A 72089-nucleotide genomic window follows, 5' to 3' on the forward strand; every position below is an offset into this window, starting at 1 on the left:
TAGGGTCACACTAAAACATGTGGGGAAAGTACTATTCATTATTACAGTACTTTCCCCGCTTATTTTAATGTATTGTTAACTACTTTTAGTGCATGCGCTTCAACGCAGGGGCAAATTTTTTTATATAAAAATTTATGTTTAGATTTTTAAATGGGGTAAAAAAACCATAAAAAAACCAATAATAAAATACATATCACCACACTAATAAGAGTTGTTCAACCTGGAATACCTTGCCAAACTAGCGACTTAAATCATGTGATTTGAATAACCCAGTAAAAACAAAAAAAAAATTATAAAGCTCTTTTGTTTTTTGAAAAAATCATGTTAACTTTCAAACTTGTTTCTTGATTCATTAGACCCAAAACACCCAATATAGAAAAATTATGAAGTTCAATTCTGAATCAATTAAACATTGAAGGATGAAATTGAAAAAAAAATTTGATTATACAAAAAGATTTTTTAAAAATAACAATTAAAAAAATATAGATCAAAATTAAATACAAAGTAAATTTAATATTTAATTGAAAGGTGTGATTGAAAAAAAATTAGTAGAAGGACAAAAAAAATAAAAATAACAAGGATTGAAATCAATATAATAAATAAAAACAATGTTGTAATTAAATAATGAAATTAAAAAGAATAATAACTTTTACAAAATGATCAAGAAAAAAATAAAAACAAAAAACAACAAGAACTAAATTAGAAAATATAATACCATCAATTTGAATTGAATGATAAAGTTGAAAACCTTTAAAACTTTTATAAAAAGAAAAAGGAAAAAATTAAAAATCTAAAGGACAAAGACAACATTAGAGAATATAATATTTGATAAATTAGGATTAAATGATGAAACTAAAAATGAATAAAAGGTTTAAGACAAAAAAAAATATAAATCAAAAGAATAAGAATTGAAGTTGAAATACTAGTAAGAAATAAGGTCAAGTTCTAAACTATAGTAGAGGAGAGATAAAATAATAGGAAAAAAGGTCAATCGACACCAATTAGATCATCACTAGTGATACACATTGCACCAATAGGAAGAGAAAATAGTAACGCTTCTAATAACACGATGAAAATGTATTTATAGATGCCAGGAAGCGTCATACATTCCTCTGCGTGCACAACACACGTGCCCGTCTTTTTTTTTAATCCAAATACAAAATTGCTCATGAGTTGATTTTGCTATTAAAAAAAACATTGTGAAAAGTCAGAAACACCTTGGGTATTTTGTTCATTTCACTATGCATTTTAATTATTTAATTTTTTTATATCTATGCAAATACTAAATTGCCCTTCATCTTAAATTTTAATTAAAAAAAATAGTTTGAAAAACATGAAAATAGGATTAACGAGATTAAAAAATTGGATGCCAGATTAAATTAATTTGTTATAGAATAATGAGATTAAAAACAGGGACTAGATTGAAAAATACAGAAAAAATTAAATGCTTTTTTAAATTTAGGTGAAATGTTCACTGTAGACCTAAACTCTCCAAATTAATTATATATATATTAGATCCCTTCAATTTTTAAATTATAAATATTGGGATCTTGATTATAAAATCTAAAATCCATTTCTCATGGGCTTATGGTACAAAAGTTTTAAAAACTCAAAGAATCCAAACACATTGTTTTACAAATGGAGTACAACAAATTATATTAGAGCCTCGATTCAATTATTTATTCCTTAATTTCAATTTTACGTTGCCATGTAGATCATTGAAATGGATAAACTTCAGTGCCATGTAGATAAGGAAAAAAAAGTTGTAGTTCAAGGTATTGTAATCACTAACAAGACTATGTTTACAATGCAACAAGTATAGATATGTATTATTTCATAATAAATTATGTTTTTTTTTCTATAATCCCTATATATAAATTGAAAACTAATATCTAAATAACATATAGCTGTGACATCTCAATTTTAGGGCTTTATAGTTCCAAGTTTTTTAAATCATGTAACCACCTAATAACTTAAAAATGGTGTCTTTATAATTTAAATAGTATTTTTATTTTATTTTATTCTTCAAGGTAATAATAAAAATTTATTTGATTGAAGCTATCCTTAATTTTTTATACCTGTTACACTCACAAAATAATTAGCTAAATTATAAAAAAGATGATGATGTTCTAAAATAAAAAAATATATAAATGACATGTTATTTAGTGTTTTGGGTAGTAGTTAATCAACATGTTTAAGTATTTGGATTTCTTCTTTTTAATTTTAAGAATTCCATACCTATAATAAAAAAACTTGAGTACTTGTAAAGACAGTCTCAATCGAAATGATTTAAAATCCTCTATTAATAAAGTCAGTATATATGATAAATGAAATAAATGTTTTTTTAAAACATTAAATTCAAGAAACAAAAATATTTGTTTTTGAATTTTAAGTGGGTTAATGCTCTGAAATCTATAAGTATTTATCTTATGAGATAAAAGGTTATCAACCCTTACCTAGATGGTTTAAAGGGTACTTATACCCTTTGAAACTTGTCGTTTTTAATGAAGGAAATGACTGAAAAATCATTTGTTTTTGATGACATTAATGAGAGACACATATTTCTTATATATATTAATGAAACAACAAGTATGATAGGATCTTTAAGAGACATTGTATACATCTGTGAGTATAGAGAAATCATTACATCAATACAAATAATTATTTTAGATGAAGAGACATGATAGTTTATTATACCTTCAATATTTTTATTTTAGGAGATCATTTAGGATCAGACACATAGCTTTAAAACTTGGTAGTGGTCGATCCAAATGCTTTGGGTGTGATATATTTGCTAGACCCATGTTTTTTTGAGCTGAGTTGTCTGCAAAGCCCACGCTCTTTGAGCCTGACATGTTTGTTAGACTCACACTGTCTTGGACTTGATTGAATGCCAAATCCAAGCTCTTTGGATCTGATATGCTTACTAGATGCACGTTGTCTTAGGTTTGATTAACTGTTAAATCCATTTTTTTTTTATTTTACATGCTTGCTAAATTTACACTGTTTTAAATTTAGCTGGCTGTCAAACCCATGTTTTTTTTATATTTAACATGGTTAACATATTTATTTTATGTTGCTAAGATTTTTTCTATTTATAAAAATTTTAACAAAATATTTTAACTTATAAAAAAATAAGTTTTTTTTTTTAATAAATAAAGTGGATCTATATATCCGTTCACAATCATTTGTTATGAAATGAATAGTATTTATTTATTTATTTAAATAACAATGTACATGCATCTTCAGCGTACTTGTACAATAATATCAATAACTAAGTAGTTTGCAACTTGAAAACATCACAATTATAATGTCTTTAAATAACTGTAGCAATTCACATAATTAATACGAATAGATGCACTAAAAGGGAAGTCCCTTTCTAATTAAAACATCCAATCCATAAACAATTATCTCTAATATACGTGCTTTTTTTTTAATTAAAACATCCAGACACGATTTTCTTTTATATATCTGTTACTGATTTTTTCAGGAAAAAAGGTTTTGTTCTTCAAAACTAAGCACAGTGGAGAATCTTTCTTTTTCTAAGCTATCACAATTAAAAAAATAATTTTAAATTAGTATAATTTGACTGGTTATATAAATGTGCCATGGGCAGCTTTAAATGTAATTCTAAGAGGTGTAGTCATTTGATTATATCTTAGATTTATTTTTTATAAATTATCAGTTCGAGTTTCATAAATTTCAGAGCCATTAGAGATTTATATGGCTGTTAACTTCAGAGCCTGTGGGACTAATCGAGATACACACATACTGACCCGGACACCCACATTAATAAAAAAAAAAAAACTTTAGATGCGAACATACCACAGATGTTTCTCATCAATTTCTTTTTTTTTTGTACAATTTGATAATTATTTCCCTTTTTATTTTCTATTCAAAACGCATATGATCCCTCAATTTCTATTTCTAAGCTAACTTTAGTTCCATTATTAAGATCATTTTATCCATTGTTTTTTGCGTAAAAAAAACTTGTTTTTATTTAAGTCAAGCAAGAAATAACTATTTCTTATTTTTTTAGAAGATTATTCCATTATTTTTAGCAAAATCTGTTTAATTCATAATAATAAAACTAAAATTAACTAAATAAAAGAATTGAGGCGCCAAATGAAATCTGTAAAGAAGAAAGAAATGAGATGGCACAGTAATTAAATTAAAAGATAGAAAAATAGAAAAGAAATAGAAATAGAAAGAAAAAAAATAATAAGATGCTAGGGACGTAAAAAATTACAATAACAGCACTTCTAAAATCATTAAAAATATTTTGATGAGAGAAATTCATAAAAATAAAATTAATTTTAAAATTAAAGGTGAGTCAAATGTATGTTAAATATATATATATGTTAAATATTCATTTGCGCACATATAATATATGTTAAATATATATATATATATATATATATATATATATATATATATATATATATATATTTTACATATGATATCTATGTGTCTCAATTAATTAAATTGTGATAGTTTGAAAATTAATTTTTTAATTATATTAGTTGATTTTTTTTATTTATAGAGAAAAGAAAAAAGCAAGGGTAATTATCTAGTAGGTGTCCAGTAGTAAGAATTTGGGACTAAAGAGTTTATTTCTTCTATAGTCTCAGGTTCTAGTCCTATAATTGTTAATATGATGGTCATTGGAGATTTATATGGTTGTTAATTTCAAGGCCCGTGAAATTAGTCGAGATACACGTAAGCTGATCCGGAGACTTACTTTAATTAAAAAAAACCAATGGTTTAATTACACATCACCTGCCCTCTTAAAAGTTAAAAAACAATGTCTTTCGGTGGAGTCCGTCAGAGTTAAAATTAAAACATTATTTTTCTATATTAAAGCCTACGTGTTTCTTAAAAAGGAAAAGAAAGAAAGAAAGAATAAATGAAAGCCCGTGCCAACACTAACATACCTAGTTTGAATTTGAGATTGAATCTATTTTTAAAAAAAATAAAATTGATTTTTTTTATTTTAAAATATTTTTGGATTGTTTTTGATATATTAATATTAAAAATAAAATTAAAAAAATAAAAAAATATATTATAAGAAATCTGTACGCTACCAAACACGACTGTTATTTTCATGATACCCCCCTCCCATTATTTATTGCACTTCACCCTCTAAACAAACCACCCCAACAGCCCCCACGCCTCTCCATTTTCCTGCAGCCAGTACTTATACAATGACCAAACTTCGAATCTGAACCCAAACACAAAACAACCCTTCATTTTCTCCCTCTATAACCTTAACTAATCACCCTGGTCTTGTCTCAAGACCGACCAGCAAGAACCCATGGCAGCGGCACTAGAGTGCTGGTCGAGCAGAGCCAGCACAGACGAGGACATGGTAGAACAAGTCTTGATGAGAACACAAGACAGATCAGAAACCTCATCATCTTCAATCACCACAACAGCAACATCCTTACAATTATCTGATAAAATCACAAATCTTTCACAAAAAGACACTATTTCCTCGTCATCTGCAATGCAAAAAAGGCTTCAAAGATTGAGTCGAAATGTGTCTGAAGCCATTGCTTCACTTAAAAACTCATTGAATCTTGATTCACCACGTGACTCACTAGTGCAGCTAACGAGCTCCCAACAGGGTAATGCAAATGGTAATAAGAGCGAGAGATGCAGAAAGGTTGTGTGGGCGAGTGTTGTAAGGAACCTCACTCAGCTGTATCCGGGGAGCCAGTTGCCCGAGAAGCTTGTGTCCAATATCAGGAAGCACTATGATTCTTTGCCACTCAGGTTTGGTTTTTATTGGTGATCCAATCTTGCTTTACTTTATAATTTTGCACTGGGTTTTGTTTGATTGCCAGAAAATGGAGGAAAATTAGACAAAGACACTTTTTTTGAGGAGTAACACTGCCACTCTATTTTGCAAAGAAAGCGCACCATTTTTTTTTGGTGGTCTACTAATAGAAAGATAACATTAGTGCTAGAATTTGAGATTTAATCCAATATACTGAAAAAAGCTAAAAGCTTTTACAGGAATTTACCTTTTGTCTACAAAGTTTCCGGTTGTTCTTGCGTTATATGCATAATTGTTGCCCTTTCTTCTTTTTTGGTAAATTTGGGTGTTTTTGACAGTTATGCTCAGGCAGGGTTTGATATGAAAGAAGTGTTTTTGCACATTAAGTTGATAGAGCAGACATCAGTTGACGAGCAACCAGCAATAATGATACAAGAAGTGTCTGATGATGAGGTACAGGGCTGTGTATACAAACTCACATTTGCTTGCAACTCGTCCATTTCTTGGCCCGCAATGTCTGGTGCATTGGATAGCGCTTCCATTTGTTGCAAGAAGATTCAGATCTTTGAAAAGAAAGGGTTTACTCTTGGGGTTGTTCTTCTTTTAGTCCAAGCTGGACAAGAGAAATCATTTAGAGCTCGGATAGAAAGCGCTTTAAAATCTTCTGTAAAGAAGTCCAAATCCACCACTGTGAAGCTTCCCTTTGGGCTTTGTGGGTGTCAAGAAGAGAATGCTAAAGGAAACTTTGGTGAAATTGAAGAGGATTCTTGTGAACAGAATTGTAGGAATGCCATTGAGAATTCAAATGTGAATATTCAGCTTGAGATGCCCTTACCCACCTCGTCGATTGTTGTATCCGTCGATGAGTGGCAAACAGTTAATTCTGGCAGGGATGAGATAGGAAAATGGCTTTTGAACTCTGATAATCTTGAGTTCATTGATCAGATTGGACCAAATTCCTTTAAGGGAGTTCACAAGGGCAAAAGGGTGGGAATTGAGAAGCTTAAAGGGTGTGATAAAGGGAATTCTTATGAGTTCGAGCTCCGTAAAGATCTTTTGGAACTGATGACTTGCGGGCATAAGAACATTCTTCAATTTTATGGAATTTGTGTTGATGAAAATCATGGATTGTGTGTGGTGACCAAATTGATGGAAGGTGGACCTGTTAATGAGCTAATGCTAAAGAATAAAAAGCTTCAAACTAAGGAAATAGTAAGAATTGCTACAGATGTAGCAGAAGGGATAAAGTTTATGAATGATCATGGTGTTGCATATAGAGACCTTAACACGCAACGGATTATGTTGGACCGGCATGGGAATGCTTGCTTAGGGGACATGGGCATAGTTACTGCTTGCAAGAGCATGGGTGAGGCGATGGAGTATGAAACAGATGGTTATCGTTGGCTAGCTCCTGAGGTTTGTTCCCTATCTTTCTTCACAAGTTTCAAAATTCATGTCTTTGAAAGAAGTCAATTCTGATCACAACTATCCATTGGATAAGCACTTGTCACGGCCATGAACCTAGCAATGATCAAAGCGTGTTTTGCATAGATGGACAATGAAACCAGTCGATTAGCATGCATTTGAAATTTTGTTTTGATTATCATAATTTTTGGTACGTTCCATGCCATGCATCAATGCCCTGTAGGATATCGACATATTGTGTTGTTTTGATGTTGGGATAGTTTAGTTCTTAAGGGACCGTTGGTGTATTTTGAGCTAGTTTGCATATAGGTGCTGCACCTTTTGCTGTGTAGCTGGGTTCAAAGTTAATTATTTGGCTACGAATACATTTAAGCACCTTTAACTGTCACCGTGAAATAATTATGCCATTTTTATCTTTAATTGCCTACCTGTTACTGTAAATTTAACCAGGAGAATACTGTAAATATAATTGCCTATCTTTAGTAGGAGTATCTTTTTGTGATAAACGATGTTACCCCTGTGTTCAAGGACATTGCTTAGAATCAATGTATGAAGGCACTATCTGGTTCGCTCAAATATGCTGAAAGAGACTTTATACCACTCATCCCAACATAATTGCTTGAGCATGCGCAACATGTCTTCATAATTGTTCTTGCTTTACATCTCAACATAACATCTTTGCATAAACACCCTTATATTCTCCATTAGACAAATCATCCCAGCCACTACAATATTGTTTTGGTGCCACTTTTAGCAAAATGGTTTAGTTAGTGGAGCCCGCTGATTTGATCTCTTGAACTTTAAGCATGATTAGCGGTCCTTTTCAATACCTAATTTGTAAGCCAATACGTGGGCACAAACTTTTTTCAATTCCATTTGCCTATAGGAGCAATATACATATGATGATAATATTCAACTCGATGTAACTCCTGAAAGGAGATTCAACTAGGTAAGTTGCAGTTATCCAATCCAAGTGCTGTGGCCATAATGATACATAAATTTCCCTCCCTAAACAGGAACACAGATGAATTGATGATCCACCATTTCTGGTTGAAAACAGATTATTGCAGGTGATCCAGAGAATATAACCGAGACATGGATGAGTAATGCATATAGTTTCGGGATGGTGGTTTGGGAGATGGTGACTGGCGAGGCTGCTTATGCTGCATATTCACCTGTGCAGGCAGCAGTTGGTATAGCTGCTTGTGGCCTAAGACCTGAGATCCCTAAGGACTGCCCGCAACTCCTGAAATCTCTGATGACCAAGTGCTGGAACAATTCCCCATCAAAGCGGCCTAAGTTCTCTGAAATTCTATCAATTTTGTTGCGGCCTAGCAACAATATCAATAGGTAAAAGTTCTTCAAGCCCGTGGTATGCAGTCGGATTATTGCTGAATTTTGTGCTAAAAAAAGTCCCATATCAAGTTAGTAGGAACAGGGTCCTATCATGCATAGTTGAAGATTGTGGAAGTTGATATAGCAGAAACGAAGGTATATTTCTTCTTGTACCTTGTGGAATCAATCTCGCAAATCAGAGAAAAGAAGATGAAAAACGTGCCTTGATTGACCGATTGCATTTTTTAGATTGTCTGCCATGGTATATATTTATTCCATATCTCATCATGTTTGCAGCGTGAGTGAGGGAAATATCAAGTAACTTTCTCTATGTGCGCGTCATGAATAACTATGCATCGGCCATTGATTGCGAAATGCTAGGGTTATTAGATCAGAGAAAAGATGGAAGAAAACAAAAGGAAACCAAGATCATATGTGGTCCTTTGGGCGTACAAATTTTGAGTGATACTAGGAAATTTTGAGTGTCCCATGTTCTCTTTTCGTGTATGTGGTGGCCATCGGAGGGACCTAAAAGAGGCCTCTCATGCTTTTATGTCTCCTGGGAAATTAGAGTTGTAAAACACCCTTCTTTTTAGGGTCTAATAGCATAGTTTAACTTTTGAACTTATAACCAGTCCCAAGGGGCCACGTATTGGAAAATGGATTTGGCTGTAGAAATTTCTGCATCTATTGCTAAAATGCTCCCATGTTGTCGTTTTGTCTGTCTAATCCATTGACCAGTGATATAAAGAATCCCTAGAGACTTATGAAACTAGAAAAAAGGCAGCTTCAGGCATTACTCCTGATCTAGACCTGCCCTGCTCAAGATTAAGAGAGATCGTTCTCTACTCTCCAGCTCTCTAGCATGCTGGAGGAAACGTGGCTATGGACAAAATCTAAGAATGTACTAACGTGTAGACGTTGAAGGACAATCGAATCCCATCGCTAGGAACTAATCATGTCATCTGAAAAGAGCACATGCATAGCATGTGCACCTGTTATTCAAAAACTCCAAAGGACACGTTCTGTAGAGTTTCAAGATCTCACTTCCAACAACTCTAGCTACATTAATTAATCGAATCCTTAACTGGTTACACTGCTCTCGGTTCTTACATGATCAGTCAAGGACTTCGATATAATATACTACTTCACATGTAAAGCCTGCAGCACTGTAACCATACACAGCAGCATTGAGTTTTTCTCAGGAGAGGGATTAGCCATTCGTTAACGGGGTGCTAGCTGTCTTAATCTAAAGAACAACATGGCATAGCATCTAGGATCAAACTTTAGGTGTCGCTGTTATAGGATGAATCTCAATGAACCAGAAGAGCTACATAAGTTGTCTGGCAGAAACAAAGAGGTTGTGTCTGGGGACCAAAATCAAGGCACCCACTTGTTTGTGCCTCCGGGAAGCAGAGAAGCAGACTGTTCAATGCCACCATAATAATCTTCGTAATGAAGCGTGAAAGCATGATGTCTCGCAGGTGCAATAATGACACATCAACTTTGTTCCTTCTACCTGCTAATTCCGATCAATGTTTGCATTTAAGCCCGTCACTAGTCACTGCTAGCCCGTGACGAGCATGAATGCACTAGAGGCTGGTTCTTGTTCATATATAAGCGGGGAAGTACGCCTATAAGTTGCTCAACGGCTGTTCTGGGCTTTGTTTGTTTTCTTGTTAAAAATATTTTTGAAAAATTTTAATTTTTTTTATTTTAATATGTTTATGTAAACAATAAATTTTTAAGATAAAAAAATATTATTTTAATATATTTTCAAGCAAAAAATATTTTAAAAAACAATCATTCCACCTTCTCAAATCTGTTTATAACTTAATGTTTTTTTTTGTCAATTATATATTGTTCTCTAATTTATTTTGTATTTTTCTTTTTTGAAAAATAAAAAAAATGAAAGAGAAGCAAATAAGGTGGGAAAATTTGATGACCAGATGAGATATTTTTTTTAACACATTTATTAAATGAGTATGGTTAATGCAAGTTTTTCTATGGCATTTAGGGAGTAATTAATAATATTTTATTAGTTTTTTCCTAGGACAATTTTAAAGAAAGGATAGAAAAAATAGATATAAATAAGATAAATAATTCCTAAATAGAAATATTCTTATACTTTTTTGTGGGTCATAAATTATTTTTTTATATATATCCATATTTGTTTTCAAGATGAATACATGGAATAATTAATATAATGATACGAGTCACTCCTAATCACCATAAAAAAATCTTTTATGAAGAATTTTAATTCATAACAGATAAGCAAAAATAGAGTTTGAACTTCGGCAGCTGAAGCCCATCAGGACCCAATTAACAAGGCTGGGCCGAAAGCCGTCTCATTTCTTCTTTAGTTCTTACTTTTAATACGAGCTTCAGCAAGGCTTTCAACATTTTCAACCCAGTTTATGTATCTGATCGCATATTGTTTAGCACCAGAGAAAACCCACAAGGATGGATCCACGCAGAAGCAGGATCAAATGTTTTCCCCTTCTTTCTGAACTAATAATGCATAACAGCAGTTGTTTAAAGCGCTGATCTCAAGTCTGGCACGCCATTTTCAATACTCACCATGGATAGATACGTACCTTGAAGGCATATCGTAGATTACATGAATTAAAAATGTAAAAGGGACGTTGGAGAATCTTCTGGGGTAGCCAGATAATGAGCAATGACGAAGGAGCAATGGATGTTTATTACGTTGGAAGCTTCCCAGACTTTGAAAATGCTTTGGAATTGAATCTGATTTTAAAACAGAATCCAGATGTGAAAAAGGTGCGGTTCCCACATATATGTGGATGAATGCATGGATCCACAGTCGCTTGTAACATAAAATGTCCGAGCATGATCGCCATCTAGGAATTGCCATAAAAATGGAATTGCCTGGTGATCTTTTCCAACCTTCAAGGCAGGCAGGTGTGCTCTACCAGATGGATGATGCGTTGTGATAGAATGTCAGTCAGTCTCCAATGCAATGCTCTTGAATCAACACCAAAGGCAACGCAGCAGTGTGGTAAATATCCTACTTGCTAGAACAAGAGAAATAAAAACAAAAAAGGGCAGACGGGAAAAGGAGAGTAGAAAAAAGAAAGAGGGAATGGGAATAGATATGAGCTCCAAGAAAAGAATGGTTCCATTTGCATGGAAGAAGCAACCCTCTGTCATTTGTTGGCCCCTTAGGATGACTCTATCTGGTCCCAGTGGCCAATAGGGCATCGTCCGCAAAGTGAAAAAAAGATGGAAAGAGAGAGAACATATTCGGTAGGAAACGGAAGTGAAGATAAAATTCAATCAGGAACTTCTTTCCAGTTCCAAACAAGAAGTAAAAACAATCAACAGTTGCCAGCCCGTGGCTTGCGCGGAAAGTCCAATAAAATATCTTACGTATGTATGTGTCATTTTTAATTGTATTTATCGGCATCCATTGTTCCTTGTCGTTCTTCCTTCTTCCTTCTACCTTCGAGTTTGAAACAAATTCACGGACCTGGATCATTCTAGTAGTCACCGAGGTAGTTGAATTATTGCATTTATCATAATTTCTCGGTATGGAAAGTCCTCTCTCGGAGCAAGTTTTCTGGAACCAGAATTCACCGTGGTTCTAACTTCTTATATATATATATATATATATATATATATATATATATATATATATATAGTTTGAATGTTAGAAAATATAGTGTAGACATCTAGTTCTACAAATAAAAAATAATAAAGCCTTGAAAATAAATAATTTATCATTAATTAAAAACAATAAAGTTGCATTTCTTTAAAGTATTTTAACAAGTAAATATTTTTCTTTAATTTAATTTAAGTATTTTTGTTTTTATTATTAGTATACATGCTAGAACTTTGATCTTATATGTATTATAAATTTAAATATATACTTTGTATGCATGCTAGTATTATTTTTATTATATTTATGTTAAAAAAAAATGTTTATATTGAATTTTATTTTCCATGTTCATAAATTTAAAATCACATACAATCTAATATTATTTTGAATAATTTTTTATATTTTATATGCTTGTATTATGATAAACTAAATATCCATACTCACTAATATAGTATAAGATAACTTATTATGATAACACTTTTTTATAGTATAAGAAAAAATTAATTTACCATAAATCTATGTCAAACAACTGTGATACAAAGTAATTATTTTTGAAGGCTTTTACCATGCCTCCTCTTTTTTTTAATTATAGTATATCAATGTTCTGATTTTTGTTATCAACATGGGTGACAAGATAGACTGAGCGTGTATATTTAAGCTTTTAGTAGATATCAAAACTTTACTGGTTAAAACATAAATATATTGACACATAAGCAATCTACATATAATAACTATAAATATTATTCTTTTAGAAATAGCATCTATTTTAAGAATTTTATATAAGGTAAAGAAAAAATATGTGAAATTATACACTTGACATATAAATAGATGAGATGTACACTTTTATATGCTACCCTGTATAAAATATCATAGCTATTTGGCCTGTACTCTACCGCAAGTCATAATTGTTTTTAAAAATATTAGATATACATGTTATTTTTATATGTTTTTTAATATAAACAATTTAAAATATAAATAGAAAAGCTTATGAAAATATCTAGTAAAATAAAATCAATAATTATTTATGTAAATAAATAAAAAATAATAATTAACGGTAACTGAAAGAGAATCTGAAAAATTAAAAGTAGGATGTAGATTAAAATATTTGATCCCATAAAATGAGACATTTACTCGTTTGTGTCTACTAAATTTGTTTATTGAAACCAATAAAAAATAATAGAAATAGAAAAACATATGAAACTAATTGAATAAAATAAAAAAATATTATGTAAGGCCGAACATATTAAAAATATTATTTCAAAATAAATATTATTTTTATAAAATAGATTTCATTTGTATAAAAACAATTCTTTAAAAATTAAATACAAAAAAATATTTTAAAAAAATCCTTTATTAAATTTTTTTTGCAAAACTCATGGTCTGGATTATGAGACTAAGATAAACTGATAGAAAATAAATTGAAGATAACCACAAAACCAATCTTTTTTTTTTAATATTAATAATGTAGAATGATAAAATTATGAAAGAGAAAAAGAATGTCAAACTGCATTAACTTTTCAAACTCGTGATCTATGTCATTATATTACAAGGTCCACAAATAAAAAAAAACATGAAGCCCAATCCCCAAAAAGTAAAACATTGAATGATCAAATCGAGAGAAAAAACAATCACGTAAAAAATTATGATTAAAATAATAAGGGTGAAAATAAAAATAAATAAATTAGAGGACATAAAAAAATTATACTGAAGGGTGAAATGAAAAATGAAAAAACTTTAACAAAAAGAAAAGGAAATCAAAAGAATGAGGACTAAATTGTAAAAAACAAAACAACATAAACTTTTATTGAATGATAAAATTTAAAATCAATAAAACTTTAACAAAAGAGTTAAGGAAAAAATTAGAAATAAAAAGAATAAGAACCGAATTGGAACAAATAATATATGATAAATTATAATTTAAGGATGAAATTGAAAATAATTTTTTTTTATAAATGACCCAATCATGAAAATAAACAATAAAAAACATAAGAACTAAAATTGACAAACCAAAATAAAAGAGAACAAATGTGTACTTTCTTTGGAAAAGAGAGAAGAGAAGGAAGGAAAAAAAAAGAAATGACCATCATAGACAAACCACTCATCACCCGTCGCCATGCGCCACCTCAACAGGAGGAGAACATGATAACACTTTCAAAAACATGATAGAATGACAGGTTTGGCCATCGTATGACATCATATGCGCAGTCCAAAAAGCACGGACGACGCTTACGCATTGGCGTGCAAAGAGCTTGTGCCAACAACTTTTTTAAATAAAAAAATATTTTTTCAACTTAAAAATACTAGAATGCCTTTCATGAGCCCGAAAATTTTAAAAATGTGTGAAAGGATAAAAATGCCCCTGAATGTATGCCTTGTTCCTTTGTATTTTCTAAATGTAAAAATGTATTTTTACATTATTTTAAGAAGTGAAAAGCCAAAAAAGCCTTTTGTCAGCATCTCTAATTTGTTTGACCCCACGGGTAAATGAGTAATTTTACTATTTTTAAGTTTTTAAAAGATGAAATAATTCTTGGTCAACAATTCTAAATTTTATGACCCAGGGGATAAATATGACATTTTACTGTGCAATTTTTTTAGAAAAGACTAACATGCCCTTAAAAAATCTTTCAATGACCACAAAGTCATTGAAAAAGACCAAATTACCCCCATCACTAAGTCTCTCATTTTCCACCCAATGGTAAAATAATAATTTTACTATAGTAATTCACAATAAATTATCTAATGCTACAATGAAAAAATCACGCCCTATATATTTTATGTTAATTCATTTTCTATTATTCTTATTATCAAACACAAGCAAGTAAATTAAATATAATGAAATGAATTCCAAGCAAAACCAAAGAAAAATGATATGATAATAATTCGAGGACAAAATTCAAATTGTTAGAAATATGTAATTATATATATTGAATACCCATTAAAATCTCTTAAACTTCCAAGACTTTTGGGTTTAGTCTCTTGGATTTCTATGACATTTGAGTTTTCTAATGTTCTTTAATGGTCTCATTTTCTTTTCTTATAAATAGACTATTTGTCTTGTATTCTAATGAATTTAAAACAATTTCTATAAGAAAATGTATAAAATTCTATTTTGGGACTTATTCTGAATATCCATGTTCTTATTTGTTCTTTATTTTTAAGATATTATCAGCATGATCACTCTAGTTTATAGTGAAATCTTGACATGCATGAACTCCTATGTTATGTGGCTTTTATCAATTTTAATTTTTTTCTTTTCATTATTGTTCATACTTTATGAAATATATTTGGTTCAATAACTTATTTTGGCAATTTGTTCATACTTTTTATGAATCAAGATTTAAAGTTCTTGAAGAACTAGTATTGTAAGTTCCTGAAAAATTGAATAAATTAAATATAGTTCTTGAAGAACTAGTATTTTTAAGGAACTAAATAAATAACGGTCTTAAAAGACTGATTTTTTTTCCTTTTATATTCATAATTTTATTTAATAAGTTATTTTCTTTTTTATATATAAATAATGATGAATATGACGAAACTCGAATTTACCGCTTTTGATATATCTGAGAATAATTATTTGTCATGGCCTCTAAACGCTAAGATTCATCTGAAAGCTATGAATCTTGGAGAGACTATCAAAGAAAAAAATAGTGCATCCTTTTAGGATTGCGTAAAAACAATGATTTTCATTCACCACCATCTCCATAAAGGATTGAAAGTTGAATATTTCGTAATAAAATATCCTTTTGTTAAGTGGAAAAATCTAAAAGAAAGATATAACCACCAAAAGTTTACCATAATTTCTCAAGCTTGTTATGATTGATTGCACCCGAGGTTCCAAGATTTTAAATCGGTCAATAAATATAATTCTACTCGTTTTAAAATTACCTCAGCTGAAATTATGTGGTAAAAATATCATAGAAGATCAAATGTTAGATAAAACATCATATACTTTTTATGCCTCAAATATTGTCTTATAACAACAATATAGATAACATAATTTAAAGAGGTGCTTAGAACTAATCATGTCTTATTGTGGTTGAACAAAATAATGAGTTTTTAATGAAAAATCATCAATCCCATCTCACATGTTCTAAACCATTTCCTGAAGTGAATGAAACCCTTGTCCAAAAGATAAAAAAGAATAAGGGTATAGATATGAAAATAATAAATGGAAAAGGAGAAGAGATAACTTTCAAAAAACAACTCATCATATCACTAGAATATGGAGACACAATGAGCCCAAACAAGAAAAGGGAGGGATTTGTATAAACATGAAGATAAATGTCATATGTGTGGCATGCATGGTTATTGGTCATGTACTTGTCGCACGCCAAAACATCTTATAGATTTATATCAAGCCTCTCTAAAACAAAATGCAGTTGAGACTAATTTTATTTATAAAGATCACAATGGTTATCTTGATATTTTTTATTTCTTAAAAACCCATATAAGACAAAAAAACATGCTTAGTGGTGGGATCCTTGGAGATGATTAATCTTTTTTTTATATATTTGTATTAGGATATTTATTTTATTTTATTTTCAATAAACAATGTCAATTTTATCTTGATATTTTTTATTTCTTGAAAATCCATAAAAGACAAAAAGCATGCTTAATGGTGGGATCCTTGGGGATGATTAATATTTTTTTATATTTTTATTAGGATATTTATTTTATTGTATTTTCAATAAATAATGTCAATTTTATCTCCATTAAATAATAAATTTTAATTATATTCTGAATAAAGACATGACTTTTCATGATGAAGATTTATGTCTAGCAAACAATGCAATAATACACATAATTCTTAAGGAAAATAAATTCTTTGAATATTTGACATTAATTAATGCTAATGTTATTAGAATATGAGGTCCAGTAGACATGATTAAAAACTTCAAAAGAGCTAATATTTTGTTACCAAATAACACAAAACTAGGCATCAAATATGCATTATATTCACTTGAGTCCAGAAAAAATTTACCCAATTTTAAATATATACATGCTAATGGTTATTATATTGAAATAATAGATGAAAAAAAAAGGAATACCTTTATATATTTCATGTATTTTAGGCCATAAGCTTGTACTTGAAAAATTACATGCTTTCTCTTTTGGAATTTATAATTATACGATCATGAAATCTATTAAAACAAATGTTGTGATACATTAGATGTGTTCCGACCTAAAAATATTTATGTTTTGGCATTATCGACTTAGATATCTGGATTAATAATGATGTGATAAATTATTGAAAATTTACGTGGGCATCCTTTAAAGAACCTAGCGATTCTTTTACCAAGTGAAAATCCATGCGCTCCATGTTCTTAAAGTAAATTAATGACCAAACCATCTCCATCAAAGGTTTTTATAGAATCACCATCTTTTCCCGGGAGAATTCAATGAGATATATTAAGGACCTATTCATCCACCATGCAAACCTTTTATATATTTTATGGCATTGATTGATGCATCAAGTAAATGGTCATATAATTGTTTACTTTTAATTGAAATGTTGCATGTGCTAGATTAATATCACATATTATTAGACTACATACGTAATTTCCTGATTATCCAATTAAGATAATTTGACTGGACAATGGTTGTGAGTTTACTTCTCAAGAATTTAATAATTTTTGCATTTCTATTGGAATTGATGTTGAACATTCAGTTGCTCATATATATATACTCAAAATGGTCTAGCTGAATCATTTATAAAGCGACTTCAATTAATTGCTAGACCATTACTTATGAAACCAGAATTACCTACATCTATTTGTGGACATGTTATATTACATGTTGCATCATTGGTTAGAATTAGACCAACTGCATACCATAAATATTCTCTTTTGCAACTTGATTTTGGTATGCCATTAAATATATTTCATCTATGAACTTTTAGTTGTGTAGTATATGTGCCTGTAACACCCTTATAAATAACTAAAATGAGTCCACAATGTAGAATGAGAATTTATGTTGGTTTTGATTCTCCATCTATTATTAGATTCCTTAAATATTTTAATTGATGATGTTTTTAAAGCATGTTTTGAAGACTACCTTATTGATGAGAACATTTTCCCATCATTAGGGGAAGAAAAATTAATTCCTGAAACATGATAAGAAATTACTTGGAATAACCCGAAGTTATCTCATTTTGATTCAAGAATAAATCAATGTGAACTTAAAGTTTAAAAGATAATTCATTTATAAAATATTACAAATCAATTGTCACATGTTTTCACCAATAGTGAAAAGGTGGTTAAATCCCACATTCTAGTTACAAATGCTCCATTTAGAATTGCAATCCCTGAAGGATAAAAAGACAACATAGTAGTAAATGAATCCATACCATGCCTGAAGCGCGAAAGACCTGTTGGTGCCAAGGACAAAAATCATAGAAAACAAAAATTACAACAAATAAATGATGGTACTCTTTAAAAGTCTTTATCCATAAAACCAGCAACAAATATTGTGTCCAAATCATCTTTTAATATTGATCCTCTTGAAGAGAAACCTCTTGAAAAGATCCAGGTACCTGAAAATAATGAGATCTTCTTAAACTATGTTCATACAATAGAGATTTTAGATCAAAATAAAATTGTCATAAATAATGTATTTATATTTAAGGTTGCTTTTGGCATCACTAAAAGTGATGATGAAATTGAGCCATAAACTATAAAAAAATATTAATATATAAATGATTGACCAATGTGGAAAGAAGTAATCCAAATGGAGCTAAACTCATTTATATAACGTGAAGTATTTGGACATATAGTTCATACACCTAAAGGTGTTATGCCTATTAGATATAAGTGGATTTTTATTAGAAAACAAAATGAGACCAATAAAATTGTACGATACAAGGAATGACTTGTTGCATAAGATTTTTCACAAAGACCTGACATTGATTATGAAAAAACTTATTCTCTAGTTATGGATGCAATCACTTTTAGATTTTTGATTGATTTAGTAGTCTCAGAACTCTAGATATGTGTTTAATGAATGTAGTTACAACACGTCTATATGAATCATTAGATAAAGATATCCATATGAAAATCCTTGAAGGATTTAAAATGCCCGAAGCCTTTTATTATAAACCTATAAGTGTTTATTCCATTAAATTACAAAAAATATGGGTTGAAGCAATTTGGTCGGATGTGGTATAATCATTTTAAATAATATTTCCTAGAAAAGAGGTTTGAGAATAATGATATTTTCCCATCCATTTTTATTAAGAAAACCACGTCCAAATTTGTTATTGTTGCAGTATATGTCAATGATTTAAATCTTGTCGGTACTCTTCAAGAGCTCACAAAAACTGCAACCTATTTGACATGAGAGATCTCGAAAAGACAAAAAAAAAAATCTTGGTTTACAGATTGAACATTTCTCAAATGGAATATTTATCCATTAATCGACGTATACAGAAAAGGCCTTTAAGCACTTTCACATGGACAATGATCATCCTTTAAGTACACCTATTGTTGTTTAATCCCCTGATACGAAGAAAGATCTTTTCGACTGTTAGAAAAGGATGGAGGAATTCTTGGTCCAGAAGTACCATATCTTAGTGCTATTGGTGCATTTATGTATCTTGCAAATTATACAAGACCAAATGTAGCCTTTGTAATTAATTTATTGACAATATACAGTTCCAATCCCATTAAAAGACACTGTAATATGGTCAAATATATACTTAATTATCTCTACGAAACAATGAAAATGAGGTTATTTTATAGTGAATTAAATTCATAATTGATTGGATATGCAGATGCGTGTTATCTCTTTGAACCCTATAAAAAAGATATCACAAACAAGTTATCTGTTTACCTATGAAGGTACTATAATTTCTTGGAGATATGTCAAACAAATATTAATGGCTTCTTCATCAAATCAGTTATAAATTATTACAATCCACAAAGCAAGTCGAGAATGTATATGGTTAAAGTCAATTATCCAGCACATAAAAACAAAATATGGATTGTCAACCATTGATGATAGTCCCATAATATTATTTGAATATAATGTTGTTTACATCACTCAGCTTAGAGAAGGCTACATTAAAGGAGACAAAATAAAGCATATCTCACCAAAGTTCTTTTATACTTACAAGCTTCAATAAAAAAAAAAATTTGATATCAAGCAAATAAGGTTAAATGATAATTTTGCAGATTTACCAACCTCAATGTTTAAGAAACTTGTCCAAAATATTAGAATGCGTCGTTTTAAAGATTTATCATAAGACATGTACTTTTGAGGTGAAGTCAATGCAAATTGTACTCCTTTTCCTTTGCTTAAGTTTTTTCCCATTAAGTTTTACTTTGCAAGGCTTTAATGAGGCAATTTGGTATTTTTTTTTTAATCTTAGAGTATTCAAATATAGATCTTGAAGTATCTATATAAAACCCTCTAATGAGTTCTAAAGTATTCAAAAATCACACAAGAATGTTGTTCTATTTTTCCTTCACTTATGTTTTCTCTCTTTAGGTTTTTCTTTGCAAGGTTTTAATGAGACACATTTTTAGTACATGGTTATTTAAGGGGACGTGTTATAAAATTTGTAATTATATATATTGAATACCCATTAGAGTTAATTGGACTTCCATGACTCTTGAGTTTAGTCTCTTGGATTTTCATGGTATTTGAGTTTCCTAATGTCTTTTAATATTCTAATTTTCTTCTTTTATAAATAGACTACTCGTCTTGTATTCTAATAATTTTGAAAGAATTTATGTAAGAAAAGGTATGAAATTCTCTTTTAAGATTTACTAGACCTATGACCTATGCTACGGTGCGAGCCTATCATTTTCTTTTTAATGCACAACATGAATGTTTAGGCAATGGTAATATTTGTAAAGAAATAAGAAAAATCCGATGGATCCAATAAAATTAAGTAATGTAATAAGTCTGATTTAAACCATAGGAACGATAATAGATGAACCATACAAAATTTTTTTGGTGAAAATTAACTAAAACAAATAAACCGCCAATATCATACATGAAATAAAAAATCGATGGAGACTCACCGTCATTCCACTGTGGACAATGTTCACTACCAGAAAACCTTATCGAGACGTTCCAAACCCCATTGTAAAGGAGTGCACGTCGACATTAAAAGAAGTCACATGGGTTGCTAAAGTAATACTGCAGAAAAGAAAACAAAAAAAAAAGGAGTGATAATTCACCTATATTCAACCAATCAATTCTATTTAACTCAAGAATAAAACTTATATATAAAATAAACTTAATAAAAACCAATAATTAAAAAGACTAAGAGAACCCAATCAAATTAAAAAACAAAGGACCCAAAAAGTTGGAAAAAATAGAGCCTAATTTCCAATTAAATAAATACTAAAGGATAAAACAAAAAAAAAATAGCTTAAAAAAATATCAAACAAAACAAATAAATCTCGAGTGAAACCCCCTAAAGTTGAGTTAATTTTCAAAATTTGCAACTCATAAAATCCTAAACATGGACTTAACCAAAAAGCTAAAATCCAAACAAATTAAAAGTTGAAGGATGAAATCGAGTAAAAAAACAATTTAAAAAATTTTGCAAATAAAAAAAAACAACAATAAAAATAATAAGGATGAAATCTAATTGGGAAAAAAATAATAGAGGGTGAAATCAGGAAAAAAATTCAAATAAAAAAATTATCTCTGATTTTATAAATAACAATTAAAAAATAGAGACCAAATATGATAAAGCAAGAACTTGAATAAGGATGAAATTGAATAAAATTTTAATTTCATAAATTATTTAAAATAAAGCAAATAATAACAAAATAACATGGATTAAATAAAAAAGAAGGAGATGTTTAGCCCTTGTTTGGAACGTTTGGTATTACGTTCCAAACGGAGGTTGGATAAAATTTGATTTTTTTAAATTATATTTTTTTATATTTTTGGATCATTTTGATTTGCTGATATAAAAAATGATTTTTTAAAAATAAAAAAAATATTATTTTGATGCATTTTCAATTTGAAAAAACTTTGAAAAATAACAGTTATCACACTTCCAAACACTCCCTTAATAGTTTATATGAAAAATTGCAGGGCCAACACAAAGACCAAGAAAAAAAAAGAAAGAAAGGAGAAGAAAAGAGAAATGGTAGTCGATGACAAACCAACAAACTTATCTATGCAAATATTGTTTTTTTTAATGGAAAATATGCTGAGATGCATTTTGGCCCCTCGAATTAGTCTCATGCACCGTCCTAAGATGACAGAGCGACTAACGGCCCCATATTATGCACTAGCGTATTTTTTTATTTATTAAAATACTTAAATGACTCCACTTCAACTCATTAATTAAAAAAATAGTAATAAAATGACAAAAATACTATGTAATCCAGGGGTTATATTATTTGACATTAAAGACGTCAAGGTCTTTTACTGTGCAACAAAATTTAAAATTATGAAAAGCCCCATTCATTAGTTTTTTTTTTTTCAACTCCAAGGGTAAATAAGTTATTTCACTATGCATTTTTCTATGAAAATACAAAAGTAACCCTTAGTAGAAGCTAAAAATTTATTTCTTTTAAGGGCAATGATGTAAACTTATTGTATAATTTAAACACAAAATACCCATCTTGCCCCTAATTAATTTTAGAACACCAAAATTATCTCAATACAGGTTTTTTTAAGACCAAGAAAAAGAAAATTCTATTACTGTTTACAGTTGTGTCTAAGTGAATTATGTTTAGATAAACAATGTTTTATCTTTCTCTCTCTCTCTCTGTTTTTTTTTAATTCTAATATCTATGTTTCTATTTATTTATTTATTTTACATAAATAATTCTTAACAATCTAGATGGTCCCTTAAAAATTTTCCATCCCATCCCAGTCGAGAACCCTAAGCCCCAAGGCCACAGACCGAATGCAAAACCATAAAATACTCCCGTCTCTACCCCATCTAAACTTCAGTTTCTCAAACCCAAAATAAAAAAAATCTCTCCTTCACAGTCACTCCACAAGCTACCAAAACAAACCCCCCCCCTAGATTCCATCCTTCCTCACTGGGCTAATCGGTACGTTTATCACTTCCTCTAAACAATCTCTTGCATAACATCTTCACATTCGAATCTTATTAGGCCTCAGGGTTTATGGTTTTATTAGCAGCACCGTTTTTTTTATTTCATTTTAACAATTTTGATTGGTGTTCGTCGTTTGTTTGGCAGTTTACTATACTTTATGCTTCCTATAAAGCGACCTGTTGAAGCAGTGCTGGTTGAAGGAGAAGACGCACCAGATAACAGCATATCAGATTCATTTTCTTTCAAAAAGAACCGGATCGATTGCTCCTTGGAATCGAACGTGTCTAGTAACAAAAACAGTTGCGTTATTGGTAATTGCAGTGACACAGACAGAGACAGTAACAACCGCTGTAAAGAGGAGTTGATTATGTCACCTGGTGATTCGAAACCGATGGAGATTGATGAGGATCTTCACAGTCGCCAGCTTGCTGTTTATGGAAGAGAGACGATGCGAAGGCTTTTTGGTTCCAACGTTCTTGTTTCCGGGATGCATGGTCTTGGTGTTGAGATTGGTATGAATTATGAGACTTTTTTTTCTAGTTGATGCTACCGGGTGGTTTTCCCTTTGTGATTTGTTGGATTTGTTTGTGAATAGATTGCTTTATTGATATAAGATTTGGTTTCTGTGGTTTTGAAGTTTGGTTCATTTATTATGTTTTAAGGTTAGGATAGGCAAAATTGGATCTGCGCAATCCAACTACAGACCAAAAATATAGCAAAGCATGGTGCAGCACATGAAATAGAGATGGTTAATGGAGATTTGTGTGGTGACTATAGATATGATTGGATGTGCCCCTAAAATATAGATGGAGGCCTTGGCACTCTAAACTAAATACGGGTGGCTTTAAATCATCCGAGACTGCTAGGATCAACAAGATAACCCTGCTTATTTTACAAAATAGATCCTGATTTCTGAGCAAGAAATTTCAAATCTGTTTTTCTCATTCCCTGGCTTCAAATTACCGAATCATTTCTGTGAGGGAGACACAGGGAAGGGAGGGGGGAGGGAGCGCATCATACATGGATGATTGAGAACTTAAAAACTCGTTTTATTTTGCAGAAAATGCTTAAAGAAAAAACCTTAAAACTAATTTACTTTGATAATAGTTGCTGGCTTCTCTCCTGGCAAGTGAACTTGATCTTAGATCTTTCAATTTGACCTCTCAAGCTCTTTTTATTCTGCCTGGAACTTCTCATTTTCCATTTTGGTACTGCATTGTTCAAGATTTGGGTTCAGCTTTATGCTTGTGCAATATATTAAAAAGTGACAATCCTTACGCACTCATGACCAGTAGTATCAAATGTCTTTATCATTAGCTTCTCAACCACTTTGGTGATTAGTCTTGGAGCTAACACTGGAGAAGGACTCTGGATTTATTGATATTTGTGTTTTTTGGTTTGATTTGTATATATCATGGGTTCGAGTAACAAATAAAACAGAAATTTAAAATTGTGATTACGAAAGGGAGCTTCTGCTAGCTATTTCTCTTCACATCTTTTCCATTTTAGTCCTGTTTGTCTTTTTATCTCAAATTTTGATAGAATCAATTGGAGTCATATCAGTTGGATTGTTATTTTTATTAACCTGGCACCGGATAGTCTGTAATATATATTATTTTTCCTTTGGGTATGGGGTGATTATCTAAAACTGTAGAAGCCATTGCTTGAGTTGAGATAGCATTATTTAAGGAATGCTAATGTCTTTAATTTGGATTGATTCTTGTTCCTATTGGTGTTAAATTTATTGACTCTTTCTGTCTCTCTAATGTGTATCTATTTGCTGTAATTCTCTTACTACAGCAAAAAACCTCATTCTTGCTGGTGTCAAGTCTGTGACATTGCATGATGAAGGACTATTAGAGCTGTGGGATTTATCCAGCAACTTTGTTTTTTCCGAGAATGATGTTGGTAAGAACAGGGCCCTAGCATCTGTTCAGAAGTTGCAGGATCTCAACAATGCAGTCACCATCTCTACCTTAATTACAGAATTGACAACAGAACAACTTGATAAGTTCCAGGTACTTCCTTGTTTCTCCACTTCGATATTATCAGAAGAAATCTTGTCCAAATATATGCATTGTGCCATCTTGTCCACCTTTTTATAATCTTGATTAAAACCTGCAATTTGCTGAGCAGGTACTTTATAAAGGTTACCAGTAAATCTTTCTTTCACAGGAAAAAATGTTATTACAAATGCATGTCAGAATATGCTACTGAATTTGGATTTTTGTTGTTATATTATATGCATTTAGCTAAATCATTTGTATTGTCAATGACTAATTTTCTCTTGCAACAAATTAGGTGGTCAATGCCAGTTAAGGTTCGCAGCTTAATTATGCTATGCTAGACAGGGCCTATTGTTATTTTGTGCTACATGCATAACCCTACAAAAGTGAAAACATAAAACTGGCCCTTTTCTTTCTGTGTTGCATCATGTTGTTGTGTGACCTTACACTGCAAGACATGCCAATTCTTAAGAATACAATTGCTTGGTTCAATGAACTTCCAATGTCTTCTGTCCACAAAAGCTTGCAAGCATAATATTCACTTAACAAAAAATAAAATTTATAACCTGCTATATAAAATGGTCTCAACTATCAAAAGCATTAAATGTTCTAAGAAATTATAATGGAAGGCATGAACAAGAGGACAGGAGTGAAGATTAGTGTCCCGGTGTACTCATCTTGGTACAAAGGATCGCATTGCACCACCTTTTCGGTGTGTTAATAAAATTCTAAGATAATCTAAATGCTAAAGTGAAGGATATATATGTTCATGCAAATATGGGGAAAAAAACCATCCAATGACGTTATGTTTTCAGTGGATTATCACTGTGTCCAGGGTGGCCTGTAAGCCAACAGTCCCCCAAAATCTTCAAAATTCACTATAGTCCCTATGATTTGGTATATGCTTCATATTGGTCCCCATAACAAGTTGTTATTTTTTTTATTTGAAGTCATGTTGTGTCTAAGTTGCCCCCCTAACAATTCTATTCATCTTCTGCTATTGATTTTGTCTGCTATTTCTTCATCTGGTCTGCTCGAATACATTGCCTATCTTATTTTACAGAAATCATATGTATTTGCTTATACTGCTTTATGCCAGATGCTTGTTTTCTGGTGGTGCAGGCTGTCGTATTTACAGATCTCAATCTTGACAAAGCCATTGAGTTTAACGACTACTGCCATAATCATAAGCCCCCCATCTCTTTTATCAAGGCTGAAGTTAGAGGTCTCTTTGGCTCTGTGTTTTGTGACTTTGGACCTGAATTCACAGTGTTTGATGTTGATGGAGAGGAACCACACACTGGTATAATTGCATCTATCAGCAATGATAACCCTGCACTGGTGTCATGCGTTGATGATGAAAGGCTTGAGTTTCAAGATGGGGATCTTGTTGTTTTCTCTGAAGTGAAGGGAATGACAGAAATGAATGATGGAAAACCAAGAAAGATTAAAAATTCCAGACCATATTCATTTAATCTCGAGGAGGACACCGCAAACTTTGCTACCTATGAGAAAGGTGGGATTGTTACACAGGTGAAACAACCCAAGGTGTTGAATTTTAAGCCATTGAGAGAAGCAATTAAAGATCCCGGTGAATTTCTATTGAGTGATTTCTCCAAGTTTGACCGTCCACCTCTCTTGCACTTGGCATTTCAAGCACTGGACAAGTTCGTGTCTGAGATGGGTCGTTTCCCTGCTGCTGGTTCAGAAGAAGATGCTCAGAAGCTTATATCTCTGGCAAGTCACATCAATGAAAACTTAGGAGATGCGAGAGTAGAGGACATTAACCCAAAACTGTTGCGGCACTTTGCCTTTGGTGCCAGGGCTGTACTGAATCCTATGGCAGCTATGTTTGGTGGTCTAGTGGGACAAGAGGTTGTCAAAGCATGTTCTGGAAAGTTTCATCCTCTCTTTCAGGTTGGTATCAATTTTTTATTTTGTTGAAACTTCTTAAGTCTTTTTCTCTCTCTAGCCAACTTAGGCATGTGGTAAACTTCAGTTTTTGTTCTTGAGCTTTTCAACACTGTTGAAGAATTCATCTATTTAATTGTAGTCTTTGTACATAAACAAATGGAGGGTTCTTTTGTATGCACACTGTTAAAGAATTTTATCTACATACTTGCGCACTCTGTTTGGACCATCAAATTTAGTTTGATCAGAAGAAGTTTTAAATAATGTTTTGTGCTTTGTTTGGGCTTTCCTTTAATTCAGTTTGATCAGAAGGACTTTTAAATACTGTTGAGGGTTTCATCTATTAACCTATAGTGAGTTTTTATCATAACATCTTGGCTTGATAAACTAGCCATGTTTAATTTACCTAATTTTACTTGCCTTGGATGTGGCTGTTTCCAAAGTTAAACATCTACCTAATGATTCAACTTTACTGCTTGTTGTGGTAAGCTAACTTTGCCTTTTCTGCTGTAACAGTTCTTCTATTTTGATTCCATGGAATCACTTCCAACAGCAAATTTGGATCCCAGTGACTTCAAGCCACGAAATAGCCGTTATGATGCCCAAATCTCAGTTTTTGGGTCCAAGCTTCAGAAGAAGCTGGAGGATGCTAATTTATTTGTAGTGGGATCTGGTGCGCTTGGCTGTGAATTCTTGAAAAATTTAGCACTGATGGGTGTTTCATGTGGTGAACAGGGAAAGCTGACATTAACTGATGATGATGTGATTGAGAAGAGTAACTTGAGCAGGCAGTTTCTCTTCCGTGATTGGAACATTGGACAGGCCAAATCCACTGTTGCTGCTTCTGCTGCTGCATTAATAAATCCTCATCTCAAGATTGAAGCACTGCAAAATCGTGTGTCCCCTGAAAGTGAGAATGTATTTGATGATACTTTCTGGGAGAACTTAACTGCTGTTGTCAATGCTTTAGACAATGTCAATGCAAGACTTTATGTTGATCAGAGGTGCTTGTACTTCCAAAAGCCTCTTCTCGAGTCAGGAACCTTGGGTGCCAAATGCAACACTCAGATGATCATTCCTCACCTGACCGAAAATTATGGTGCTTCAAGGGACCCACCAGAGAAACAAGCACCTATGTGCACTGTGCATTCGTTCCCACATAACATTGATCATTGCTTGACATGGGCTCGATCTGAGTTTGAGGGTTTGGTTGAGAAAACACCGACAGAAGTTAATGCCTATCTATCAAATCCAGTTGATTATACTAATGCTATGACCAAAGCTGGTGATGCTCAGTCAAGGGACACCTTGGAACGTGTTCTTGAGTGCCTTGAGAAGGAAAAATGTGAGACATTCCAGGATTGCATCACATGGGCGCGTTTAAGGTACCCTCTTGTATTGGGTCTCCTATTCTTTCTTTATGGTAGGGCATACCTCATTCTGTTTTCTGACGTTATGCTTACATTGACTTAAGGTTTGAAGATTATTTTGCTGATCGGGTGAAGCAGCTGATCTTCACTTTCCCTGAAGATGCATCTACTAGTACTGGTGCTCCGTTCTGGTCAGCACCAAAGCGATTCCCTCATCCACTTCAGTTCTCAACTGCAGATCCAAGTCACCTCCATTTTGTCATGGCAGCATCAATATTGCGAGCGGAGACTTTTGGGATCTCTGTTCCTGAGTGGGTGAAACATCCTAAGACATTGGCCGAGGCTGTAGAGAAGGTGATTGTGCCAGAATTTCAGCCAAGAGAAGATGTGAAAATTGAGACAGATGAAAAGGCTACCACTATATCTACTGTATCTGTAGATGATGCAGCGGTGATCAATGAACTTATCAGGAAACTAGAGCAGTGCAGGCTTATGTTGCCACCTGCATACAGGATGACCCCAATTCAGTTTGAGAAGGTGGTCCCTCTTGTTCAATTTATTTAGCATGCATTTATTTGGATCATCCTGCTGTTGAACATAGCAGGATGTTATCCAACTTTTTTTTCATTTATTATAGCAGCTGATAATTTTGAAATATTTGCATGAATTGATGTTTGCTTCTTGTTGTGGACTTGAAGAATTTTTAATATGTGGCCAAAATATAATGAGAGGTGCTTTATCGGCCATTTGATGTTCTTGTGCCAACCCAAATTTAAGTGAATTTCCTTGACTGTGCAGGATGACGATACAAACTACCACATGGATCTGATAGCTGGTCTTGCCAACATGAGAGCAAGAAACTACAGCATTCCTGAGGTTGACAAACTGAAAGCCAAGTTTATTGCTGGAAGGATCATCCCTGCTATAGCAACCTCCACAGCTATGGCCACTGGTCTTGTGTGCTTGGAGCTGTATAAGGTTCTGGATGGTGGACACAAGGTGGAGGACTACCGCAATACATTTGCCAACCTTGCACTCCCTCTATTCTCCATGGCTGAGCCTGTCCCACCCAAGGTTATCAAGCATCAGGATATGAGCTGGACAGTTTGGGACAGGTGGATTCTAAAAGACAATCCTACCTTGAGGGAACTTCTGCAATGGCTCAAGGATAAGGGGCTCGATGCCTATAGCATTTCACATGGTAGTTGCCTGCTTTACAATAGCATGTTCCCTCGGCACAGAGACAGGATGGACAGGAAGATGGTTGATCTGGTGAGGGAAGTGGCCAAAGCGGAGTTGCCTGCATGTCGTCACCACTTTGATGTTGTTGTCGCATGTGAGGATGATGAAGGCAATGATGTTGACATTCCCCCAGTATCCGTTTACTTCTCCTAGGTTGTCTTGTCCATTTCCCCAGCCAGCTCGTCAGTCTTGATTTTAGGATGAGGGTTTGGAGTCCTTTCAACAGTTAGATTTTATTTCAATGCTGCATCTGAGAGTACACAAGATTTGATATTTTTCACACAACCATGTGACATAAACTAAAAAGTAACTTGTATTCCCCTGCGATGCTTTTTTATCGCTAGATATGAATAGGAAGTAATGTGACACCTGAGTTTTTGCCATGGCATTTGTCATGAGAAGAATTTCTGCTGTTGATGTCAGGTTATCTGCTGCTGTTCTCGACCCTGCAAGTGTTTTTCTTTGATAAAGGAGGTTGACTTTGGCATTTACATGGTGGATACAACCGGATCCTGCGAGGTGATGATATCTTTCAATAGATTTTTGAAAGAAAATTTAGTGAGAGAGACTGAGTTGCTCTATACGACGGACTTGATGTAATTTTCGTTGTTTGTCGCCGTGACTCACTCCTTGTATGAAAATAGGGAGAAAGTTGTCAGTTTCATTGATAATTTTACCCCTCGGATGAATATGGAACTCTGACAATTGTTCACGAATCACGAGTCCAACCTGTACTCGCTTTCATATTTACAAATTCGAAAACCATTCATGCGAATCACGGTGAAATATCTTGGTGAAATCATATAAAAGTGTTTTGTTAGTAAAATAATATAATTCATATTAGAAAACACGATATTGCTATTCAGAATAGTAATATTTAATAAAAATTATTAATTCGATAGAAGAATTGAGAGGAGAGAAATTAAAAAATAAATCTTGAAAACACATCAAAGCTTTGATTATGAAACCATTAATATTATTAGAAAAATCTTGACAAAACAAATCTAATACAACTAAAAAAGATAATCAATGATGACCTGAGTGGGTCACATTTCTATTAAAAAAATAAACCATCAATCATTTTTGGACGTCAAGTCATCGTCGTAACCTTTCTAGATATCGTTGAAATCGTCTTGTCGAGATTTTTTTTATAGTACTAATAATGTTATAATTAGAGTTTCAATACATCTCTAAAATCTTATTTTCTTTTCTTTTTATTCTTTTGCTCATTTAATATGTTTTATTGGATATCGCTACTTTGAATACCAACAAATTATAAATATCACGTTTTCTAATTATACATATGTTATATTATTTCATTGATTTTTTTGATTGATAAATATTTTTAATTTACTGTGATAATTATTTTTTAAAAAATCATGCCCGCCTTTGAGTTTAAAGTTTAAACACAATAGAGGAACCTTTCAAGTCAAAACAAAAATAAATAAAAAACATGCCGAGCTGTGATAATTGTTTTTTTTTTAATCATGCCTGCCTTTGAGTTTAAACACAGTAGAGAACCTTTCGAGTCAAAACAAAAATAAATAAAAAAAATGCCGAGTAAATTATAATTTAATACCTACATTTTTTTTTGTTTTGTTAGCCTTATTTTTGAAAAAAATATATAAATCAGTCCTTTAATTAAAGCTGACTGTTAATTCTTCTAGAAATTTTTAAATCACCTTTTTAGAATGCATTTTAAATTTTGTCTATCACATGTAAAAATAGAGAACTTGATTTCAAATGAAGGATATTTAGGCAATTTTATTTTTTAATTGTGATGAGAAACCAACACAAGGACTAACTATGAAACCAGCTGTTAAAACAGAAGGACACGATATTAGGTTTTTAAAACAAATGGATTGATTGATTATTTCACTAAAAACACGGAGCAAAAGATTACACATAAAGTTAAATTATGTGGGAAAAATATTCTACATCAAAATTCATTTTACTATGAATTGAAACAATACTAAAAAGAGACAATATTCAACAAGACTCCTTGCATCGTGAATTACATAATTTATGGGGGCATGGTGTGCTGCAACCCCAAGGACATACATATGGTGCAATGACAGTCATACCCACCACAAAGAGTTTCAAGGCTGCAGGGAAGAGGGGTTACGTCCCAGGCTACGGACACCGGACACTTGAATTGTCATGCCCTGATGTTAGAGCCAGACACGCGAGCCTAGCTGCCAACCCAGGCCAATAGGTTTGCTAACCTACGCCTTGGGTCCGGACATGAGCCCCCTTATATTGGGTCAGGCGATCAGACCCAACTGTCTTGGGTTCAGACCAAGACCCAACTTCTAATAGGTCAGGTGTCCTGACCCAAATCTCTTAGGTCCGGCCACGAATCCACCCCCAATCCGCTTAGGTCCCGCCAAGGACCCCACCCCCCCGAGTTCGAACACGACCCAGTCCCCAACTCCATTAGGTTTGAACACGGACCCAACCCCCTTTAGTCTGAATTCGATTCTGTTGGATCAAACGTCCAGATCCACAATAATGAATCCTAATAAAGGACTCATGAGCATTAAGTCTAGAGGCAGAACTCAATGTTCTTAGGTCTTGAGTTTCTAAATATTATCATTTGTCTTATAAATATTATCATTTTTATTATAATTAATAATATTATAATTAAAAAATATTATTATTTGTATTATACATGTTATTATTATTATTATTATTAAATTAAAAAAATACCATTATTACTATTGAAAAAAAACTACTATTTTTTAAAAGATTAAAAAATATAATTCAAAGTATTCATATAAAAATATAATCATTTGTGTTATAAATATAATTATTTTTTTTATAATTCAAAATATTTATATAAAAAATATAATTATTCATGTTATAATTTTAAATATTAATATAAAAAAATATTATAATTTATGTTATAAATATTCTCCAATCATGCAAGTCTTTACTTTTTCAATCTCTACAATATTGATATTTTTAACACATCTCATTTTATTCTTTTTAAGTTTTTTATTACCAACATCTTCGCTTTCTATTATTTATCTATACTGATTTATAATTATAACACTATTAAATATAATTTTTTATAAACCCATAACAATTCGCGTCATGCCATCTAGTAATATACTTAAAAAGAATAGACCGTCTCAGATATAAGGAGCAAAACTTGGAACCCTAATATTTATTTTAACCTTCATCTGAAAGGCTGGAATCATTAACATCACCCGCTCAAGATTATGTGACAAACTGAGATTGCTGCTAATCAATTAAAATAAAAAATATTCGCCCTTTTTTTTTTTTGAGTGATGCAATCATGCAAACAATTCAGAGAAACTAGCCATTCAACACATGGTAGTCCTACGTTGCTTTTGAGGAATATAATCACCAACCTCCTTTGCCTATATATTTTCTTGATTCTATAAACAGGACCTTCTTACTCCAGAAATTTGCCACCACTTCAAAATGTAATCCTGTAACATCAAAGTTTATCGGCACCCTCATCAAACTCAGCAGAGCCCACAACTCGAAAATCCAGTTGCTTCTGATGTTTTGAACGACGGCGGTCATCAAAATCTTGCCATCCTTCAAGCTGTCAATAAGTTCTTTTATTATGTCATCAAACAACAATGGCTGGGATAGGAAAGGACACATGAAGTAGGTGAGCAAACCTGACGAAGAACGTCCATTGTGATTTCTGTGTTGTGGAGATCTAGAGTTGAGAGTTGCAGGCACATTTTGAATATTGTAGAAGGGAGGGATTTTAGCCCGTTGTTGCCTAGATGCAAAGCCTTCACAAACAATGGAGAAACCAATAAATACAGGATCTCGTGGTAAGGTTGCTTGCCTGCTTCTTGAAGTGGAAGCAAATATACATGGGCAAAATACTCAGGAAGTTACTGTTAACCTCAAGCATGCTGGTATCACAAAATTGAGAAAACAGGGAATAGCATAATGAAAACATGAATAAACTAGGGACCTTCAAATTAAGCAAATCCCCAAATGTAACAGGCAAATCTGTCAGAAGATTTGATGAAAGATCAACCTGCACCACATAGAAACTTGGTCAAGCACATATGAAAACAGCACTGAATAAATGAGAAATTATCCATCCAGATTCAGTTTGTCAAGCAACAGCTGAATCATGTACTCCCCCCACCACAGAGAATCAGAGATTAGGAGGAAACACCAAAAATATTACCTCGGCAAGAGAACTACAGTCCCCTATACACATAGGAACGTTGCTTATTCTGTGACAGAGAAACATTAAAATCAGGATCTGTCAAATAATTCATACCAGAGAGAAAAGAATACCCAACAAAGGCAACAGACCTTTCACTTTTTAATTCTGAACTTAATGTTCCAAAATCACCAAAGAAAGAAAGAGAGATGAAAGGGAGAATAAAAGAGGGGGACATGTGCGGAGGGGTCGCGGGCCTGCAGGGGGGGGGGTATCCTCCAAATGTCAAATGTCTAATATAAACAGTACCTGTTATTGTTGACTTTCAAAACCTCAAGCTGGGTGAGAAGTCCAATTTCCATCGGGAGGCTACTCAACTTATTGTTTGAAACATGCAGTTGTCTCAGAGAGCACAGAGAGCACCCAATTCAGAAGGCAAGGTGGATAAACTGCATCAGATTACATGTTTGATGCCACATTATATAATCCCAAGTGTTTAAAACTAAACTAGTTAATGAGATAAGACTAACTTTTCTAACTATATCAAAAAACTGAAATTAATATATGAGAAATTCCTAAAGTCTCAGCATGCAATAGCTTACACATAAGAAAATACACGAGGCAAGATGCTTAACCTTGCCCCAAATCACATGTAGCAGAGACTATGCCTTCAACAAACCAAGATAAACAGAACTCTATAAGAAATGCACAATTTTGCGGAGAATTAAGCAAGAAATCAACAGATAATGATTGTCTTCAATGATAAATTATTTAAGGTTGATTACCTAGTACACCTCAGTTAGCATGAGCTTGGAATTCCTATAACAGATTCAAGAAATGTGGATCGATTTGTCTCTTCTCAATGAGGCTTCTCTATGATTATAGCTTTCCTCGTATTATAATACTACTTCTATCCAGAATGCTAGGGAATGAGACACTTATATTACATATTAGGTGCTACCGACTTCCTCTTTATAACAATTACCAGAGACAACTAGCTAATTCACAGAACAATCTCAACAAACTTTGAGCAGGATAGCAACATAGGTACATTCATTAATTATTTTAAGCCACAAAAGCACATTTAGTCACAAGCTTTTCAAGTTTTGCTGCAAATCAAATGATAACCAAAATCATCACAATTGATGTAATACTCACTTGTTATGGCTGACAGACAGAACTGTTAAATGCTTCAAAGGTGTTAGTCCTTTCCATTTAATGCATTCATCCAACATACCATTTCCATTGAGCAAAAATTTCTGAGAAAAATTAAAATTAAACAATGAGATCCATGAAAATTTTAACAGAAGAGTCCACTCAATTAATCCAAACAAATAAATAAAAGGAAAATATATTGTTCACCTGCATGGAACTTAAACTGCCAATTTGGGCTGGTACATCTAGAATAAAATTGTTGCTGATATCAAGGACTCTTGTAGAAGGTCCACATGTCCACACTTCCTCAGGTATTGCCTTTTGAATTCCAATAAACAAGAACAAATGTAAGAGACTGAATACTGAAAACATAACATTAATGGCCTTGATTCAGGAAAAATAAAAGGTTGGCTTTCCCTCATCATTATGGTCAAATCTTGGATCAACATCATAGCAAGGTTAGTCCTGAGAAAAACATAAGAGATTTCCACAGCCTAAATGGATTTTTTGTTCCTAAATGGACATGGTGTATAGCACATCTAGAGTCTGATGAAGAAAATCTGAAATATTATTTCTTCCTTTTCTCTTCTAGTGTTTCATTTGATAAAAAAGTTAAAAACGAAAATTTAATTGATAGATAACAAGGAAAGATTCACAATTTATACCTTTAAGTTGCATTCAGCCAGTCCAATAACTCCAGTAACCTTCCATCGTTCAACCCGGTTCTTATCAAACAAAACTCCAATCTTTTCATTCACCATTTTATTACTACTAGTATTAGCCCTTGAAATCGGTCGAGTCTTAGCATCTTTTAGTATTGGACCATCCTGTTCAAACAAACCCAAAAATTAAAATCAACTTAACATAATCGAATAACAGTGTCAAAGTCTACCTCAAACAAAAACACACATTTTCCAGTAACTTCAGCCATTATCAAAACTAAAAACCTTAAAACTTTAAGCTATCATCTATAAAAAATTTCATTGAAAATTTGAAACTAAAAATGGGAATTTTTAATTCTCTTCATCACAAGCTTATGATAATTAAAGAGTAATTTTTTAATCAAGACTCCATAACCAGATGCTATTAGGGCTTGAAAGAGAAATTAAAAAAAAGAAAGAAATAATAAAGATACCCCTTGGTGCAAGCCCTGAGAGGCCATAAGCATGACCTTGGCCCCATTTGTGACCTCTGATTCCCTCAAAGTCATACCATCCACCAACAACTTCCCTGCAAAAGGGAACCACCAAGAAACGACACGCCGTTTTCAGGGCTCTTCACATTCCATCTCAATTTCAAAGAAAAGAAAGGATATAAGCAAAAAAGAGAGAGAGAGAGATTATGGGTACCTTTAAAGATGAGTTTTTGTCCACGGGGAAGAACGTTGGTGAGAGGTTGCAGAAGGGATTTGACGTCTTTGATTTTGGAGTCGAGAGAGACAGAGATTGGAATGGATCTTCCACTGAACTTCACTGTTATGTTTATCGCTGTATCTTGACCTTCCACTTCCATTTTCTTCTGTTTCCTTTCAGTTCTTGATGATGATCTTTGTGATTCTTTTTCTTCGTTTTGGAGAATTTGGGAGGGGAGAAAGAGAAACAGATTGCAGAGAAGGTCTCCTTGCCTTCTTGTATTTTAATGCAAAAATTATGATATGACGCATTTATTTGTGAAAACAATTCACGCCCATATGACTAATATACAAATATGTCTGTTTAGGCCCTTTAGGGTATCCGAATTCCGAACTAATATACAAATACATTCGTCATTCACTCTCTTTTTAATCGAAGGCTAAGCGACCAATTCAGTTTTTTTTTCCCGGTCTAATTATGTTTTTTTAAATTAATTTTGATATATTAATGTTAAAAATAAAAAATTATTATTTTAATATATTTTTTAAAAAATAGTACTTTAAAAAACTACCACTGTTATAATAATAAATAGCCATTACAAAAACAAATTAGATTTATCAATCCTGAACTAAATAGACTTATAATTGTTATCTCTATTCTATCTATTATGCTATGCTGTGCTATAAGATTTAATATATTAAACTATGTGGTAATGAATTGGTGGGGACTCTGGAGGGCTATAAGTTAAATTACTAAATTGTCTAGTAATCTAATGTTATGATATTTGAATTAAAATTATCATTGTAGAGCTTAAATTAAAACATTTTAAGAAAAATCAAATTATTTACTTCAAAAATAATTTCTTCATTTGAGTTGAAATTATCATTGCATAATTTAAATTATTTGATAATGAATTATTGTGAAGGGTTATGAGTAAAATTATTAAATTATTTTATAATTTAATATTGTAAAACTTGAATTAAAATTATTATTAAATATTTTTAGAAAAATACTTTTAACAGCATATAAATATCAACAAAACATAATAAAAAACAAATCAAAATATTACATAACAATTGTTTAAGTAAATAAAAATGTTAAATAATTTAAAAATAGTTTATATGCATACATTAAGATAAAATGCATTATAAGTATTTTTTTATAATTTAAGAATATTTAAAATTCTCTTTATATTTTGTAATAAATAAACAGATATTCATATAAAAATACCACTTTCTAATTATTTTAGTTTTGAAATAGGAGGGTAATATTAAAGGGTGTTTGTTTTTTAATTTTTTTATTTAAAAATATATTAAAATGATTTTTTTTATTTTTAAAAAATTATAATAACAATACTTTAAAATAATCTAAAAATATATAAAAAATAAAATAAAAATTCAAATTTTTTAAAACATCTTGGAATGTAATTCAAAACGACCTCTCCCTCGGGATACGCTTGTTCACACGGTGGTGTTCTTGTTTTTAATGTTTTATGAATTGAAATTACTTAAATAACCCTGCTTTCATGGTTTGGTGTAACGGGGGAGTAGATGAGCGTCTGGATATCGTATCCTTTCTGCAGGGAATTCTGCTTTTAAGGATTGTCGTTTTATTCATACCAAGACAGCATTTTCGCCAAATGCTCGTGCACGGCACTTCGCTTCTTCGTTGGTTTCTTGAGAGGGCAAAGAGTTATGCTCAGCAGACGGGGTCTTGATATTTTCAGGATCTTGAAGGGATTAAGAAAGAAAAAAAAACAACAACGGAGCACGCATGACTTCCTCAACTTCGGACAACCCGCAAGAAAATGAGAAAAAAAATCACCAGCTCTGTAAAAATTGAACCAAGGAGCAGCCCACTAGACGCAAACTGGTTAGATTCGAAAACCGAGTGCTTTAGATGAATGATATAAAGAGAGATGTAAGGTCTTCAATGGACACCCAAGAAGTCCCTATACAAGCAATCGTGTTTGAAAACTTTAGCAAAGCCTGGCAATTGCAAAGTAATTTCGTCTTTATCTAAGACTCTGAATTTCTTGGAATGAAATCAGGTAGTTATGTGAAAGATTTTGCGTCGAGATTAGTCCAAGGGTTTTTCCATTGCTCGGAGAGCAGAGGTTCGGGCAGCGTGTCCGGTCTTGAGAAAGGACCGAATGTGAGTGAATAATGTTGCTGGTAAACCGCTCAGTGCCTTAAATTCTGGGAGCGAAATTCGAAAAAATAGCAGGGGAATATTTGCTTATTTGAGAGGTATCTGGATCCTGGACCTATTTTTATAACAATAATGAAAAATCACATTTATGAAAGAAGGTGCCTATGAGAAATCTTGATAGCTACGAACTTCACTTGTTGAGAAACTTAGGAAAGCAAGACCACCTTGAAAGTACGTCAGTAAATTAGACGGAATAAAAGAGTGGATTGCATTTTTATTTTTTTCTTGAGGGCAGATTTTTAAGTTTACAAGGTGCAACTACATGAACATACACAACTGTTCGCTTGAGATTGATGGCTGGAGAGATGAATATGAAGGCTTTGGTGAATGACAAAAAACTGTCGTAAACTCTAAAAGCTGGGAAGACAGGTCTCCCTCCCATGTGCATTAGGAAAGCTGTAGAAGAAGAAGAAATCTTAATTTCTTGTACCATTGCCAGTTATAGAAGGGGAATTACATCAAATGGGTATGAAATCGGTTGGTGGAAGGGAAAATGTCTGTTGCCCGCCTAGTTGGCTGGTTATAATCAACGGACTGTCATTTCCTTTTCACTTCTTAGAGAAACAAGAAACTGCCCAGGAAATATTCCTGTTTTTGAAAGCCTATATTGCTTCTGTCCCAGGCCATTCCAATTCGAGTTAATTTCAAGTTATGATATAAAATGCAGCATGTGTCTTCAAATCTGAAGCTATGAGAGAGTTTCGTCTTCATGTTGCTCTGCTTAAAACCTGCCAGAGAGGTCTTTAATCTTGGTGTACAAAAGTTTTTCTCATCCTAAAAAAGGATGCGACTGGTCTACCTAAAAACCAGAAACAAAATGAGGCTTGATTGCTGCAACCTGCGAACACACAGAGTTATACTATCTAACAAGAAAGCCACCAAATAATCCCACACTGTAATAGTATAAATCTTGTTAGAGATGTATATAAATACAGGCACTTGTCAACATGATTCTATACATCTCTAACAACCATAGCTAACTTGTCTCCATAGCTAAAACAAAGCATGTCAAAACTCGATTTCCATTTCTTCAGGGTATAGGCTGCACAAAGAAAGCTAAAAACTCAGTTCTTGCCAGCAAAGATCAGTTAGCAGGCGGCAGCTATGGTTACCAAGTCCCTAAACAGTAGCAGTTTCGTTGATTCAACAAATATTCGAGCTCAAATGCCAGTTATACTACCCTGTAATGTAGCAGATAGGGCAGAGTCTCTCTTTGTTTTTCTAAGTCAGTCAATGTGTAATCTGCAATATCCACCACAGTCAATGAAAAGATGAACTTTGTTCCTCCAACCATCCTTCTCTAGATTGAATAATTCTCAAAAAGCACAGAACCCAAAAGTGGAATGAACCAAAATGAGGACAAAATATACGAGACAAGTGAACAATTTCCAAAAGAAAGTAAACCTGCTAAACTCCAAACAAACGAAAAAATAAAATAAAATGGAGTCAACATCAAACTTCGCTCAAAACAAAAGAACATAGACAAGAGATAACCACCCCCATCAGTCATCCCACCCTTTTGCCTAGAATCTTTATTTCATGTTTTAAACGTATTTAAAAAACATTAACTTTTTAATTTTTTTTAATTTTAAATTAATTTTTTATATTTTCAAATCATAAAAAGTAAATTTTAAAAAATAAAAAAAAATATTATCCCCAAAGCTAATTGAAATCACTACACTACACTACACCAACAATTGTAAGAGTATAATTCCCAAAATCCACAAAAAAAAAATAAAAATTAATTGATCAAATTCATATGCTTCATAAAAAAGAAGTAATGTTAACATAACCTTAGTTTCCTAAATTTGTAACGTGTCACCTACTTTAAGATTATTACATAACAAAAAGAAATAACAACAAACCTTCTAATTTTCCTCAGAAAAGTTAATAAAAAATAAAAATAAAAATCAGACAGCACAAGAAGGGCACCTGATCAAACCATTCTCATTACAAGCCGTACAAGATTTGAACCCAGCTTTCTCTATATACAACTTATGACTCCCATTACATTGACCACATAGAATAAACCTGTATCCACAACACACCTCACAAACACCAGAATCCGCTACAGGCAACCCTTCTATGATTTTCTTGAGCTCACCTGATTCATTCAACTGTCTGGTTTCCTCGGCTCCACCCATGTATCTCCCTCCGATAAAGACACGTGGCAATGTCAGCTTCAGACCGCAACCACCACCGTTCGAGAAGATCTGATTTAACTCGTTTAAAAAACTTGAATCCATTGAGAGATCTCGTTCGTCAATCAAAACGCGGAACCCACGAAGGATAGAAAGGACGATCCTGCAGTCCTCGAATGTTGACCGAACCACGCGTAGGCTTGTGTAGTAGACGACAATTCGCTTGTCGGTACCCGGGATTGTAATAGAAGGTTGTTGTTGAAGCGGTGGTGTTGTCGTTTTGTTAGGGGTTGGAGAGGCATTGTTTTCTGGTTCGGGTCCGGGTTTTAGTTCGGGTAAGGATAACGCGAGGGAGCGAAGGAAGGTGTTGGCGACCCGGACCCGGTGGAAAATGGAGGAGGATTTTTTTATGTGACTGGAGGGGTGGTCCTCTGTGCAGAGGTTTTGGATATCTTTGAAAGTGGGGAAAGAGAAAGGAGAAGACGAGGTATCGTGAATCTTAACTGTTGATTTAGCCCACGGCCGCCACATTGAGCGGTGGAGATCCAAATTGAATTCTTCTCTTTCTGGGTCTGATAGATTTGAGAAAAACAGAAACAATTAGGAGTATAAAATGGGTTTTGGCTGCTTTCGTTTCTCGGGTTTTGCTTAAGGGCAAGGGATTTTTAGGGGATTGAATGAAGAGCTGCAAAAGCGGGTGATGAAGGTTTAAGAGGACGAGGGGCAAGAAAAGGATAGGTCGATGGAGAGAGAGACGGAGAGAATATGCTAGGCGGTTTGTTAAGGTGGTTGAGGAGGGTAAATAGAAACTCTTGGTGCTGTAGCTTGGCTTGGCTTTTTGAATGGAGGGTTTACTAGGAGGGGTAGGTTAGGAGATGGAATGATTTAGCCTAATTATGGATGAAAGGTCCTCGTCTGTAGACATAGATGGCATACTTTTTTCTTTTTATTATTATTTTAGGTAAAAACCGTAATAATCGGAGATTGAGAGAAAGGTTTTCTTTTAGCTTCCTGTTTTCATCTGGGCCTTGTGTCAAGTGGCCTCTCTCTCTCTCTCTCTCATGGTATTTGTGGGACATTTTACTGCTTGCCTTTTGTCGCAACATTATTGTAACTTGCAAGAGATGTCTGTCCTCTGCACCGATAATATGTTTTTTCTGTCTAAATTGTAATGAAGTGGTGACAGTAAATCCCAATGCCAATAACTGTGTGGTTCGGTGGCAAGATCGTCTATTAAAAGTGAGAGCATGAGTTACATTTTGTGTGTACGCACGGTGAGCTTGATCAGAATTAGACTGCACAATCACCTAATTAAAAGTGATAGAGCTAGTTTTTATCAGTTCAACAGCTCCCATGAATTATCTTAACTTCGTTTTAAATGGCATGGGATCAGTGACCAACTAACACTTTGAAGATGTTGGTCGGGTCCCAGTAGTACGTAGCATCCATGATCTATGTTATGTTAGCGCCATCTTTCACCTGCAATGCAAACGCTTGTGCCTGCTAGGACCACCACCTCCTTGGTGATAAGTTTTAGGAAAGGAGGAGGGACCTTAAGATCCAACGTGAGTGAAATGGGGGACCATAAAAAAAATCACTGTTGTGTAGACAAGGCGTGTTTGGAAATGCTGAGTAGTCTGGTTACCAAATACCAAAAGCTAAAGGTTAACGATAAAAGCCTAGCAAGTGGGTGTGGGTGGGTTCTGAAAAGTTTCACATGGCAGCAGAGAAGAAAGTGAGGTGAGAGGGGTTGTGACTAAGAGAAGACTATACCCACATGCCGTGATTGGCATGACATGGAAAAACCTTGAGTAGGGTGGATGCTTCTTGTTGGTCTATATATCGTATATGATTTGTGTTTGCTTGCGGAGAAGAACTGCTAGGTTGCCCCATTATGGCATATAGCAGAGATAATATTACTCCTAAGCTGGCAAATGGGCTGGCTCAGGATCCTAGATCTTGTTGACTTCCCTCATGCACCGCAAGTACAGTGATGTATTTATAATTTTTCAAGCCTTCAATCATTCAATATGCTCATAAGTGAATTCAATATGGTAGTTGTATAGGTGGAGGAGAGATTGATTAAACGAGGAAGTGTGAATGTCCATGGATTAGATTTGAGCTCGATTTTTGACGAAAACTCATGGAGTGAAAACCAGCTCATTGTCATATGTTCAGCACAAGGCCATGTTTATTTGACTATGTGCATGCTTGATCTCATGCTGGAAAATGGACCCTGTCGCGTAATTGGTATTGGCAAGAACAGGACTGGTGTCTTGCACTGTCAAAAAGGACCGTATTAGCCGCGTTCCCAAATAATTTGAAAATTTTTTGTTTTTTTTTTTTGCTAAAATTTAATATGGTTTGTACGTTTTGGATCGTTTTGATGTGCTGATGTCAAAAATAATTTTTAAAAAATAAAAAAACATCGTTGGCATGCATTTTGGCACGAAAAGTTATTTGAAAAGCACCCGCAACCACACTGCCAAACACGCTCATAGAACCCATTATTTAGGTCATAAGCACCACTTTAAGAGGGTGTTTAGTGTTGCAGTAACTGTTGTGGTTGTGGTTAAAAAAAAGTTGTTTTATAAAAAGTACTTTTAGTTGTGGTTAATTTGAAAAAATAGGTGTTTGGTTAAAACTGTGGTTGAAATTGAGGTTGAAGAAAAAGTAGTTTAATGTGTTTGGTTAAGAATGTTTTTGAAATTAAGGTTATAACATAATTTAAAAAATATAAATTAATATTAACGGTTTTTAATTTAAATATTGTGAATTTAACTATTGCGGTAACATCATGAAATAAATCATACTTTATATAAAAAAAAATTTATTGTTCTATTAAACTATCTACAATTCCATTACGTACAAAATTTATCTGACAAGAACTACAGTTTCCATAATTTTTTAGCGTGTAATAAAATTAGATAAAATATTATCATGTATAAAATTCACTCTAAACTAGTTTTTTTTTTAAAAAATTAACAAAAAAAAATTAACACACTAAAAAAAAAAAATCCACGCAATGCAAGAGAATTGCACTGTTCACTATTTTTAAACATGAACAGTGCAATTTTCTTGCACTGTTCATGAATAGTGCATCACTTTGCACTGTTAATGTTAATTGTATTGTTCATTAAACAGTGCAATTAACGTGAACAATGCAAAAAAAGCAAGGAATTCTTGCTTTGCAAATACTGCGTTTCCAACTCAGAAAAAAGGTGGGACCCAGTGAACAGTATGCCACATTTTTATTTAATCAAACAGCTGCAACTGCGTTTTAAATAAAACGCAGCCGCAGCCGTAGAGCCAAACAGGCTCTAAGAACCCGTTTGGCTACGTGGTGGCGTCCATGTTTCCTGCGGCTAAATTGTGCAAGCTGTTTGTTAAGTAACAACTGCTTATTACTGTACATGGGGCCCATGCAATACTGCGTTTGAAACACATGAATAAAAGAAGCAGCTAGGAGCTGCTTCCTGCACGTTGCAAGAAAAGAACCATGCTTCACTGTTCAGTGAACAGTGGATGCATGGCTCCACTGTTCACTGAACAGTTTTTTTTTGTTTTTTTATTTTAATAATCAGTGCAGTTAATTAATTTCACTCGCACTGAACGTGAACAAGAATTTTTTTTTTGTTTTTTTAAAAAATTAGTTTAAGGTGCATTACATTTACTTGTACTATAATCTCAATTTTATTTCTAATAATATTTTACTTAATTTTGTAGTTTTTGTCGGATGAATTTTGTACGTAATAGAATTGTAGATAGTTAATGAAACAATAATTTTTTTATATACATAAAGTATGATTTATTTCACGATGTAATAACAATAGTTAACTCTATAATATTTAAATTAAAAACCATCAATATTAATATATATTTTGTAAAATTATTTTATAACCTCAATTTCAAAAGCACTTTTAACCAAACACATTAAACTACTTTTTCTTCAACATTTTCAAACCAACCTCAATTAAAAGTACTTTTTATAAAACAACTTTTTTCAAACCACAACCACAACAGCTATCACAATACAAAACACACTCTAAGTTATCTTGGACATGATGTGTGCCCACAAGCTCTGTAGAGATGGATGTGCATGACATATAACTAATCCATTGATTAATTGTGGTATTATTTTTGTTTTTATAAATATATTTAATTATTAATAAAAATTTATTTATTTATTTTTAATATTAATTAAATGTTTGATTAATAAATTTAATATTTTATTAATAAATCTAGAATAAAAATAAAGTTATATGGACAAAAATATTTTACAAAGTAAATTATAAAATTGTTGTAATTATGAGATTTTCATTGCATCAAAACATTATTTCTAAATGTTCATAATAAATTTCTATTAAGACTGGATATTAACTAGAGTCGTTGAGACTGATACATGTTATGTTTTTTTCATTATGAAAAAAAGCAATTGTTCTTATAAGTTGAGGTATAAGGAATACATAGAATTAATATATAGGTGTTTGTCAGATGACATGTACTGAACTGACCCACATGAAAATCTCATTTGGAAAGATCATATGTGTATATGAAAAAGCTTACGTGATGGTTGTGTAAGTGATTCTTAGACTTGAGATCACTAAATTATGTTATATAGAGAATGTTATGTTTTGATCCTAGTACATGTTATCATAATCAAGGGTAACAAATGGACAGATATTAAGTATAATATAAACTATATAAACACATTTGAGTAATCAAGAGATAATTAATTATTTTAAGTGAATTATATAAAAAAAAATTAAACATGTTTTCAAATAGGATTGATTGTAAATCCTTATGTAAAGTGAAATGAGATTTGAAAAAAATTTCAAATTTTATTCAAATAATCAATGACTATGATGTTAAAAACAAATATGATTTGAAAAAGCATACACACTTTATGCTATAATATCTAAATCAAAATATTATTTATAAAGGGATAATAATTACATTGAGAAACTAATTACTATAAGGTTAAATCAAATCACTTATGACTTTTCTAATATTTGAGGGATCCTAACAAGTTGCTAGACATTGTAATTGATCTTTTAATATAAATCAATCAATTGTGAAATTAATAACAAATAAATAAATTTAACTTATTTAATCCTATTTTATTTAGGATTATGATTTATATTTGGGCTAACTTATATGGGAATATAATGGGTCACACGTATAAAAATCATTAGTTAGAAATTAAAATGGAATGATTAATCAAGTGTGACTTGATTGTAAATAAGTTTTAGTAATTAAGGAGTAGAATGTTATTTATACAGGAAATTACAATTTTAAACCTAATGGTGAATTTCCTTTCTTTCATTTTCAATTCATCATCTCAATCATTTATTTCATTTACAAACTTATTATTATTTTACGGTAACATTATCGATTTTAATCGGTGCTTGTGCATCACTCTTGAATTTTCTTTGTACGATCATTTCTTATTATTTATTATTTATTACTATATTAATTTCCTGTGATAATTTTTCTCATTCTTTTATTTATTAAAACCCATTATCAATTTCATTAACATTATGAATTTTAAACCCAAAATTCATTGCTTTCTTTTCAACTTCATTAATATTTCTAAATTTATCTATGAAGATCATCCTCTCCTTTGCACGTCTTATATATTATTATTTTTATTATTTATTTATTTTTTTTAATCTCAAGTTTTCATTATACGTCGACGTCTTATTATCTTTGATCTTGTAATTGAGAGGGGGTGGGGGGACATCTTAAGGTGTGTCTTTGCTTGATAATTGGGAAGTCATATCCTTTTCTAGTCTTAAGTGCCCATATTTATAATTATAAATTTCCGCGGATGCTAATTAGTTGACAAAACCACTTGGCATTGTTTCATATCAAAATTCGTACCTTTTTTCAGATTTTTAACCCAGACACCACCAACTTTGTCTACGCTTTTCAAACAAGAAACACCCAATGTATATATATTAACATAGGCTCGGGGTACAAATCTGAACGATGTAACTTATTAGATTAATTAATTTGAGTGTTATAAATTTAAAAATTATTAAAAATTCATCTGGTTATTAATTTTAAATTTTAAAAATCAATTAAAATACATGTAAACTAACATAAACATCCATAATTATCAAAACAAAAAATAAACAAAACAAAAAAGAGATAGCCACATTACCTGATGTGTCTTGAGTAAGATTGTACAACTGCTCCTATACCCGTTCTTTAAATTCTTTAAATTCCATAATTCGGCAGCTCATCTAGGTGTCCACAGACTTGAGATACGTATGTCCATGTAAGCAGGGCGGAATTTTATCCAAGTGAGCTAGAATATGGAAACGATTATCTTTTCAATGATTGTCAGCTCTCATCCTAATTATCTGCTCTTAATTTTTGTAACAAGAATGTCCTGTATTGAAATGGATGTGGATGGAAACGATATGACCATTTTGACAGTTATTTCTAGCATTTTATACATAGAAATATTCTCGTGTGATTAGACCTCTAATTTGAATGATTGTAAGAAGCTGGAGTTCTCTTCAACAAAAGCCTTTGGATTCTTATTGTAACCAATACTATAAACTTAACTATTATTTCTAGATTGATAGACATTGATGATGCTGAATATAAGCCAAACTAATTGCAGATACAAAGACATATAAGAGAACAAAAATCTGTTGTTAACAGAGGTAAGAGGGATAAAAAGGAAAGGAATTTTAGAACTCAAGTACTTGAAATTGATGTAGAAATCGATCTGCAAAATAAATTATTCAACAGTTTATCTCAATGGTGTTTCCTTATAAAAATCTTTAGGTAGACCTGATCCATAACAGGTTGCAAATTATCACCAGCAGACATGAAGAGTCTGGTAAAATATTTGGAGCAGTGTTTTGAGACGCAAGTCAGAACGAATCTATTGCTGATATTTTAGCAATCTCTTTTGTTATAACCCTCTCTAGTACTTCAGGTCTGTTGACAAAGAACCATGTCCTTCATGCTATAGTATTTGGGAAGGGATCTTAATGCAAAGGCTGAAATTGTTATAATATAAATCTCTCTAATGTCTAAAATGGAATGTTTTGAAGTTGGATGTTCTTTTAGGAGAATATTTTTTTTTACTCTGATTTGAATGGTTATCATCAATCGGTAATCAGACAACAGTGGTTTATAAACAGCCTGCTAATTTGCCCAAGGAGAAGTTGATTGAAATGGAAACTATTACAAGTTAGAAGTGTGGAGAAAGAGGCTACGAGTGACAATGATGCCCGCAGTCTCAATGTTTTTTAATGTCGCTTTTTTGCTCCTCTCATTACGTGCTACCTCTATATTTTCCAGGTGCATTATCAAGGCTATAAATGCATTTTCCACGACGAGCTTGACTGAACTCCATGGAAAAAAATTGCCTGTTGATCTTCCTTGTTATCCATGGCAGAGTACTTACAGTCCTATAGAAGAAGCAGGGGATTTTTTCGAAACATAGATGGCCAATTAAGCAGCCATCCTGATCACTCTTTTTCATGTATCTCTATTGAAGATTTCTCTGATGTTTCCTCTTCTATCCCATTTTCCCCAGTTATACATGTTGATGAGCCTCCAAGTTTCCCTATTCTTGTTGACGATTCGCCTGTCACTATGTTCCGGCCAGTGGAGCAGAAATGTTCCCTAATTTCGGAGTCTAATACTACTTTAGATGACCCAGTATTGACGGTGAATGAAATTGAGGATATCAGCGACTGGTTGGCAAGTGAGAGCAGTCCTCCTGCTCTACATAACTTTCCAGGAGATGATGCAGGGAGCCTCTTGAGGGAGGTATCTATAGACACGCTGATGAATCAAACATCCTCGATTCTGCCTGGTATTGGCATGGAATTTGATAACCAATTGAGCACACTCCATCTGCTTAAGGCTTATGGAGAGGCTGAGGAGAAGGAGACGAAAGAGTTGGCTGAAAAAATTATGAGTCGGTTAAAAGAGAAGGCTTGTCCTTTCGGTTCATCTGTCGAGCGACTTGCTTATTATATGATTCAAGCACTGGAAGGGGAAGTGGACTTTCTATGGAAAGAAGCGAGCAAGAATTATGAGGCTGCATTTAAAACATCCTATCAGATATTTCCTTATGGAAGGTTTGCTCACTTTACAGCCAATGTAATCCTAGAAGCCCTCCCTGAAGATGCTGACATAGTGCACACAGTTGATTTTGACGGTGGTCAAGGTGTGCAATGGCCTCCAATGATTGAGGATCTTGCCAGGCGAAGAAAAAGAATGGTGAGATTGATTGGAATAAAATGGCAGGAGGAAGAGGATCGTAGCGGTGTTACTTCCACGAGGAGGTCTGAGGAGATGAAAACTCGCCTATGAACATGCAAAAACATTTGGTTTGAGATTGAAAATGAAGGAGATGGATAAGGAGGCCTTAGTTACTGAGATGAAGAAGACAAAGAAAAGAGGGATAAGAAGTGAATGGTTAGCCTTCAATTGCGCGGTGGGTCTCCCTCAGATGGGGAAAGGGAAGAGTGCTAGGAGTCTTGTGGAGTTTCTAAGGTTAGCTAAGGATTCAATCCGCCTCGATGGTGAAGGTGTTAGTGGTACCAGGGGAATTATAACTATTGCCAGAGAAAGCAAGGCACTCTCAGAGGTAGGCTTGCAGGCTTGGAGAATGAGGGAAGATAGTCTTATGGAGGCCAAATAATTGATCAGAGAAACAGAAAGCTTCTACTGTGCGGCCATTGAAGGAGTGAAGGAGAGCCAACTGGTTCTGAGCTATATGGGAATTCCACTGGTAAAGGTTTCAAGTTGGACATAAATGGAGGAGTACTTACTCAGAGGACACAAGCAAAGTATGTTTGTTTTTTAAAAAGTAATTTTTTTAAAATTATTTTTTAGAATTATTTGTATTTATTTATTATTAGAAAAGTTAGACAACGAAAAACACTTTTCAGTTAAAGAAAAATTTAATTTAGTTTTTAGAAAAGTATTTTCTTTTTATTTTAGACAGAAAACACTTTCTGGAAATTGTGAAAAAATTAGAAATATTATATTATTTGGTGATTATATTAAATTTGATCCTCAAACTTTTGATTACTATATATATTTTGTTTTGAATATTTGTTTTTCAATTTCATCCCTTAAAATTTAATTTTATATTAATTTTGGTCTTTATTTTTATAATTGTTATTTGCTTTTCCCTTATCATTTTTTAATTGAAATTTTTTATCTATCAAATTTGGTCCTCATTATTTTAATTGTTACTTATTTTATTTGAAATAATTTATGAAATGTTAATTATTATTATTTTAATTTTTTTATCATTTAATTTTTTTTATTTTTTAAATTTTATTTCTATTATTTTGATTCTTATTTATTTTATTTGAGATAATTTATGAAATTATATTTTTTTTTTCAATTTCATTCTCATTCAACTTTTTAATTTGTAAGATTTGTTCCTCATTATTTTAATAAACTTGAAAAAAATAAAATATTAATAAGTTATTTTTCAGCTCATTTTCCATAACATAACCAAACACTGGAAAATGTTTTCCAACTTATTTTTCATTACACTACCAAATATCAGAAAATAATTCACTTTTCTAGAATTTATTTTGAAAAAAAAAACTTTCCAATAAATAATAAACAAACGGGTCTTAATTATTTGCTCACCCAATTTTATAATTCTATCAATTCTCTATAATTACAGAATTTTATAATTCTATCGGACGTGAGGTTTTTTCAGGACAATCAATGGCGAATTTTCTCGGTGCAAATAATCGGTTGCAGCAGCAGCATTGCAATGTTCATCAAACATAAGCTATCGCACATAACTTTTTGTTGGCCAATTTGCGCAGACATATCCTGGACGATTTAAAGATCCAATCATCCTACGGGTACCTGGACAAATGTGGCATCAAAAGTAATTTGAAGAGTAAATTATAAATTAGTCCTTGTAGTTTTGTAAAATAATTAAATAGTCCCTCTAACTTTAAAAATATTTAATTAATCCATATATCTTTAAATCTATTTCGAACTTGGTCTATTTCACCCATTTCATGTTTTTATGATTAGTTTTGTTGTTTAAGAAAAACATATAATATGGAAAGATTGATAAAAAAAAGAAGAAAAACAAGATGTGTTTTAAAACAAAGATATCTTAAATTATGCATGATAAATCTTAAATAAGAGATTAATTAATTATTTCTTAAACTAAAAAAAATTTAATTCATTCTGAAAAATTAGAAAGACTAATTTATAATTTACTTTGTTTAATATACCTTATAGTCAATTGATTGATTACACGTTGTATTATTATATTCATGTAGATATATATTTATTATTAATAAAGATTTAATTTATCTTTAATATTCATATAATATTATAATAATGAATTTAGAGTAAAGATAAAGTTTATGGGATAAAAAATATTTTATAAAAAAAATTATAAAGTTATAATTATGAGATTTTTATTGCATTAAAATATTATTTCTAAAATATTCTTAATCGATACTATTTTAAATATTGGATATTTATTAAAACTATAAATACCAATATATATTATGTTTTTTATATATATAAAAAAATTGAAGTATAAAATATATCTAAAATTAAAGATATGTACGACTGAACTGAATTTAAAAATTCAATACAAAAAGATTACCTATAACCTATTGCGAGCCACGGTTGCATGCGGCAGGAATAACGCAGTCACAGCATCAACCAAAGTCCCAAAACCTAGGGCAAGGGATTTATTCGGGCCTCAAAATATGGAGAGAACCTAGAATTCCAAAGTGGGTTCATCTAGAGCTCACAAGTTCTTGGGCTAGAGTGATTTTTGGTCCATTAGTTTTAGCGAAAGATGGCCAGTATTTTATGGTCCCTTTTTCTGTTCCGTTGCTTTAAAACTCGGTCAAGATTAGGCCTCATTTTGTCAAGAAATAAGAACCCCGAAGCCATCCCATTTAATTCTCCTTCCTCAGTGTCAAATGTCAATATACATGTTTTCAATTTATTAACTAGGCCTCGACTAACTTCTCTATCCGTGAACTTTAGCCAGCGAGAATCGCTTGTGGTAGTAAAATCTGTGCAATCATCCATGATCCAGCACACCTTCCCTCCCTTTGACCTTTCTGTGTTATGTGCCATAGCTTCATCTCAAGACGGGATGGACTGGGTAGGGCAAGCATTGCCAGATGTGGTGGCTCTCTGTTACGTGACTCGTTTTAACTTTTTAACCTGGTCAATGTTTGGACGTGGAATTCAGTGTAATTCCCCCATCTATTGGAAAGCTTGATTCCAAACCAGTAGAAAGACCGGTTCCTCCGCAGAACCTTGCTTAAGACTAAAAAAGTTGCGTCTCTTTATGAAAAACAGAGATACGAAAAAGAAAAAGAAAGAAAAGATACAGTGTCACTGCTTGAAGAGGTCGCATGGCATTTTCTTATTGCTCCAAGAGGTTACTATGTCATTTTAGACGAGGAAACCAAATGCGCTCCAATCCACGTCAGGAGCCTGACTCTACCCGTAAACAACACCCATAAAGATTCAGGAGCAAGTAATCGTGGCCCAGCCCTGACCAGCCTCTGTGCCCTTGTTCGTAGCTGTGGTCCGATCATGGGTCCAGCTCCAGTCTCTAAGCTCCCATGGGGTGGTGGTAGCTTGCTAGTTAGAATACAAGATGACATGATGAAGAACGGTTTTATTGATTGCCGCCGGTCATCATAATCCAAGCAAATGTAGATAAACAAATTTAAGTAGTTGGACTGTCAATTCTCGTCACATCTATTGCTACGTAGTGCACCCTTTTACACTGTTAATAATTCACCAAATGGCTAGGAAATTGCTAGTTTCACACACCCAGTTTACACTTTGCTGCTCTCAGCAGAGAGAATGCTTTAAAATAATAATAAAAAAAAAACTCATAATCAAGAAACATTATTAGTGCTTTTCTCTCTCGCATACAATAATAGAAAGATCCCAATTCCTAATCCTTTCTCATTCTCCCAACCACCCTCCACACAGATTAATACCTTGAGAATTAATTACAGGCTAGTTGCAAACTTTGGTTAATTAGTGCTTCTTATAGTGTGTTTCACAACAACTTGGCTGGCAGCGTGTTCGATAAAAAAATTATTTATTTTTATATTTTAGATCATTTTGATATATTAATATTATAAATTAATTTAAAAAATAAAAATAATATTATTTTTATATATTTTTAAATAAAAATCATTTTAAAAAATAACCATATTTATACCATTTTGAAGCGATATAGGAACCAGAAAATTAAGGTTTTTTTTTTTTCCGCAATGCATTAGTTTAACAATGCTTTAGATAGCTCCTCTCATAAGAACAGAGATCAACAGGGTCACTGTTGCGTGCAAAAACTGCTGGTCACGATTAGTTTCCTACTATTAAGCAAATACAATATATTGAAACATAATTCTGTCAGGCCTCAATAATTTTACAGAAACTGGAAAAAGAAAAAGAATCTCCACTACAATGGCTCTGCACCTCAAAATAGATCATACTCCATGAAGATTATTAATCGTTTTCAACCAATTCGAAGAATTATATATAATACCCCTCCCCAACTCCCATGCTTATCTTCGAAGCCATGATTCCCCCTGCCATGCTATCCTTCGATATGTAGTCTCATCATTCAGAACATGCTATATGCTATATATGTATAATATAGGTTGAATGTATGTATCTTATAGCCCACTCTCTCTTTCAACTCTTCTTTTCTTTATATTTGGATTCCTTGGTTGTTATGTTGCTACTAACACAAGCAATCAAGCTGAAGTTGGTCCCCTCGGCAAACATGTAAAAATACCATGTAACAATCGTTTGTCATCACGTAACTATCATCATCTCTACTCAACAAATATGGCTTAATGATTTTCGTATGTGAAACTGCGCGCATATATATATATATATATATAAAGTAGCCTTTCGTGCTCCCTTTTCATCTTATTCCCAGCTCGAGTAGAATTTCATAATGAGAATTATAGGTGATTTTATAATTGATATCAAGCAGCATGGAACCTTCAACCCGTAGCTCTGGCTTCAAGATTCAGATTAAATTAACGAAATGTGAATTATGCAGTAATGTGCTATCTAACTAATTTGCTGTCCGAATCTGGCTGGAACTCCTATTGCTTTTAATAATATAATCTGTATTATTCAAGGTATGCATGCATACTGCACTGCTGCTTCCGCCTTTATTGACTCTTCATTGAATGGCGCTATTTCTGAAGCTTGTGGATGGCATTTTCAATTTTATCTGCAGTGTAAATTGAACTGGTCCTCTTAAACAATGAACTGGTTCAATCCTGGCCTGCACAAGGCAGCTCTTCGAAAAATAAAATAAAACAATTACCGCATAATTATCTCACCTGCCCCACAATATTTATGTGTAAAGAGAGTAGTGCAGATATAGGTTAAGGGCATATCTGATAGAATATATTTTGTTATTTAATTATACCCACATAACTTAGAAATACACACGCCAAACCTATATTATAACAGTCAAAGCTTAAGATACATACGTAAATAATGTTGTTCAGACATGAATATGTCATAAACCAGACAGTGCCCTACCATTGACATATTCACATGATAAACATATTAATTCAGAACCAGGAATTAATTAACATATAAACACAGGCAAGATCAGGAAGGTGTCTTGCAACGTCCATGGAACATGCAACTGCAACATTTGGAATCAATCTGTTGAGTTAATCAAACGGGGATGCTCAGACCGGTTTCTTCGTTTGAAGGAATCCCGCATAATTGTTGATCTGTCACAGATTCGAATTTTTCTTCGATTTACTACGTGGATAATATTCAATATAAAAAACAAAAAAAATTACACAGGTAGAAAAGGAATCACAACTACACGTCACGTGACAAGCAAGTGGTTGTGGAGGGAAGCTCAGAGGACGGCGCTATATATAAATTTGTTTGTAGAGAAGACAGAGTCCAATCCATCAGCAACCAGACAAACAAAACCCAACGTTATTGAACCGCCGCACACAATTTTTTAGTCTCTTAGCCCGATATTTCGGGTAATTTGTAATGTTTCGGCCTTCGTCGTCGTCTTTGATTAAAAAAAACGTTTTAAATCGCCCCATACGCACGCGCTTTCTTCTCTTCTCTTCTCTTCTAAATTAGCTAGCTCCACTTGCCAAGCCAAGACTCCGTCAAGCTCCCTCCCCTTTCTCTCTCTCTTTTTTTTGTTTTCTTTATTTCTCTAGTGTGTTTTTGATACATATTTCTACCCCAAGAATTACTTTCACAAGTTGTTGACTGTCTTTTTAATGATGGACGGGTGGTGGAGATTGAACGGTGTGAAGCTTCGCATGAAGATTTTGATGCTGGTTCTGTTGTTACTGCCGCAAAGCTTGAGCTTTTGTTGGTCTCTAAACACGGAAGGTGACGAGTTATGCTACGTTTTATGTCCATATAGCTACGAGCTTTTGTTTGGCAATTCCTTACAGCTTTGTTAAAGTTGGTGTTCTTTTATATAGAAATGTGATCGTGTTTGAAAATGGTGCAGGTTTGGCTTTGTTGAGGTTTAGAGAGATGGTGGAGAGAGATCCACACGGAGCTTTATCGAATTGGATTGAGAAAGATGGAGATATTGATCCTTGTTCTTGGTTTGGTGTCGAATGCTCTGGTGGCCAAGTTGTGATCTTGTAAGTAAGAAAGTGTCAAATAATAAGTAATCAAGCATTCTGATCCTACAGTAGTATATCTTTATCCTTTTTGCTTGCAAGTTAATTAAATTTGTGATTTTGGATGGTCCATTTAGTTGAATCAAAGATCCAATGTGTTTAGAGATGGTAAATTCCACTTGTATATTACTGGAAATGTGAAATGCTCGTGAATAACGTTTACTTTATCCAAGCAGATTCTAAAGTCAGAAATGTTGGATCAAAATCCAGACTTGAGTTGTCATATTGAGTTTAATTGTTGGATGAACTTGAAGTGAAGGAATACATAGAGTCTGTATTGTTGTCAGTCATTTTACTTGTTGGTGCAGAATCGATCATGGTATAAAGCTTTCCCTAGAAGTGATCAGATGACAAACTATTTAATGCAGTGTGTGATGTCTCCATGGACAGTTCATAATAATGCGGGCCTCCATGGAGCAATTCTAGCTTTTCTTTTTCTTCCTTTTGTCATTTTATCATGTCATCTATACTCTTCTTTTTCACCTTTTCGTACGCTACTCTTACCCCATTTATGCAGTAATTATCTGGTGTAATTATGAAGTTTATTATCATTTAGCATGTATCAAACATCCAGTCATTTCTCCTCTTAGTAGCAAAGTTTTTTTTTTTTTTTTTCTATTTCCTTAAAGTCAGAAATGTTCAACTTGCAGGCATTTGACAGATCTCTGTCTTGGAGGGACACTGGCACCTGAACTTGGGAGACTAGCTTACTTAAAATCATTGTAAGTTTAAACCTCAGCCTGGATTTGATCTTTGGAAACCATTTTATGGGTTTTTATCTAATTCACATTTTCCATTCAGAAATTTACGCAACAATTCTTTCTACGGAAACATTCCTAGAGAGATTGGAGAACTGGAGGAGCTGGAGGTGTTGGACTTGGGATATAATAACTTTAGTGGACCATTTCCTTCTAACTTTTTTGCAAATAATCTATCACTGACTACCCTGTAAGTTAATTCATCCTGGCCGATTATATATATTACTTAGTTTTTTCCTTTTTAAGCTTGAATGGTTTGACTAAATCATCTCTGATCCTTATTGCAGCTTGCTTGACAATAACAAGTTTCTAGATGGCATATCTCCTGAAGTAAATGACCTCAAGGTGCTTTCTGAAGTTCAGACAGATGAAAATCAGTTAAGAGCTTCCTGTTGCTGCAGAGACATTACCTGGTAAGCAAGTGCTATTACTGTTACTCCTACAAGCTGATACTTGATGCAGCCGCTATAGAGATGTCAAGGCAGAAAAAGTAGGAGAGGAAGTGGTGGCTTATGAGAGGGGAGGTGGTTATGATATTAGAATAATAACTAAAAGGAAAAGACGAAAAAGCTAAAGCAACTTATAGGAGAATGCAATGGCCATAAAATCAATTCCAAAGAAACTGACTTCCTAGTTTATCACAATGTACAATCCAGCTTTTGATTTATTCTGCCATCTCCCAAATTTGCTAATGCAAACAGAGGACCTCCGCCGGTGTATGCAAGGCGAAACATGAAGCGACTTTTGTGTGCCTCAGTTTTTCCCTGATTTCAACTACTTTTTTCGTGGAATCTACTACTTGTGCTTTCAGTTTAGTTTACACTAACAAGTGCTTTCAGTTCTCAACTTAAATTAACTTCCCACCAGCTTCCTGACAACACTTATTTTATTTGTCAGGAACAATGTTCAATCTAGAAATATAGCTCACCGGATGCTGCTGCAGGTGGCAGATCCTCCGAATCCACCCATAGACAACAATCGTCGTAAAGCAAATCAAAGTGGTTCTGAAGCATCGCCTTCTCCATCTTTATTGTCACCATCCGGATCTCAACTATCACCATCAATGGCACCCTCAGACTCGCCGTCTTTATCACCGTCTCCATCATTCTTCCCATCACCATCCCCTTCGGAGTCTCCATCATTTTCTCCAGCAGAATCCCCCTCCAGTCTTCCATTGCCTCCTTCACCCTCACCCATGATTGCACCAACTCCAGCTTCACCTGCACCAGAAAATCGACCAAATGTCTTTATTGTACAACCACAATATGATGGGGTGTCAAAGGTCCCTGCTCCAAGTCCAAGTCATTTGGAGCATTCAAAGTCAAAAAATCACACTGTTCTCATTGCTGGTGTTATTGCTGGCTCGATGTTTGCTTTGATTTCAGCCGTTGGCTTTTTTCTCTTGAGAAGAAGCAAGGTAGTCACTGTCAAACCTTGGGCCACAGGTTTAAGTGGGCAGCTACAAAAGGCATTTGTAACGGGTAAATCTTCTTTTTCGTATGGATCACATGCACTTGTGCGCACACACAAAAACCCTGAAATTGCCAAGCACGGAGGCATAAAATTTGTGGATTAACATAGCTCCTTCACCACAGCTTTTGCATCTGCTGCTTCCACAAATGACATGTATAGATTTTGATTCAATCTTGTCTTTTCTGATTTTTGGTAATGTGTCTTTTCAGGTGTACCAAAACTCAAGAGACCAGAACTTGAGGTCGCTTGTGAAGATTTCAGTAACATTATTGGCCCCTTTTCAGATGGCACAGTGTACAAGGGGACACTATCGAGTGGGGTTGAAATAGCTGTGACATCTACTGCAGTAAAATCGCGTGAAGACTGGTCGAAAAACTTGGAAGCCCAATTCAGAAATAAGGTTCTTGAAATTGAAATTTGCTAGCTTCATCCATTTAATATTGGCGCCCCCCTTGATGCTAATTTTGCTAACCTTTCAGATTGACACATTATCGAAAATGAACCACAAGAATTTTGTCAACCTTATTGGATTTTGTGAAGAAGATGAGCCTTTCACAAGAATAATGGTTTTTGAATATGCTCCAAATGGAACTCTGTTTGAACATCTGCACGGTAAGTACCTTGAATTTTTATGCCTCTTCTGAATTCGTCAAGTGATCGTATCTAAGATATAGTTACATTCTGCTGGATCATTAAATTAATATGGCATTTATAGGACGTGTGCTCATAGAAAATATCAGTGCCGGCTTTTGTTCAATATGTGAACTAGCACTGAATTTTTATTTGCATAGAACTGAATATGCATCTCAAAAGATGATAAAAGGAAAGAAAGAAGAAAGAAGAATTGGATTTTTCCTATTCATTTAGTACTCTCTCAGAACTGCAAATCAAATTCATATCCTTGTATTTTGCAACAATCTACAAAGGAAGCCGTTCTACTTCTCAGTTAGACTGCATACTTGATGGCTGCAGTGCATTTGCATCATAGCATTTATAGGTCATTGAAGTTTCAGTAACTGACCTATAGTACTGTTTTATGGTATGGATGACAGTTGAATTCTTGATTTCTTGTAGTAAAAGAAGCCGAACACTTGGACTGGGGAATGAGACTACGAATAGCAATGGGCGTGGCATATTGCCTCGAATACATGCATCAACTAACTCCACCTGTAGCCCATAAAAACCTGCAATCATCGTCAATATATCTAACTGAAGACTATGCAGCTAAAATATCAGATTTCAGTTTCTGGAATAATGCAACAGCAGCAAAGACTGGATCACCATCCATGGAGCTTCTAGAATCACAATCATCAGATCCAGAGAGCAATATTTACAGTTTTGGGGTAATTTTGTTTGAAATGATAACCGGTAGGATCCCATATGCAGTGGACAATCTTGCTGACTGGGCATCAGATTACCTGAGAGGAGAGCAACCATTAAAAGAAAAGGTGGATCCAACTCTAAAATCTTTCCAAGAGGACGAGCTTGAGAAATTGTCTGAAGTAATAAGAAATTGCATTCATCCTGATCCAAAGCACAGACCAACGATGAAAGAGATTGCAGCCAAGTTAAAAGAGATCACATCAGTGGGACCTGATGGAGCAACACCAAAATTATCACCCCTTTGGTGGGCAGAACTTGAAATTATGTCTACAGAAGGAAGTTGCGAGGTTAACTCAGTCTGAAATTCGGATTCAAGTGTTCTTTTCATGTCCTGTTTTCCCTGATTCTCTTGCTGGTTTCTCAGAAGCAGTGCTTTATAGGGTAGATAATACTTGTATCTAATTAATGTTTGTATATAACTGAGGAAGGGAGACCTCTTGTCTGTCCATTGCTTTGTTCTTTCTCCAATGCCAAAGTCGTCTGTATAAAATTCAAGTATCTGTAAGTATACTTGCAAAATAAAAAAAGGTCAGTTTTTGAATATTACCAGTTGCAAATACTCTCAGGATGAAAAATTTGAGTCAAAGTCTACCACTGCTGTAACCTTCAAACACCTATCACCCTTGTTTATGACTTTGTATGCATTTATTGTTAGGGGGTGGTCCGGAGCATATAGAGAAATCTCAGCCCCCGGATTTGTCACAGTAAAAAATCAACCCAATTCCTTGTAGTTACTGCATATGAGCTCACTCAGCCAAAATGCAAGTTAGGCATGGAAATATAGAAGAGAAGAGAATGAGCTGAAAACAAAAGAAGTAGAAACCAGAAAGTGGTCAGATGGAGAAATGCAGAACTACAACAGTAGTTAACTCGAGAACATCACTTCTGCTATCTTTAGTTTAAAGAAAAGCATGATACAACATAAGTGATTTAAATCCCTTCCCTAGCTTTTGTTCATGTACACGAATGAACTCAAGGAGGAAGAAGGAAAATAATTCCTGTTTCTAATGAGAGACAAATTGTGAAACCTATAACATTCTAGAGTATCAATAGCATGAAGTTGCTGTACATGAACCCTTCCAGCATCAATCCCATACCACTAATTGATCATGTGGTCATGCCTGTACATAACTATCTGCGAGGGGCATTGTCTAAATGCAGTTTGCAACACTCTTTTCTAACTCTAACATCAATACCATTAAGATGTATATACTAATGAGTTCATTACAGCTTCTTGATGCAGTCCTTCCTTCTCATAGCTGGTGGGATGGTTTTGTCGCTGGATGCCTGATAACCATGATTTCAAAAAAATGAAAAAGAAAAGCTCAAATGCTTCGTGTAGCTTGGTCTTGTGTTCTATTATACAGATCAAGTGTGTCTGAGTGGTTTGGGTCCAGGCAGAGAGCTGCCTCACAATCTTGAAGAGCAGAGGTTTTGTCTCCCATTGATTCATAAAATGCTGCTCGAAGATGGAGCATTTGCAACTCAGGCTTGAAAGCAATGGCCTTAGTAAGCTCTTCTAGAGCTTCAGCTTCCTTTTGGTCATCCATTAGCACTGAGAATAAGAGTAAGTTTTGATTTCGCAGTCAATAATAGTGTTCAAGCAAAGAGAAGAAAAATGAAGTCAATAGAATGGAATTGAAATAAGTGTGAAATTATGAGGAGTTGCATCGAAAGGGGGCAGAATTTCCAAAAAGGAGTGGTGCTGATTACCAGCTGCTCTGTATCTGTATGGGTATGTTCTTTGAGGATCCAGAAGTGTTGCCATATTAAGGTCATCTTTTGCCTTCTCGCGGTCACAGTATTCTGATCGTTTCTCAAATGCTGATGCACTGTAATGTGCCTTCTCTATTAGCTTGGTCATCTCATCAAATGCAGCTTTTCGTTGATTTTTTATATGATAGACACGCGCCAGACCTTGATGAGCTCTTGTATGCTTGATGTTAAGGGCATTCTTGTAGCAGTCTGCAGCCTGATCCAGCTTACCACAATCCACATAAATACTTCCTAAATTATTCAATGCCTGCACATTATCAACACTCATATCAAACAAGTACATCGAGCACAGATGGGCATATGAGAAACATACTAGTATAGCCATTACTCACTTGTCCTTTCCTAAGACCATCTGAAGGGCATCTAAGAGCTTCCTCCAGAAGTTGGATGACAGTAGATGAAGATTCAGGATCCAGATTTGTATCAGCTAATGTATATGCCTTAAGGAAGAAAGCTTCAAATGACCTCTGGATCGAAATGGATTTCTCAGCCCTAGAGAGAGCTTCTTCACGATGACCAGTGTCATATAAAAGCCATCCTTCATATATCAGTCGTTCATGCACAGAACTGGAATGATTTCTAGCCAACCGCAAACAGCGGATTGCGGCCTTCTGACAATTTAACCTAGTGCATTAAGTTATCCAGTAGTATATTTCATGTTAATGAATATAACAAGGTCAAACATCTACAAGACAAGTCCAAATTCATTATACTGCACGTACAGGAAAGATTCCTTGTTGTTCCAGAAGTGCATAAAAGGAAAGATGTGTAGACAATGAAACAAAAGAAACAAAAATGAACATGAGATTTAGAATCACTATATCAGATCAAGAAAAAATAGGATCGCTTCATTATTAACACATTATTCATGCAATGAATTGTATGAGTTTATTTGATAAAATGTACAGAAACATAATGTTTTCAAGCTGGATATGGGTTTATTATCTGATGGAAAGAAAAATGAGATTGCTACACAGAAACATGCAAGGGATGCAGGTTTCCAAAGATTGCAGAGAAGAATTTTAAACAAATAAAGTAATGCAAAATGGTATAAGCTTATTAGAAGTCAAACTTGATGATGATTAAACTGCATAATAGTGCAGCTGCTTGAGCTAAATAAAAAGTTGTTCCATCACAAAACTTACCGCAAAAGAAGCAAAGATTGTCGAAACCATAGTAGGCTCTTTGTGGGATCATTTACCAGCATCTGATGTATGACAGCCAGAGAGCCAATGTCATCAACAGAAGACCATCTTTCGTAAAGCTGCATCCAGCAGTCAGCCATACTCCATTGCTGAACACGATGGCTGAGAAGCTCAACCAAGTGCTCTCCACTCACCTTCCCATGGAACATCATGTAATTAGGCTTCAAGGTTAATAATGCTCGAATATCCCTCAAAGCACTTTCATAATCTTCAAGAGCAATGACAAACCATGCCCGCAACTCAAGACAATCAGGTGAGAGCTTGAACCCGATAATTTTATCAATCTCTTGAATAGCTGCCCTAATCTGTTTCTCTTCCACCTTCATAACAGCTCTGAATTTGTATGGAAATGAAAGGGTTGGATCCAGTTCAGTTGCAGTATTCAAATCTATTATTTTCTCCCGTCCAACACCATACAGAGATCGCTCTTGGTACATCCACCCTACAGGTTTATATTCAAAAATAAGAGAGTTCATCAACCTAAATGCTGAATACTGTTGCCCTTGTTTGTACTTGGTCCTAGCAACACCTGCTAATGAATAAACATGACCTGCATCAACAGCTGCCTCAAAATAAAATTGGGCACCCTTGTATTCTTTTCTCTCAAGCATTACACAGCCTAGTTGATGCAAAGCAAGTGCTTTCTGCCACTTTTCTGTAGCAAACTCTTCCAACCCCTCTAATAACATCACTGTTGTGCTCAGTGCCATATTCTCCTCCATAGCAACCTGGCTCAGGAAATAATAGAGGAAGAATGAAGCGTGCCCCAGCATGGCCAATCTCTCCCTCGCCTCTGGGATACAAAAAACACCCCTCACTTTGTGGTTATACAGAGAGTTTGGGAGCTCTCTTAGAAACACCTGTAAGCAAGAGGCTACGAGAAGATTTGCCCTTTCTTCCAAGGCATGATTAATAAGAATCAATGCATCCTCAATCCCACAGACCAACGAAGCCAAATGAGCATCACAAACACACTTCAACTCCTCACAACAAAACATGTTAGCAAAAGAAAGTAACTCCAAAACAATCGCAGGGCAAAACAAATCAACTCTCCTAGTCCTACTGTACACTTCCACTGCTCTCATCCCCTCCACTGATATCCCAGTCTTCGAAAAATCAATCTTATCTCTTCTCGACTCCACAAAGCTACCATATAGCATTGCCTTAAATGGGCCCGAAAGAGAAGCAATTTTGAATCTAACACAATGAACCAACTCATTACCTATGCAAAATGAAACATCACCATCCTCCTCCAAACTCGAGCTCTCATTCCCCACCAACATTTGACTACTAAATGCCTCAAGATCATCTTGACCACATTGGCAACGATCATAAATCGAATTCGGATCGTATCCAGAAACCAAAGCAGCCATAGGACATTCAAGGATGTACCCACTACAGTCCTTTGATGACACACCAATAAACTCATCTTCTCTCCTCTCAAACCTTAACCAAGCAGAAAGCACTGCCTTCGAGTGCACATCAAAAGCATATTGCCTCGCTGCGCAAAGGCACCTTCTAAGCAACTTAGGATCACCTAATCCACGCAAAATCGAATACTGCTCCATGCATAATATTGACTTATCCGTTAGTGAGCAAGTATTCAGGCGTCTATGAATTTCAGCTAAAGATTCCACATAGTCTATAGGTTTCAAGTAAGAGTCTATAGGGGGTTCAAGAAGCTCAGTTGTTGGGAGTCCATAAGGAAGTAAAGCTTGAGCTCCTGAGCCAGAGTTTGTAAATTTAGATTTTGAAAGTTTTCCTCTTGAACCGGAGTTGTTATCTTGGGGGCTTAAAGCATGGACTTGTGTGCTCTTGAATCTATCAAAGAGCTTAAAACCATGCATTTTTTTTCTTAACTCAAGATAATTATCTTGTGTATGACACTCTATATCTATCTATCTAGAACATGAGATTCAAAGAGAAAAAAAGGAATCCAATGAGAAAGTAAATATTGTAAAGGTTATATCATTATTACCTCTAGACTGCAAAGTAGAAACAACTCCAATAGAGAAAAACCAGAGAGGGGAGACATAGACAGGCTGTTCGGCTAAAAATGATGTTTGGTTCGTGAGAAAAAAATTTTGGGATTCCGGACTTTGGACATATTGTTATCTTTTCTTTCATGGAACAGATTCTTGAGAGAGTTGTGTGCGTCCTTTTTTTTACCGGTCTATCTCTCTGGATATACAGTAGCAGTGGGCCCCTTAATGTGGACTTCGACAGTTTTGGTGACCTGAAAGTTCTTGGTTGATTCGGTGGCTCACTCCAAAGTTAATGGGTTTAGGTTCAGCACTCAAAACCACTCCATTTTTGCTACAGTGTCATTAATAGATGGTCAACGCGAGAGATAGAGAGAGAGAGAGGGTATTTTAGGTTAATTAAGCTGTCTTTTCTTCAACTACAGATTGTTGATTTTAGCAGCAGCACCAAATTTGCATGCTAAGCAAAGGTTGGAGCTCTGGAGTAAATTTATGAATCAATAAAAGTAAAGGAGGCTTCTTGGGTGTCCTCGGCACCAAACAGACCCACATCTTTATCAAGCCTTCCTTTTCTTTCTATTTGAAGTAAATCAAGGACACCATCAATTTTGAGGTTTCATTTTGAAGTTTTCTTCTTCTTCTTCTTCCAAAGCAGATATTTTATTTGACCTTAGTTTTGAGTCATCAGCTATCATTGTGTACTAATTCCCCGTTCCAAGGTTATTTTAGAATATAATGTAATAAATAACTAATGATACAATCATATGAACTATGTTTTAGAAAAAAAAATTGTTGCAAACTTCACCTTCCATAAAAAATTATGGTATTTGATAACCATTTGATGAAAGAAAACGGACTTTATAGTGATAATCGCTAATTATTGATGATTTTTTTTTATTAATGTGGATGTTCGAGTCAGTTTAAATGTATCTCGACTAATCTTACATTTCCTGAAGTTAACAATCATGTAAGTTTTTAGTGGCCCTAAAAGAACTCGAATTCGTGACTATTAGAAATAAACTCAAGATCTGATTAATTAAACTACTCTCGTAATTAATTATTAATGATTATTTGAGAGATAAGAAGCATCACATGTATTAGCCTTAGCCTGGTGAAATGTCGTAATCCAACCTATATTTTTAGTTTCCAGCGTAGATTAACAAAAGGGAAGTGAATCCCAATTTAAAGATATGCATAAATTAAGCCACAAGGTCTTCTAACATGACACGTGCAGATGTCAAGTGAGAGGACCAAGCATTGTCTAAAAAGATTGAAAAAAGAGAACAACACACAGACCACATTATTGATGGTTAGGTGCAATAGATCTAAACCATCCCTTTCTTAAAGAAAAACCTGTTCTTGGATGCTTTTCCCTCCACTAGCAGTTCCCAATGACAAAATTATCGGAATCATGGGAGGACACCTCAAGAAAACAAGTCTAAATATAACCCGCAACTTGCAAACTCACAATAAAAATTCAAAATAATAATAATAATAATAATAATAATAATATGCGCAGCCTCAAACAGGTCTCGGCAGACAAGGGTTGTGCTCACGTGTTTTAAGACATCATGTGATAAATCCTGAAGCAAGCTCAGATGCATTCATTCTTACTGGACATCTTAGTCTTAACAGAGGAAGGACAAGCACAGCCCACTCTGGTCCTTCAAGTTTTAGATTTCGATCATTTTAACTCATGTGCACCCATTTGGCATTATGGTCAACTCATCGTCCACGTATATGTACACCTGCGGCAACATATAGCAGACATCTTATCCATGTGAGTTGTGTTCCAGAGAAACAGCATGTGATCGCGGATTCAGCATGCCTGAAATTATGGTACAAGGGTTACAATTAGGATGACCTCAATCTCAATTCTTATACAGTGTTCGGTTATTATTTTAGAATAAAAGGAACATAGATAATAAATATAGAAATGTATTTGATTAGAAAAATAAAAATATAAAAATAAATTTATTTATTAGATAATTTTAGAGTGATTTTTTCAACTTTCAAAACAGAAAATAATATGTTTCAAGAAATAATATTTTTTTATTCTCAAAATATTATCATTAGAAACTCTTAATTCTAAAATTGTTCAACTAAAACATGTAAGGATAAAAATAGCTATTTTCATAATTTTAAAACTTAACTCGAGAGTCGATCTGAGATAAGACTCGAGTCATAAGTCAAGAGATTCTATTCGGGTTGACTCAAGTTAACATAAAAATAAAAGTGGTTGTCATCACAGTTTAAAAAACTTAACTCAAGAGTCGACCCAAAGCAAAGCTCGAGTTATAAGTTAGGTTAAACGATGATTCAAATGAATGTAATGATAAAAATGATTCTTATCATAGTTTTAAAATATGACCTGGGGGTCGACTCGTAGCAAGGCCCGAGTCACAAATAGAGAGTGTGAACGCGGGTTGACCTAAATCAATATATGTATAAAAATGATTATTATTATATTTTTAAAATCCAAATCGAAAGTTGACACGGGATAAAGTCCGAGTCACAAGTCGAGATGGTCAACCCGGGTTGACCTAATTATTTTTTAAAGGAATCAAAACAACCTTATTTTGACCCAAAAAATCAAACAAAATTCAACGGGTTTTTTACCCATATTTTGTCCCGGATCAACCCAGTCATGGATTGACTTGGGTCTTGATCGAGTCAGGTTGGATCAATAATTTCTCTATTTTTTCTTAACCCCGGACCGATCTAGGCCTCGGGTTAACCCACCAGGCCAATCCGGGTTTTATAATTGGAGTTATTATAATATTATTGATTTCAAAACTTAATATAAACAAAAGTAAACAAGATAACATCTAATTATTTTTTAAAATATGTAAGTTTGATAATAATATATGCTAAGGATAAAATATGTTTTTTTTAATATATTTTGTTTATCATAACCAAACATGATACAAAAATAGTTACTTTGTCTTATACACCATTGTCAAACATAATTCTGTCTTTGTTTTTTTTTTATCTTGTTTCCACTATCTCCGTCTCTTATATCCCGAAACATTATATGTCATGCTAATATTTTCACATATTTGTTCATGGTTGATATTGTGTTTATGAACCCGAAAGCTTCATTGTTCAGTATCCAACCCTAACCCATCCATCTAGTCTATGTATCCGTAATAACCTTCCACGCACACATGTCATGGATCTCAAATTGGTGAATTATAATGCTACTTTTACTGTAAAATTCTTCATTATATCACTTTTCTAAGAGCCTTCAAATCTTATGTTGAAATGTAAGAGAGGAATTCAGTTAAAAAATGAATTAAATCATACAAAACATGTTGGTGTTTAGATTAGAAAGGTTGGTTACATATTTTAACTATAGTTGATAATTTACACGTATAAAGAAGGATATAAAGAGAAATAAGAAAGTGATGAGGTCCTAAAATCAAAGATGTTTAGGGAAAAAACTAATGTGTTGGATAATCGATTGATTTCTTAGTTTAAGCAATCTAATCCATTCTTCATAGCCAAGGTGTTTAATGGCTTGATATAGAAAGCCCAGGTGATTGATAGTTGGTACTTGTAAAAGGCCTCATTTGATGGAAGTATGGACTTTTAGATGTTTAAGTTAATAACTTTATAAAGAGAAAGTTCAATGATATTTTAGAGAGATAAACTCTAAAAATATATATGCTGGAAATGTTAAGAATGAAGAGATTGTGAAACCAGAATTGGAAGGATTTATTGTGTATTTATAATCTATGAATTTTGTCTTTTTATATAATGGATCAATATAAAATACTGAAGAACTCGCATGGGATCTTAAAAAAAATTTCAAGGGAGTGTTGGGCTCAAGCAAGGTGCCTAAACCCATTAGAGATGAAAAACAGGTCCAGACACGTTATATAGACCCAAACACGTCGGGCTTGGGCATGGTAGCCTGAGCCCATATAGGTGCTAGGCAGCACGCCAAGCATATGCCCGGGATATCATGCCCAAGCCCATGCACCTTGGTGGTAGTTAGGCTTAAGCATGATAGCCCAAGCCCATAAGGATTTTTTTAGGCCTTTTATGATTTTTTGGGCCTGTTAAATTTGGATTTCACAGTAACCTCCTAAATCTATGTGATATTTATATGTAAAGATTTTTAAAATTTCCTAGTGAAAACTCCACAAGTTTTGTCGAGTTTTCTTTGTATGAAAATTGAGTGAAAACTCGCGGTAATATACTAAAGAGCCCCATGTGTAGGGGCATACATCATGATTGAAAAAAGGAATATCTAAGTATATAGAAGGGAACCATGAAGGAACTCATACTTAGAAAATTTCTAAGTGGATGAGAGGAACCCGTGAAGGAGGAACCTATACTTAAAAATTTTTCTAAGTTGCTAGCGCGACGCACTTATATCAACACTTATACTTAGAAAACTTTCTAACGAGTGAATGGGACGAACCCATAAAGAGTGGTGTTATTGCACTAGAGAGACCAAATACATCATTTAAAGAGTTGTCATATTGAAGTGTGAGAGGTATGTGACCTTTCTGAGATGACATGAGGCATGAGAGCCCCCCACTAAAAAGTGGTTGTTTTCTAAGAGTGGATGGCTTGTGGTTTTCTTCATGATGTAATGGGGCGTAAGAGCACTCTATTAGAGAGAGGTTATCCTAAGAGTGGGAGATACAAGATCATCTATAGAGATGATATAAATTCTGGGAGCCCTACTAAAGAATCGTGCCAGTCCAAGACTGCATTGAAAAGGCAAGAGATCCAAGATCAATCCCTGGTGAATTGGTGAGAGGCACTTTGGAATCATCCAGAGAATGTGTTAGTCTAAGACTGCACTGGAGAATAAAGGATCTGGGATCAACCCCTGAAGAATTGGTGAGAGGACTTTAGGTATCACCTAAAAAATATGTCAGTTCGAGACTGCACTGGAGAATAAAGGATCCAAAATCAACCCATGATGAATTGGTAAGAGGGTCTTAGGCATCACATAAAGAACAAAGTGTGCGCGGTAGCTTAGAGTTGGTCATCTAGGATAGTTAATCAATGTGAAAAACAATACTCCTCATAACCTTATAAGGGTCTATGCATTCATGGTATAATAATTTAAAGGTAAGCTCTATTAAAGGATTTAGTAACCTTTGTGCCAACCTAATGGCATGCTTCAACATTAGAATACTCACCAAGAAAAGCTTTATGAAGTTATTTGGTGTTATCAAATAAGAGGGAGAATTTACAGAAACATATTTGAAGAGGTTCAATAAAAAGATGCTTAAGATGAAAGAATTGCTTAAACCAATAGCCTTAGAGGCCTTGATAAGAGGGGTAAGGAAACATGCCCCATGGAGAAGATTTTATACCTTACCATATATAAGCTTACTCAAGGTGAAACAATTCATAAAAAATTACATACGAGTGGAATAGGCCAATTTGCTAGGACATGTACCCCTTCATTTTTATAAGGACAACTAGCATGAAAGGCCTTCTAGATAAAATTATTCTCTTGATAAAAATGAAAGATCAAGGAAGAACCATGAGGGATCAGCCCATAAGTATTTGATGTATTATAAGGATTTATATCTCCCTTAAATAAAAATAGAATCACTTATTCAAAGTTATTAAGATAGTCAAAGCAAACACCTTTGCGCCACTTCATAAACATATTCCTCTTAAGAACATCTCTCATGCCTATCATTCAAATCACCTTTGGATGTGCAATCCTTAATAGGGATGTAAGTTTTTTAAAATAAAAATAATATATCTCTAACATACATTTCTCATCTACATATCTGTAATAAAGGCTTTCATACATCTTTCAAGGAAGGGATTAACTTGATCTCCCTAGGACAATAGCTTCATAATCTCTAATGGATGGGTATTAGGTCTTCTTATTACAATTCTCAGCAAAAAAAGCACAAGTTGATGCACATAACAGAGAATATGCAATAGCAAGATCAAGATATGCACCAACTATATGCTCCCTCGAGTTGGTCAGGCCATTATATTTGTTGTAACCCAATTTTGGATCCACCAAGATTTTCTCAAATGTTATTTTATTTCTATTATTATTTATAAAAATCCAAAAAAATTAAGAAAAAGGAAAATTCAAAAATATATTTTTTCTCGAGTCAACCGCATCTTTCCATCCAAACAGAGTCCACCGGGTCAATACAGGTCAAACCATGTTGACTAGGGTAAAAAATGAGTTTCGGGCCGTTTCGGGTCAAAACCGTCATTTTTGACCAAAACCGAGTCCACCGGGTCAATACGGGTCAAACCATGTCGACCAGGATAAAAAATGAGTTTCGGGCCGTTTCGGGTCAAAACCGTCATTTTTTACCAAAACCGAGTCCACCGGGTCAATACGGGTCAAACCATGTCGACCAGGGTAAAAAATGAGTTTCAGGCCATTTTGGGTCAAAACTGTTATTTTTGGTCAAAACCCGGTTCACCGGGTTGATACCCGTCAAAAGTTTTTTTTCCAGTGTTTCAACATAATTTTCGGTCATTTAAAATTGATTTTTATCGGTTGAATCGGGCTTTTTTTTAATATTGATTTGAATTTTTAATTTTATCTATATAAATATTTATTATTATATATAATAAAACAAAATCAATAATTCAAAAGTAAATATTTTTTCAACGGAGCAGTTTAATTATAAAAGTAGCAGCTATGTTAATATAATTTTTTATTTAAGGTAGATGGAAGGTGGATGTGAGTTGTCCCCTCTCACTCGCTATAAATAGCCAGTGAGCCATAAGCCATAAAGGAGAAGAGGAGAAAGAAAAAAAAGAAAGAAAAGAAATCTTTACTATTCACGTTTTTTTTTTACTATTTTTTCATGCGAGTAGGATATTGATTTTCACAAAAAAAACAATTTGAAAAATATCAAATATATCCTAACCGTTAGATCTAATAGTGTTTGGATCTGAATTGTTGATTTAATAGGGTACAATAGGGCTTTCCACACTAGATTAAAACTCAAATCCATCTCAGCCCTTAAAACAATTTTCTCTTAGATCCTGTGGCGCCACGTCACACGGTGTACCAAGCTTTCGGTACACCGCGACACACCGGATCACACCTCAGCCCATCCGGACCGTCAGATCAACCTGCAGATCCAGCCAATCACAGCCGTAAGATCAGTTCCACTGCGATCCAACGGTTAAAAGCCTTCAGCTGCACCGTTGCACCATGTGCGCGTTTACACCATAGCACTTCTCAGACCCCCTCTCTCCTCTCGCCGGCGACGCTCTCTCTCTCATCCGATTTCCACTTTCCGGCCGTCTCCAACCTCCGCACCACCACAGAAAGTTTTCTCCCCTGCTGTAAAGAAAAACCCCGGTGGTTTTCAGCGTTTTCTCCGCCTCATCTGGCCGGAAAAGGGCTGCGATTTGCGTCGGTTACCGAAGCTTCAAGCCGTCGATTCTCCTTCGTCAGCCATCAACGGCCATCGAGAACACCACCATCAGAATCCTCGACCTCAGATCTACCAGGATCGACCATCTTTTGGCCAGAAATCTCGCCGGAAAATCTCCCCACCGCCAACAGTAGCCGCGTGTGTGCCACACGCGCCGCCAGTGGCATTTTCGTAATTTTCGGAGAACTTCGAGGGTATTTCAGTATTTTACCTATACAGTGACACATAGGTAATTTTTTGTGTTTCAACTGGTATTTTTGATATTTTTTATATATAAATGCTTGTAAATTTTCTTGCATGTTGTAAAAAAAATACAAAAACCAAAGTCGACACGTCTCTTTTTTAAAAAAGGACCGATGTCAAAAATGTAAATACCAAATATGGATTATGTCCATTATTTCTTTTGGTAACCCAGACGTAACTCTCCTTTTTAGGGTTAAAACGTCATATTTTAGACAAGTCTCCTAATTTTTAGGGATTGATGTCATTTTTAACGCGTCTCCTATTTTTAGGGACCGACGTTAATCATTTGAAAAAAACAAATTACCAATAAACCCAAAATATAATGGATTATATCCATTATTTCTTTTGGTAACCCAGACGTAACTCTCCTTTTTAGGGACAAACGTCAGTTTTTAGACGAGTCTC

The 72089-nt window shown here is 33.8% G+C and overlaps 6 protein-coding genes across 8 annotated transcripts; 3 read left to right on the forward strand and 3 right to left on the reverse strand.

The window, feature by feature from the left end:
* Window positions 1-5132: 5132 nt before the first annotated feature.
* LOC133680770 (uncharacterized) lies at window positions 5133-8787 on the forward strand. Its single transcript, XM_062103754.1, has 3 exons — window positions 5133-5775; window positions 6118-7195; window positions 8265-8787. The coding sequence occupies exons 1-3, from the start codon at window positions 5315-5317 to the stop codon at window positions 8556-8558; spliced, it is 1833 nt and encodes a 610-aa protein (XP_061959738.1). The 5' UTR covers window positions 5133-5314; the 3' UTR covers window positions 8559-8787.
* Window positions 8788-23049: 14262 nt separating this feature from the next.
* Window positions 23050-30109, forward strand: LOC133701675 (ubiquitin-activating enzyme E1 1-like). Its single transcript, XM_062125696.1, has 7 exons — window positions 23050-23191; window positions 23342-23709; window positions 24998-25215; window positions 26326-27120; window positions 27631-28499; window positions 28589-29021; window positions 29283-30109. The coding sequence occupies exons 2-7, from the start codon at window positions 23355-23357 to the stop codon at window positions 29877-29879; spliced, it is 3267 nt and encodes a 1088-aa protein (XP_061981680.1). The 5' UTR covers window positions 23050-23191; window positions 23342-23354; the 3' UTR covers window positions 29880-30109.
* Window positions 30110-32867: 2758 nt separating this feature from the next.
* Window positions 32868-36738, reverse strand: LOC133686985 (LRR repeats and ubiquitin-like domain-containing protein At2g30105). Its single transcript, XM_062107008.1, is given in 11 exon segments — window positions 32868-33303; window positions 33383-33502; window positions 33691-33756; window positions 33913-33961; window positions 34201-34310; window positions 34313-34340; window positions 35050-35150; window positions 35254-35364; window positions 35712-35873; window positions 36182-36276; window positions 36396-36738. Coding segments are annotated over 11 exon segments (1116 nt in total). The 5' UTR covers window positions 36559-36738; the 3' UTR covers window positions 32868-33192.
* A 2754-nt stretch (window positions 36739-39492) lies between these two features.
* On the reverse strand, window positions 39493-41652 carry LOC133688416 (uncharacterized protein At5g39865-like). Of its 3 annotated transcripts, none has more exons than XM_062107903.1 (2): window positions 40542-41650; window positions 39493-39651 (listed from the first exon to the last, which is right to left on the reverse strand). In XM_062107903.1, the coding sequence occupies exons 1-2, from the start codon at window positions 41279-41281 to the stop codon at window positions 39618-39620; spliced, it is 774 nt and encodes a 257-aa protein (XP_061963887.1). In that variant the 5' UTR covers window positions 41282-41650; the 3' UTR covers window positions 39493-39617. The 3 variants fall into 3 exon arrangements, with proteins under 3 accessions (XP_061963887.1, XP_061963893.1, XP_061963881.1); XM_062107909.1 differs by lacking the exon at window positions 39493-39651 and adding an exon at window positions 39663-39851; XM_062107897.1 differs by lacking the exon at window positions 39493-39651 and adding an exon at window positions 39867-40013 and having other exon boundaries at window positions 40542-41652.
* A 13046-nt stretch (window positions 41653-54698) lies between these two features.
* LOC133701758 (inactive receptor-like serine/threonine-protein kinase At2g40270) lies at window positions 54699-59621 on the forward strand. The gene is made up of 9 exons (XM_062125835.1): window positions 54699-55162; window positions 55287-55425; window positions 56115-56186; window positions 56266-56412; window positions 56510-56635; window positions 57120-57703; window positions 57905-58095; window positions 58175-58307; window positions 58770-59621. The coding sequence occupies exons 1-9, from the start codon at window positions 55048-55050 to the stop codon at window positions 59378-59380; spliced, it is 2118 nt and encodes a 705-aa protein (XP_061981819.1). The 5' UTR covers window positions 54699-55047; the 3' UTR covers window positions 59381-59621.
* A 322-nt stretch (window positions 59622-59943) lies between these two features.
* LOC133701754 (ethylene-overproduction protein 1-like) lies at window positions 59944-64324 on the reverse strand. The gene is made up of 4 exons (XM_062125824.1): window positions 62000-64324; window positions 61187-61478; window positions 60792-61101; window positions 59944-60633 (listed from the first exon to the last, which is right to left on the reverse strand). Exons 1-4 carry the CDS (start codon window positions 63904-63906, stop codon window positions 60404-60406), a joined length of 2739 nt encoding a protein of 912 aa, XP_061981808.1. The 5' UTR covers window positions 63907-64324; the 3' UTR covers window positions 59944-60403.
* Window positions 64325-72089: the final 7765 nt, after the last annotated feature.

The sequence above is a fragment of the Populus nigra genome, chromosome 1, assembly GCF_951802175.1.
Source record: "Populus nigra chromosome 1, ddPopNigr1.1, whole genome shotgun sequence".
Taxonomy (NCBI): domain Eukaryota; kingdom Viridiplantae; phylum Streptophyta; class Magnoliopsida; order Malpighiales; family Salicaceae; genus Populus; species Populus nigra.

What these genes read in the sequence shown, in the direction of transcription:
- LOC133680770 (XM_062103754.1), top strand. Translation starts at nt 5,315, where the DNA reads ATGGCAGCGGCACTAGAGTGCTGGTCGAGCAGAGCCAGCACAGACGAG. An exon ending in TATGATTCTTTGCCACTCAG is followed by an intron (nt 5,776 to 6,117) that starts GTTTGGTTTTTA and finishes TGTTTTTGACAG; the next exon opens with TTATGCTCAGGCAGGGTTTG. An exon ending in ATCGTTGGCTAGCTCCTGAG is followed by an intron (nt 7,196 to 8,264) that starts GTTTGTTCCCTA and finishes GGTTGAAAACAG; the next exon opens with ATTATTGCAGGTGATCCAGA.
- LOC133701675 (XM_062125696.1), top strand. Translation starts at nt 23,355, where the DNA reads ATGCTTCCTATAAAGCGACCTGTTGAAGCAGTGCTGGTTGAAGGAGAA. An exon ending in AGTTTCATCCTCTCTTTCAG is followed by an intron (nt 27,121 to 27,630) that starts GTTGGTATCAAT and finishes CTGCTGTAACAG; the next exon opens with TTCTTCTATTTTGATTCCAT. An exon ending in CCCCAATTCAGTTTGAGAAG is followed by an intron (nt 29,022 to 29,282) that starts GTGGTCCCTCTT and finishes TTGACTGTGCAG; the next exon opens with GATGACGATACAAACTACCA.
- LOC133688416 (XM_062107897.1), bottom strand. Translation starts at nt 41,281, where the DNA reads ATGTGGCGGCCGTGGGCTAAATCAACAGTTAAGATTCACGATACCTCG. An exon ending in AATGAGAATGGTTTGATCAG is followed by an intron (nt 40,014 to 40,541) that starts GTGCCCTTCTTG and finishes GGAGTTTAGCAG; the next exon opens with GTTTACTTTCTTTTGGAAAT.
- LOC133701758 (XM_062125835.1), top strand. Translation starts at nt 55,048, where the DNA reads ATGATGGACGGGTGGTGGAGATTGAACGGTGTGAAGCTTCGCATGAAG. An exon ending in GGTGGCCAAGTTGTGATCTT is followed by an intron (nt 55,426 to 56,114) that starts GTAAGTAAGAAA and finishes TTCAACTTGCAG; the next exon opens with GCATTTGACAGATCTCTGTC. An exon ending in AATCTATCACTGACTACCCT is followed by an intron (nt 56,413 to 56,509) that starts GTAAGTTAATTC and finishes TCCTTATTGCAG; the next exon opens with CTTGCTTGACAATAACAAGT.
- LOC133701754 (XM_062125824.1), bottom strand. Translation starts at nt 63,906, where the DNA reads ATGCATGGTTTTAAGCTCTTTGATAGATTCAAGAGCACACAAGTCCAT. An exon ending in ATGGTCTTAGGAAAGGACAA is followed by an intron (nt 61,102 to 61,186) that starts GTGAGTAATGGC and finishes GATAATGTGCAG; the next exon opens with GCATTGAATAATTTAGGAAG. An exon ending in ATACAGATACAGAGCAGCTG is followed by an intron (nt 60,634 to 60,791) that starts GTAATCAGCACC and finishes TCTTATTCTCAG; the next exon opens with TGCTAATGGATGACCAAAAG.